This window comes from Oryctolagus cuniculus, chromosome 4 (assembly GCF_964237555.1).
Source record: "Oryctolagus cuniculus chromosome 4, mOryCun1.1, whole genome shotgun sequence".
Classification (NCBI taxonomy): domain Eukaryota; kingdom Metazoa; phylum Chordata; class Mammalia; order Lagomorpha; family Leporidae; genus Oryctolagus; species Oryctolagus cuniculus.
The window spans coordinates 137,287,149-137,359,237 of record NC_091435.1 but is presented as its reverse complement, the minus strand read 5'-3'; positions in this window follow the sequence as shown (position 1 = coordinate 137,359,237).

The window sequence follows — 72,089 nt, the reverse complement described above, 5'->3', positions numbered from 1 at the left end:
TTATAACTGAAAGCAAATTTCTACAAGTCCTGCAAATAACTGGCCACTTAGAACAAATCCTCCATTTTTGAATACTAGTTTTAAATTTCTTGGATTTTGCCCTTTCACAATTTATTTTCATTTGGCACAGATGTTCTGTAAAGAACTAGAAGAGTTCCTGAAATTTTTGATAAGAGGATGCTATTTGAGGTCTGTTCTATCAAATGGTCATTGATTGCTGAAACTACCATCAATCCAAGCAGTAAATTTCATTAAAAATTGTACAGATGAAGCAATTCAACTAACTTTGCTTTGAGTTCTGGGTTGGGGATGGGGGAGCATCTCTTTAAAAATTACTGCCCACCCATGAAAAAAATGTCTAATTTTTCCTCTAGTCTTTTTGCAAGACTGATTCTAAGTTGTGATTATTCATTCTATAAACATTTATAGTTTGATTCTAAGTGTTCAAATTTCTTGAAATAGGATGTAAACTTTTGAAGTTTAACAGTGCATTATTTGCTTATTAAGTTGCTTGTTCCATGACAGCTAAAAGGGAGAAAACAGAAGAGACAGCACCATTGTCCTGCAATAGTTTACATTGTAGCTGCTGTGATGTAGTCTTGCACTTAAGACTTTCTTTGATATTCTGGTGTGATTACTCAGCACCTTATATGTGCTTAGTTGACAATGGAATATTTAGACAATCATATTGAGCTCCATAGAAGACTCTTTTCTTTGAGCTTAAACATTAAGCAAATTCTCATGTTGGTTTTAACCTAAGATGATTTTGTAAAGGATCTCATTTTGGCAGGTATTAAAAGGTCAAAACAATAAATCAAAGAACTGCTTCTGAAGTTAAACCTAACACGTATTACTCTACCTGTAGTGTAAAAATTTGGCCTTTTAAAAGCTATTCTGAAAAGTTGATTTGAATGATCTCAAAAAATGATACTAAGGCTAAACAGAATAACCTATACATTACAAATGTGGCATTCAAGTGAATTAACCTTCATTCACTCCATCAACATGCATATATCCTGTTTTTTCCCCATGTAAAGACCAGAGAGGCACAAAGAGGAATGCAAATCTTTCTTGTAGTGTACAACTGCAATATCCCCTCTTGTAAGGATCCCAGAATCTACAGAAATAAAATTAGCAATTCAATTGCTACAAAAGTCAAAAAGAGAAAACAAGAAGCATATTTATACCTTCATTTTTAGCAAATGAGAACCATAGATAATGAAAGTTACCGAAGATCAGCATGGCAAAGACCATTTTGAAGGTATTAAAGCTTAGGTAATAGTCACAGGCTTGCAACTGTGACAGTCATTATTAGGCTAAGAAGAGAACCTGCATCTTACTTAGTGCTAAGATGCTTTCCTAAATAGGGCTTCTCCAGTCAGAAAAGCTACAACCATTCAGTAAATAGCAGGGAAACTTCTTTCTCTCCACTGCATCTGGTGAACCTTCCAACAAAGTCAGTGAGTAACAATTTGTTCGGCTGTTTTACACTAAAAGAAACCTTGGAAGCTTGTAATTTTGAGAGCACTGAATGGAATGTGTGCTTTTTTCATATGTTTGAAGAATCGCTATTTCAGGTTAGAAAGAAGAGTTGAGCTGTGTGTGTGCCCTTGTGTATGTGTGTGTGTGTGTATTTCCCCTTGGGTGGCTCTTAAAATTTTCTGGCTGACAGAAAAGAACAGCTGAACAGGTCTCATTTAGACAGAATTGAGGCACAATAGTATGGAAGGAGAACCTAATGCAGTGAGAGATTTGTTATGTTGATCCATATGAAATTCTTGACATAAGGCCATATTTAACCTCAAATGTAGCAACTTAAAATTGAGCACCCTAATAAATAGAACCTCTTTTGACTCATTTTTAACTAAAACCCTCAAGACCACAGATGTCAAATGTCGCAAACATTTCCAAGAAAGAGGTTAGAACTTTTAATCAAGATGCTCTGAGATGGCTTAATTGATTCTACCTGTTATTGATCACTTACCTCCCAACACAAAAGCACAGAGGTAGAAAATCAATGGAGGAGAATTCATTTTGAGAATGTATGGGGCACTTGCATGTTCTGTCTTCCACTGTAGTGGAAGGAGAACTCATTCTTCTTACTCCTTAAGTTGGGTTCGAGGGGCCTTAAAAAATACTCTCTCACCCCACCCAACTGGAGGGACACTCCCTGTAGGTGTTTTCAAAGGAAAGCCATCCAAAACATTTCTGGGCAGACATCGTCCATATATCTGTGGTTTCTGAAGCTAGAATCAGTCAGGCATTCTGAGCATCATAGGTGTGTTTCATTTTATTTTACTTTTATTTATTATTTTATTTCTTTGAAAGGCATAAAGAGAAAGAGACAGGCAGACAGGCAGAATGACAGAGGTCTCCCATCTTCTGCTTCACTCTCCGAATGCCCACATTGGTGAGGGCTGGGTGGGGCCAAAACTGGGGGCCAGGAATTCAATCCAGGTCTCTTATGTGGGTGGCAGGAACCTTACTACTTGAGTCATCATCTGTTGCCTTCCATGATGTGCATTAGCAGGAATCTGGTGTTGGAAACAGAGCTGGGACTTGAACCCAGGCACTTGGATATGGGATGTGGGTGTCCCAAGTGGTGTCTTAATGGCTACACCAAATGCTTACTCCTATCACAGATATCATGGTAGGAGATTGTAAGAGGGAAACTGAAAGACTTCCATGAAAGCAATTAGTGGGTAGTTCAGGTTGGAACATATGCCAGACTCATGAGACAGGGACATCAATTCACATTCAATCCTGTTTTATCTTTTTCATCTCTCTTTTCCTTAGTCCCTCTCCCAGGGGAAGCATATGCTTAAATTGGTTGCTTATTCCACAGTGTAAAAGTACAATACCGGCATGGTGTGCATAAGTAATGAACTTTCCAAATACATTTTGTGAATTTTCTCTATACACAGAATAGTGATGTACCTAGACTATTGATGGTGCTCTTTATATGAAAAAAAAAAAAAAGAACAGGCTTTTAAATGTCAAGCGGAATTTTATGGCTGGCACATGTAGAGGTTATCTTCACATGTCAAGAGATACTATAGAGGACATGGTCAGGGTTGCCTTGCTAGAGTTCTCTTTCGTTAGCCCCTGCTTTCACTCTTGCACCTGTTTTTTTTTTTTTTTTTCTCCCACTATTGATCATTTGTATGTTTATTAAGCTACTTGGTAGGTGACCCTTCCCATGAGGTTTAAGTTCCAAGATACTGAATGAAATGACCACTCCTCTCCAGACGTTTGAATTTCTAGCAGATGTCCCAGTCTTCTTGGGTTTGCTCCCCTTTCCCTTCACGCTGGGTATTCCTAGGGCCCCATCAAAGGGACACTGCCTATCTGTCAGCACAGCCACCATGTCCCTCCTTGATCCTCCGTGGATGAAAGAACTCTTTATCTTTGCAGAAAACTTTGCTTTGGCCAGGCTTATGTAAAGCAAGGTAATCATTCAGTGAGATAACCTTTTGGAATAGCATCAAGGAATATCCAGTAAATGTAAAATAAAGGTAATATTTACAAAGCTGCTCAATGAACAAAAACAAGTTTAACTAGCAATGCAGTTCCACCTGGTGAACATAAAATGTTTTCATCTGTTGAGGTCAGACAGCAGCGGCTCACACAAACTCTTCCATTGTCACTGCTGATTTACTTATTTGAATCATGTGACTGATTTTGTACATCATCTTGAATTTCATCTTTCCTGTGATTCTTAGCTGTTATGACTGCAACACATCTGAAAATGGTCAAGGTTAAAATCCACACAATATAGAAATAGGATACACACAAACTGAGTAAATCGGTTAGAAGTTCAAGAGAATATAGTCTCAAGGTTAAGTATCTGCTTTTTTGATGGGAAAAGGTCAAGGGCACACACTATCTTTATGAGTAAATGTCACAGACAGAAGCTGTCTCCAGGACATCGTTTCCCAACTTTTCTTGCACAACACCTCCAGAGGGTGATAATACTGTCACTGTCCACTCACCCTGATAGAACAGTTTGCTCATGGATGGAGGCACCTGCTGCTCCAAGGACTGAGAGCATTTACGTCTCAGTGCATCTGTAACCCACTCCAGCTCATATTTGGGAACTCAGCTTCAGGTATTATCACCAGAACGGGCTTCATTTAAGATTTTTGTAAGTGACTAAGAACATGAAGTGCCAAGTAACATCTTTAAGTTCACCGATAACATTAAGATTCTCTGGGTAATTAAATGTCAAACTGATAAGGATAAACAGTAGAAAAAATCTTTGCCTCTTGTGTATGACATCAGGACACAGGTGAACTGCACTGTGGTGTGTGGATGTAGTTTAAAAGGAAAAATAGTATAAAGCATTTATTTATTTATTTATTATTTTAATTATTTGACAGGCAGAGTTAGTGAGAGAGAGGGATACAGAGAGAAAGGTCTTCCTTCTGTTGGTTCACCCCACAAATGGCCGCTACAGCCGGTGCGCTGCGCTGATCCGAAGCCAGGAGCCAGGCGCTTCCTCCTGGTCTCCCATGCGGGTGCAGGGCCCAAACACTTGAGCCATCCTCTACTGCCCTCCCAGGCCACAGCAGAGAGCTGGACTGGAAGAGGAGCAACCGGGACAGAATCCGGCGCCCCAACCAGGACTAGAACCCAGGGTGCCGGTGCTGCAAGCGGAGGATTAGCCTAGTGAGCCACGGTGCGGCCAAAAGCATTTTTATATGACCGTGACTCTTACTCTTGAGCATCAGTGAAGACACCAAATCAAGCTCTGGGGGGTCATTACTACTTTTCCTTCCCGGAGAGCTCTACCAGAAGCTCACAGTGACAAGCATAGTTAGTGTGATTTTATACTTCATCTGAGACGCTATTGCAAATGACACAGAAACAATAGTAGCATGCTAAATACTTTCATACATGTGATTTTGCATAATTTTCAAAAAAATCCTATGATAATGTCTAATGCATTATGTAAAAAAGCAAACTGAGGTTCATAAGTGGATCGCACTTGCATTAAAGTATAGGATTCTGCAATTAGTCCTGGTTGCTGTGTCTAAGGAAAAAGAGAATTGGAATGAGCATTATGTCACAACGAGTTAAACTGCGGCTTGCAACACCAGCGTCTGGTATCACCAACTGGTTTGAATTCCGCTGCTCTGCTCCTGATCCGGTGGCGGCGGCTGCTGCTGCTGCTGCTGCTTCTTATTATTATTATTTTATTTTTCTTAAGATTTATTTATTTATTTGAAAGTCAGAGTTACAGAGAGAAGGAGAAGCTGGGGGGGTGGGGTGCGGTCTTCTATCCTCTGGTTCACTTCCCAATTGGCCGCAACAGCCAGAGCTGGGCCGATCCGGGCCAGGAGCCAGGAGCTTCTTCCGGGTCTTCCATGCAGGTGCAGGAGCCCAAGGACTTGAGCCATCTTCCACTGCTTTCCCAGGCCAAGGCTGAGAGCTGGATGGGAAGTAGAGCAGCCAGGACCGGAACTGGCCCCCATATGGGATGCTGGCACTACAGGCGGCGGCTTTACCTGCTACGCCACAGCACTGGTCCTGTCCCAGTGGCTTCTAATATTCTTGGGAAGGAAGCAGAAAATGGCTCAAAAAGTGCTTGGGCCCCTGCTAACCATGTTAGGGTCCAAGATGGAGTTGGTGGCTCCTGGCTTTAGTCTGGTCCTGCCTTGGCTGTTGAGGTCATTTAGGAAGTGAACCAACAGATGGAAGATTCTCTCTCTCTCTCTCTGTGTGTGTCTTTCTGTCTCTCTCTCTTTCTCTCTTTCTGCCACTCTATCTTTCAAATAAATAAATAAATATTTTTAAAAAGGAAAAATAAACTTGAAAAACGTTCAGAAATAGCTATTCTGTAAAAGGATTTGGGGGTTGGAAAGAACTGAGAAGAGAGAAAGATACTAATGTAAGAATATATATTTGAAAAATAATTTTTTTATTTAGAGAATGATTTAAATGCTGAATGTAGTATGACTTCAATAAAGTTCTGGAATTCTAGTTTTGGCTAGGAAATGACATGATGCTTAAATGTGATGCATTAGTTTGCCAAACTGCTATAACTAAATCCTGCAAACGGAGTGGCTTAAAAAACACAAATTTACTGTCTTTCAGTTTTGGAGGCTGGAAGTCTAAGATCAAGATGTCAGCAGGGTTGGCTTCTTCTGAGGCTGTGCAGGATCGGTTCTTGGCTCGTCGGTGGCCTCTTCTCTCCAAGTCTCTCCAGATGATCTTCCCTCTACGCACATCCACCTCGGTCCAGATTCCTTCCGCCTCTGGAAGAACACTAGTCATTGCATTAGGAGTCACCCTGAGGACCTCTTCTTAACTTCTCTGCAATGACCGGGTTTCAGAATAAGGTCGCTCTGCGTCTGGGCATTTCCTTGGAAATCAACATGGATTTCGAGGTGACATGATTTAACCCGTGATAAATGGCAGGGAAGCACTCTGCAATGATGGATCTGCTTGTGAAGCTACTGCTATGCATAAGAACAAGTCCTAAATACTTTATTTGTAGGTGAAGAGCAAGCAGGGAGAGCCTAAAGTCAATAAAGAGCCAGGAGGTGATGAGAGGAGAACGTGTGGCAGATGCTTAGCTTCTCAACATCGATCGCTTGCAGACAGCCCCAGAGCTGCTGTTTCCAAGTAGCTGAGCAACAGCTGACGGAAGCCTGTGCCCTTCTTATCCAACAGCGCTGCAGTCATAGCTATGACCCAACAGGGTTTAGTATCACAATTTATGTAGACCACTTTTTTTGACTATTCAAGAAGAAGATTAAATCCCAAATATTTTAAAATTTGGTTTACTGTAAAATCCAAACAATTTCAATTCTTTGAGTGGATAATGAAAATTTCAGCCTTGAGTTTCTCTTTCAGATGCAAATAAAAGCAAAAACACGTTAGGGAAGTTGCTCTACCACTGATACAGTTTCAAAAATGCACCTTAGCCACCCTGCTCTGAAGCAGCAGTGAAATTTAATTTTACGCAGGGCGCATTCAGCCCCCGTCACAATGTGATACATTGCACATGTCACAGTGGCCTACAAGATGTTTTCAGGTATGTAACATAGGGAGGAAATCACAGTTAATGTTTGTAGGTAAATGACATGAAGTGACAGAGGCAAGCAAAATGAATTGTCATTTATTTATGACTGCATATGTTCTCTCCAGGTGTATCTTCACTTTAATCTTACTCATGATATTGTATTAATATCATTATCCATGAATCTATGACCTTTAAAATGTTTTCATGATTATTTTGTTTTTTCTTTCTCTTTAAAAATTTTTAATTTTTATTAGTTTTTTTAAACAGATTCGTTGTGATTTGTAGATAAAATTCTAAGAATATAATTATACTCCCTTCCTCCTTTTCTCCCCCTCTCCCTCTCACTCTCCTTCTTTCTCCCATTCTTTGAATTTTTTTTAACTTTTTGAAATAACATATTTTACATCTACATTACAATGAAAAGGCTGAATATGTCACTGAATAAGTTTAGCAAGTTAAAAGCAAAAGGATCCTAGTTTAGTGGGAATACAGGTAACAGCTATAAACAATAATTGGATGGAAAAATGACCATTTCACTCATTTACAGTAAATTTTAAAGTAATCAGAGAGCATTAAAACTGCCCTCTGAGTTGACAGGAAAAAAGATGTCGTCATTTTCATTTCTCGGCCTTGTCTTTTGGCTTTTTCCTATAGTGCCTAGTGGCTGAGAGATGACTGACACTTTGGCAATACCAACGTAAACACCAGGCACATGGAACCAGCAGTAGGAGTTGACAATACAGTGCTGGTATCTAGTATTTAACTGTAAATACCCTTGAACTTCTTGTCAAGGACTGGCCTAAACTGACTACTGCTTTGCAGAACAGGGAGAAAATTGAAATTATGGGCGCTAGTCTGCAGTGCCCTCTGAAATAGGAGTGTTTCAGGCACTGTGTCCAGGCACTGAATGGGATTTGGATTTCACCTGTAATATCTAGATCCAAATGTTTGAAACACAGAGGATGGCTGTGGTCAAGAAGCAGCAGTGAAGACTATCAAAAAGGGTCAGAGTAGAAGGAACTCCATCCCCAAATAAGAACATGGGTGATTTTTCCTTTTGATATTTAAAGGTGGAAATGCAAGAAGGAGACTCCTTGAACCATTTTAAGACATTGTGAACTAGTACGGTTATTTAGTATTATTATTTTTCATATGATTAAAGTTCATTCCATAAAATTGGAAAACAGAAAAAAAAAAAGATGACCAGTATGCACAGTATCCAGACACAATCAACACTTAGAGTCTTTCAAGGCTCTATGTGTTTGTGTGTGTTGGAGGGGGAGAGGTGAGGATAATATGTTTCCCAATCCTAAATATGGAAATGTTTAAATTCTCGATTGTTCAATAATTAACAAGTATATTTAAATTGACATTGTACATATACATTTCATCTCTACTTTTTCAATGTTGTACTCTTGAGAGTCTTTGAGAGCCTTCTTTTTTCACTTCTTTCAATCTCCTAGATCTTTCTCAAATTTCCTATCAGAAGGGCTAACTTGTACATGCAACTTGTAAATCTGGATCTCTAGCTATGACTTGTAGTTTTTGATTCATACAATCACAAACCTACACAGTGTATGTTTATAGCATGTTAACCAATAGATGTTCACTAATTAATGAATTAATTCAATGGTTATGTGTTAATAATTTCTTTGATTCATCAGTATCTTATGATTTAATATTTTGGGTGGTATTACATATATTGAGAGTTTAAGATTGGATCTGGTGGTTAGATACAAGGGAAGATGATGAGAGTGAAAAGTCCAAATTTTGAAGCTTCAATGTATTTGATATTTATTCCTAGTAATGAATCCAATAATAATATCAAAGCACTGTGCTTATAGTATCCATCCTAGTTGTCACTTACTGGATTAATTATTAATTAATTATTATTAATTACTTTGTTTGGTATCTGTGTTTACATTTCCACTGTGACAAACTATTATACATTTAATTTTTCTATATTTATTTATTTACTTATTTATTTGAAAGTCTGAGTTAGAGAAAGAGGGGGAGGAAGCCCCCCCCTCCCCAAGGGAGGCTCTGAGAGAGAGAAAGAGAGAGAGAGAGAGAGATCTTCCATGCACTGGCTCACTCCCCATGTGGCTGCGATGGCTGAGGCTGGGTCAGCCTGAAGCCAGGAAGCAGGAACTCTGTTTAGGTATCTCATGTAGTCAGCAGGGGCCCAAGCACTTGGGCCATCTTCTGTTGCTTTTTTCAGGCCACAAGCAGGGAGCTGGATTGGAATTGGAGCAGCTGGGACTTGAATTGGTGCCCAAATGGGATGCCAGCCTTGCAGGTGGCAGCTTGACCCACTAATCCACAACACCAGCCTCCCTTGTAGAAAACTCCATATGGACTATTACCCTTTTTCTTAGTAACATAAGCTTGGTTTTATTCAATGTGGCAATTTCTAAGCTGCTAAAATTCAACGTCTCAGTCTCCACTGCAGGATAAAGGTTTAACATTTCACTGTTTAAGTCAATGGATTCTAAGGGGAAGTCTAATAGTATTTCTTCCAGAGATTTACTTTCCTGGACATCAGTGTTAGCCCCTTTCTTAACCTTGCCCTAGAGTCTGGATGAAGGATACCCATCTTTTGATTGAAATGATTGGAATGGATTAATCAAGGCCTCTACATGAAGGATAAGAAGTCAAGAACCTGGAAAGAACCCTGGTCACAGATGACCTCGCTTAGTTGCTATGCTGTATCAGTCTAAGGGTCACCTCTACTGATCTTCTTGTACTTTGGGAAAAAATGCTCATTCCATATGTAAGTCATCGTGGTAGGTTTTTAGTTAGTTGAGACAAATGAAATCTTGCTTCAAAGCCTGCATGAAAGTAGACACTTTTTCTACCTTGTTCACCCCTTGACTTTAAGGCCCACGACACAGCAGTATCCCCAAAATGCTTGTTGAAGTTCTCTTGAAATTTTCATTTTTGATATATATTTGAAAGGTAAATAAAAATTAAGTAGTTTAAGGAGGGAGAGTGAGCATGTTATCCAAAATATGCAGGAATCATCAGTGTTCTAAAGTGACAGTGAACTTTTTTTTTTTTTTTTTGACAGGCAGAGTGGACAGTGAGAGAGAGAGACAGAGAGAAAGGTCTTCCTTTGCCGTTGGTTCACCCTCCAATGGCCGCTGCGGCTGGCGCTGCAGCCAGCGCATCGCACTGATCCGATGGCAGGAGCCAGGTGCTTCTCCTGGTCTCCCATGCGGGTGCAGGGCCCAAGGACCTGGGCCATCCTCCACTACACTCCTGGGCCATAGCAGAGAGCTGGCCTGGAAGAGGGGCAACCGGGACAGAAGCCGGCACCCCAGAAAGTGAACTTACAGTTAGTGAAATCCTAGGAAGTGATGTGACTCTGAAATAATTAGGGGACAGAAGGAGCCAGTGAGATCAACAAGCAGTGAGCAGAAGTACCACTGAAGGTCACGGTAAGGTATTTGTTTATCTGTTTTTGGGTGAGGTTGTTTTATGTGTGCTTTTGAAAGCTCTCTTGTGCTGCTCTGTGGTGGAAGATGAGTTGATACTTTAGAGAGATTAGGAGGATATTATTACTACCATGCTTTGGTGATTCTGGAAGTGGATGGACCAGACTGACGTTAGGAAGTAATGTGGATAGGAGCTGCCATTTGTCTGGATGTAGGGCAGGGACTGGGTTAACTCTTAGGTCTCTGGCAGTGTGTGTGGGAAAATCTGCAACAGCAGCATCCTAGCATTGTTCTGCTGAAGACATGGGGAGTCCTCCAAACATTCATGGAAAATGGTATTATGAAAACCTATGCATGGATTTTTTTAAAAATTATACCAAATTGAGTTATTTTTAAATTCCATTTTCCGTGAACTTTTTGAAGTGTCCTTGTACATTACTCAGAGTTCTTTCTTGGATGTTTTCTGTGTACCATGTGAGTGAGCACAGGGCTACACCATAGACCTATAAATGTTTCAGAGCCCAGGATGGGGTAAAAGTGGGGGGCAACTACAAACAAAGCCTCCCAGATATGACCTCGTCAAGAACCAGCTTATGAAAGGCTTTGCAGTGCACCTAATGGAACTTTTTTCTTTATCATCTAGCTATTGAGAGCACTGTCTTAGGAGCCGTGGACATGAATACTAACAACCTGCTTGCAATGATCTCAGAATATCGTGCCAAACTTTCTCATGAGCTGCATAAACAGGTCACAAGTGAGCTGAACTCTGAGTTCTTGGGGCAGCTAGATCAGCCTCTGCCACTCAGACCAGTGTGGGTACCCAGTGTATGCAAATTTACTACTTGTGCACTGTGGGAGCTTTGGAAGTTTATGAATCTTGGAGACAAGTTGGACATATACAAAGGATAAGAATGATAGCAACAATAATATAAAATAGTACGATATAAAGATGTCATAAGAGAATATAAAGTAAAAATAATAAAACAAAAACTGGGGCTGGCACTGTGGTCAGCAGGTTAAGCCACCACCTGTAGCACCAACATCCCATGTGGGTGCTGGTTTAATTTCTGGCTGGTCCACTTTTGACCAGCTCCCCACTAATGTGCCTAGGAAAGCAGCAGAGGATGGCTCAAGTCCTTGGGCTCCTGCCAACCATGTGGGAGACCTGAAGAAAGCTCTTGGCTTTGGCCTGTTTCAGCCCTGGCCATTGTGGCCATTTGTGGAGTAAACCAGTGGATGAAAGCTTCTCTCTCCCTCTCTGTCTCTCTCTCTCTCCTTCTCTCTGTGTAACTCTGCTTTTCAAATAAATAATAAATAAATGAGTAAATAAATAAAATCTTAAAAAAATAAAAAGTGGCCTGATTTAGATGACAGTTTTTTTAAAGATTTATTTATTTGAAAGGGAGAGAGAGAGAGAGAGAGAGAGAGAGAGAGAGAGATTTTCCATTTCACTATTTGAATGGCTGCAACAGCCTGTGATAGGCCAGGCTTAAGCCAAGAGCCAGGTCTCCCGCAGGGGTGGCAGTAGTCCAAGGACTTGGGCCATATCCCAGTGCTTTCCCGAGTGCATTAGTAGAGAGAGTTGGATCAGAAGTGAGCAGCTGGGACTCAAACTGGCACTCTGATAGGGTATGCGAACATTGCAGGCAGTGGTTTAACACACTGTGCCATAATGCTGGCCTCTGCATGAGATCTTAAAAGCAAGTATTCTCCATGAAGCTGGAAGAATTGGTGCCTGTCCATCTGGGAGCTTCAAGCCTGAAAATTATATTTGTGATTGAATTATAAAATTCTTCATTCATTCCTTCAGTAATTACTTACTTTCCAGGCAAAAATGACCTGACACATCTTCCACCATATTTTATCAGCTGTCGACTGCTGAGAATACAGTAGCAGGAGAATTGGGGACACTGTGGTGATTTGTCACTGTACCATTTCCCCTTTGGGTGAGATGTGGCTATGGAGGTGATACAGCTTCTCGTTAAGTTGAACCCGGGCCTTTCCTGAAGCGATGGCCTGCTATTTCAATTATTTATTTTCTTCTGTTTCTGAATGTGTAAGTTAAAGTTCTCTGAGAGACTGCCAATGCTGCTTAGCAAAAGCACTGTGCTTTTATAGCTCTTACAACTATGTGCTTGCCTGTTCAAACCATATTTCTCTCCAAAGATTGCCTGTCTTGTGCTTATCAAGTATCATTATATTTTAATTATTTTGGTGTGCAAACCCTTCATTAAATCTGAATTTTTCTGCTGTTCTGCTGCTTTTTCAGTTTTGCTCAGCAAGCACTTGGAAGGTCGTATGAAATGGCCATTGGTTAAATCTACTTCCAATACAGCTGTCCCATGAAACCTGCAATGGAAACCACAGAGTTTTAATTGTGACTTTAGAGTTGAATGAAAATAGATAAGGGAGTCACCTGGAGTGATTGCAGCTATTGGACTTGAAACTTGGCCTGGAAACTCATTTGGCTCACTGCATCACTCAAGGTGAAAATAAATGTGGAGTTCTTTAAAACATAATGGCATCTCGCTAATGTATTGCATTGTGATGGAAATAACATCCAGACAAGTTGAGCTGTTTTCAAACTCCTCCAAATCTGTAGTGTCAGCAGCTGGGATGGGTCTCAGATGCTGTCACTGCTTTTCCAGTGCCAGGGGTCTATTATTAATCCTGCGAGGCCCTGGTGATGAGGATGCAGTCTGGACTTCAACACCTGCTTCTAAGCTCCTCTTCCCTCCCTTCAGGAGCATAATTAATCACAAATGGAGGCTTTTCCTTTAAGACTTTGAGAATTTAGTACAAAAACCCTTCTTCTGTGTCTGAAATGTACCATGTAGGCTGTTATATCACTATGATAGAGCTACTAACCATGTCAGCCCACTGTTATAATCAAGCTTTTGTGGTAAGGGTGTTTTAAACCATCTTGACAAACACTTATAATTATAATAGTTATCATATAGAACACTCAGTATCCTCAAAGGAATTTAAGTATATCGTAGAGTCTTCTTTTAAGAGTTTATCCACCAGCAGATTTCCATTCTTACTTACGGAAATACATTTTAGATACATAAAACCACAATAAGTGCAGTCTTAACTATGTAAACTGTTATGGTAATCAAGCCCCTTTCTTTGCAAAGTATTTAAACCATCTCATTAAGGATACTTCTAGCGGATGTAATGGCATTCTTCCACATAAGCAAGGAGAATGCTTGCATTTGTATCCTTTCTTATCAGACTCCAGAGTTTTAGCAGTTTGGTGTCTGGGATAATTAGGCTGCCAGAGCTCCTCCTTCCCTCCTTGCCTACCTGTCAACTCTAATGGCTGGTGAAAGATAATTTGCCAAATTGAAAAAGTTGCTATGAGGCTGGAGGGAAGTGTAGGACAAAGTAAGCACATTTACACCCCATCACCCTTAAAGGCTCTAAGGAATAATTTATGAGCTCTTGAAGCCAATGTCAGTTGCAAGGCCCAGAAAATGTGGGCATTTCTTATATAAGTCCTGAAACATTTTATCTGCTGGTTTTAAAATACAGGAAAGTTCCACCAGACTGTTCGAGGAAGTCCTCAGAGCGGGCAGGTATGTAGTGCACAGGCACTGTTCAGTTCCTGGTCTGCACATATTAGGATGTGGGCCCAGCTTACATCCTGGGTGAATTTCAGAGTGTGGTGGGCCACGATTGATTCTCCCATTAGCATTTTATTTAGCGGACAATAAATGTGTGCTTTGATGGGGGAAGCATTTCATCTCATCCTCTGCTACAGTTTTCTCTCATATATAGAGATGAAGTGGAGTGTAGGGTAAAATATTGATGTAAAAGATAAAAATGAACTTTATATATACATATATACATATAATGCACATTCAGGTTTAAATAGTAAAATTGTTACATTGTTTGATCATTTTAATTTTTAATAAAATAATTTTACATATAGGTGTTTGGTGCAGTAGTTTACATGCCATTTGGTATTCCACAATTCCCTATTGAAGCACCTGTGTTAATTCCCGGCTTATCTGCTTCTGATCCAGCTTCCTGCTAAAGCACATCTTGGGAGGAGCAGGACAAGGTTGAAGTAGTTGGGTCCCTGCCACCCACAGGACAGACCAGGACTGAGTTCTGGGCATCTGACTTTGGCCTGACCTAGCCTGGCTGCTGTAGGTATTTGAGGAGTGAACTAACAGAAGGAAAATCTCTCTGTGTCTCGCCCTGTCTCTCTCTTGGCCTATCTTTCTTTCAAATAAAGTGCAAATAAAAATTTAAAAATGATTTGAAATAGAGAAACATCGTTTAGATGTTTAGTTTAGAATCTAAGTCTCTCTCTCTCTCCCTGTGTGTGTGTGTGTGTGTGTGTGTGTGTGTTCTCTCTCTCTCTCTCCCTGTGTGTGTGTGTGTGTGTGGTCTTCTTCCCACTCTGATGCTCTCACTCTCAAAAATCAATGTTAAATGACTAAGCTTGCAAGGTTATGGTTCCAGTAGAATTTAAGTCCTATGAGGAGAGTTCTCCCTTCACATCGACTCTGTTACCTTCTTTGTGTGTGTCTTTCAAAGACCACACTTATTTACTGCAAACAGCAGTGGCACAGCCATAAATCCATAGGACTATTTTGCTTTTCACAGTCTGGAAAATGGTAAAATCAAAGGCAAATGAATTGGGTGGTACTGAGATGCTGACAGTGTTTGTAAAGGACACAGACATATTTTGTTGTTCTGAGTTATGTGCGGACAGTTATCTGGTGTCAGGGCAGCTGGAAGATTGATATCTTGTCATTGAGAACAGTTTTTATCCTAAGGGAATGAACAGACTGAGAAAATCAGGAGATTCATATAAGTAGCTTCCCCCTAATTTGATGTGGTGTAATGTCATTATGAAACGGGTTAGCATTAATTTTCCTCCTTCAGTAAATGGAATATTCCATGCAGTTTTCTTTCTAAATAAACTCAATTTAAAAAATCCCAGCCTGCACTTTTCAGTTCTTATTTTGCTACTTAGGTGCCTCTGGGTGGAACATACTGTGATCTTTTTTGTTTGATTGCTCTGGGCACATTGGCAGATAACTCTCTCCTAACCCCAAAGAAACCTGCTTTATGCATACGTAAGGGGAAAATCCCAAGGAGATGAGGACTACAATCTTCAGGACATCTCTCTGGGATGTCACTAAGTCTTAACTATTGTCCGTGTGAACATCTCAGCAAGCACTATCCGGCTCTATCGTCAGATTCCTTCAATATCTCCTCCGTTTGTTTCTTGGTCTCCAGTCTTTGCTAAATGGATATAATTCCATTAGGTTCATTTCATAGAATTAAATTCACCCTTGTAATACTCAGAAACTCTCAGGGCTTCCCTAGATCTGAGAGCAGAGCCTTCTGTGACAATTCTGCTGGGAGGGAAATTGACAAACTAACAGTGAGGAATGGTTTGCCTCCGTGTTGTTTGCCATCAGAGGCTCCTGAGATTGGAATTGAAAAGTGTGTCAGCATTTGTCCTCATTCTGCTGCTCAGCATAGAGCTGCTGACAGGCAGTGCTTCATCACAGAAGCAGATTTGAAGAGAACTCGTGCAGTACGCGCACTTCCATAAATCAAAGCCCAGGGCTGCCCAGGTCCTCCTGTTTAGGAATAAATGGAATTGAAAATGAAATGCCTAGTAATGAACACTAAGCTGAAAGGTTAGCAACTGGAACAGGGAATGGGACATGAGAGAATGAGGACCAGGTGATTTATTAAATTGACAAAATCCCTAATTTTGTAATTTAACACCATTTCCCTTTGTTGGGTTCTCAGTAGACAGAGAGAATGACTGGTCAGTATCACCTATGAACAAATCCATCCTATTCTTGAACTGTATTAATATATTTCCTCGAAGCCTTAGAAAAAGACCAATTCTTTTAATCTCTCCAAAGTGGTAAATCAAACTTTCATTTACTCTACAGTCTACAAATTCAAAATGTTTCCTGAGGATGTCAGAACAGAGATTTTGTCAATTAGATGTGAGGAAATTATCCTGCAAATGAAGTGGAAATAAGGAAGGTAGGAATCCTCCCCATGCTTACAGGCCTTGTAGGCAACTAAGGAAAGCCAGTGTATTTGGCTTGTCAGATGAACAGGAATCCCAGTTTCCTGGGCTTCTGGGGAATGGGTACAGAAAGGCCATTACTGGTCTATGGCCAGTCTCTTAGGAAAGGACATTAAGGTCCAAAGCCACTCAGGGTTTGTGGATTCTCTATCCACATTCTATGTCATTAATGGGATACAGCTATTAACCTGTCTCAGTTACTCCTATATGTGGCAACTGTTATGACTTGCTGATCAACTGTGTTCCTATTTGCCTTTTCCAAGGATTGTTGACTGATAAAAGTTCACAGACAATTGATTTTGTGCTGAATGTCCATTGTTGGTGCAATCAATAATGGAAGAGTCCCATGAGACAGAATGTCACCCCTCAATTTGAAGGGCTACCTGGGGTTCGGGTTGCTGAGTGGGACAGACAGCTGGTCAGAGGCTTTTCCCAGGCTGTCTTGCAGAGCTGGCATAGATGTTCCAGAGGAGGAGAGGGCAACTCTCCATCTAAACACTTCATTGAGATTATAAATGCCTGTTCCCACATCAATGGACACCACACAATAAAAAAAGTCTCAAATTCTAGAGACTGGGATTCTTGGTTATTTATCACTGCATGAGTCTCTTCTTCCAAACTTTAAATAACCTTTGTGACTGAGGATTTGCGATATCTTGAATTTTGTTCAATTCGTTGACTATCTCACTGTGTTTCATGGCAACCGTTCTATTTTGGTTTTCTCTGTCCCCTGAGATCAATTGAAAAAACATTTTTTCCTAAAAATCTTTTATTTCACTGAATTTTAAATAATTTTATGTAGAAATTTACAAAATCTTCTATCATACTGGTTAATTTTCAATTTCACCTTTTTTGTATTTTTGTTTTGTTGTTGTTTTGAAAGGCAGATATACAGAGAGAATGACAGAGAGAGAGAGAGAGAGAGAGAGAGAGAGAGAGATTGAGATCTTCCATCCAATGGGCCAGACTGAAGCCAGGAGCCAGGAACTTCCTCAGAATCTCACATGGGCCCAGGAGCCCAACCACTTAGGCCACCCTCTGCTGCTTTCCCAGGCTCATTAGCAGGGAGCTGGATTGGAAATGGATCAACCAGGACGGCCAGTGCCCATACAATATGCTGGTGCTGCAGGAGGAGTCTTAATCTTCTATGCCACAGTGCTGGCTTCTACAATTCATCTTGAATTTAGCTAATTCCTTAAGTTCTTAATGTTATTATTTTTTCCGACTATTTCCCATAATTTTATTATTTTTACCTTATGCAGTTGAAAGCATAATTCATTGATTTCTATTCTTTGTGTTTATGAATAATACTTCAAAAGCTTTTGAATATTTTCCAAAAGAATAAAATAAACATAAATCTATTGACCTGCAGGGCCAGCGCTGTGGCATGGCAGGTAAAGCTGCCGCCTGTGGTGCCAGCATCCCATATGGGCACCGGTTCAAAACCCAGCTACTCCACTTCTGATCCAACTCTCTGCTATGGCCAGGGAAAGCAATAGAAGATGGCCCAATTCCTTGGACACCTGCACCCACATGGGAGACCTGGAAGAAGCTCCTGGCTCCTGGCTTCGGATCAGCACAGATGGTTGTTGTGGCCATCTGGGGAGTGAACCAGTGGATAGAAGACCTCTGTCTCTCTGTCTCTCTCTGTCTCTCTCTCTCTCTCTTCTCCTCTCCTCTCTCTGTGTAACTGTGACTTTCAAGTAAAATAAATAAATCTTTTAAAAAAATCTATTGTCTTGCAATATTCATGATATATTATTATTGAGAAAAGCAGGTGTAAATATTTAAAGTTATCAGGGTGGTATGGGAAGTATCATTATGTCTTCTTCATTTGTTTAAGATTTATTTATTTGAAAGGCAGAGTAACAGGGAGAGCTGGAGAGACAGAGAGTGAGAGATATTCCACTTGCTGGTTCACTCCCATAATATATAAATGCCCACAATAACCAGGTCGGGGCCAGGTTAAAGGCAAGAGTCGAGAATTTCATTCTGGTCTCTCACAAGAGTGTCAGGGACATAAGCACTTGGGCCACCATCTGCTGCTTTCCCAGGCACATTATCAGGAAAGCCTGAGCCCAAGCTGTGTGGCTGGGACTCAAATTGCAAGCAGTGGATTAATCTGCTGTAGCACAATGGAAGCTCATGTCTCCTTGATTTTGACTAGTCTAAAAAATTCATATAACTGGAACCATATAGTATTTGTCTTTTTTGGCCAGATTATTTTACTTGGCATAACGTCTTCAAGTCATCTATGTTGTAGCATGTGCCAGAACGTCCTTCCTTTTTAAGGATGGTTGTATACACATTTTATTTGCACATTCATTTGTCCATGAACAGTTGGTTTCATACAACTTTTGGCTATTGTGCTTAATGCTACTATGAACACGATCTCTTTGAGACCCTGCTTTTAGCTGCTTTCATCATGCCTCCAAAGTGTAATTGCTGGGCCATTCAGCAATTCCATGTTTAATTTTCTGAGGAACCACCACACTGATTGTTTTCTATAATGGCTGTACATTTAATTTTCCAGTCAACAGTGTACAAGTAACTCCCATGTCTCAACAAGTGCATTCTTTTAGACCAAGTCACAATTATATTAGTTTTGTTTTTCCTTGCCTGTGCCTTCCTATCAGGGTATTGTGAACCCCTAAAGGGAGTGTGTAAATTGATGTGCTGTTTGATTTTGGTCTTGAAGAACAGTTGAGTTTCCTATGGAGAGAATGGAGATGCAGAGCCTCACCCCCTCTGCCTGGGCAGGTGGACCTGCACCCGTCCTTACTGGCTCCAGAGAACCAACTGATTTCAGATGAGCTGTCCACACTTGTTCTGCCTATTGTCAGACCACAGTAATTTGTTCAGTTAAGAATCAATCAATCAGGGACGGGCACTGCAGTGCAGCAGGGCAAGGACTCCCCTGCAGTGCTGGCATCCCACATGGGTGACGATCAGAGTCCCGATTGCTCCACTTCCAATCCAGCTCATTGCTAAGGATCCTGGGAAAAGCACGGAACATGGCTCACTGGCTTAAGGCCCTGCACCCAAATGGGAGAAGAAGCTCCTGGTTCCTAGCTTCAGCCTGGCCCAGCCCTGGCTATTGTGGCCATTCGGAGAGTGAACCCATGGATAGAAGACCTCTCTGTCTCTGTCTCTCCCTCTCTCTCTCTCTCTCTCTCTGTAACCCTGACTTTCAAATAAATAAAAGAAATCTTTAGGAAAAAATAATAAATCTTACAGTTTCAATTAATCAGAAAAAGAACTGTGTTTCCCTCTCTAGGAAACTATGCATATACACTCATTATTTTAGCTTAATATTTGCAGTTTTTCTGTTCCCCAATTCTTCCATAGAGGTTCTCTTGGAACCCCTGGGTTAGGAACTCCTCCTGCAGGTTTTGATTCAGCTCTCAAACTTTGATAAGCAGTAATTAATGAGTCTACTATTTACCCTGTCTCCATGATACTCATCACATTGCTCTGTATCTCTCCTTTTCTTTGATCTTGATTTTCCAATTCTCTGCCTCCGTCTTCTTTACTGGACTTTGCTTACAAATTATGGAAAACGCCCCTGAATTTGTTTTTCATTTCAGGCCTATGCTGTTCATCTAATCATGCTCAAGACATCCCCTAAAGTAGGCAGGAATCTTGAATCATATGTCAAATTTAATTGAGAAAGCAAGGGACTGGCACTGTGGGCAACGGTTCAAGTTCTGGCTATTCCACTTCAAGTCTAGCTCCCTGCTAATGGGCCTGAGAAAGCAGTGAAAGATGGCCCAAGTCTTTGGGCCCTGCACCCTCATGGAAGAGCTGGGTGAAGCTTCTGGCTCCTCGCTTCAGTCTGGCCCAGCACTGGCCACTGAGGTCAGCTGGGGAGAGAGCCAGCAGATGGAGGATCTTTCTTCCTCCCCATCTCTCCCCCACTGTCTGTAACTCTGCCTTTCAAATAAATATATATTTTAAAACGCATATAGAAGGAGAAATGAGTCCACTTATGTCTTTATTATTCTCAAAATTTTATTCATAAAATAAGTTACTAAAAGTGACTATGCTTCCTTAAATATTCTCAAGTATTTTCTTGTTTATGTCAAGCTTTGCTTCCTTCTTTATCTTGTTTCAACCCTTATGTAGCTTTGTGGGGCTCTGAAATGTCACAGTGGAACAAAAAACCTAAGAATCTAACATCTGAGACGTGCAATCTTGAGTAACATAGGGCCATCTATTTATGAATAAATTATACTGACATTCTGGTATTTAAATCACTAAAAAAGCATGTTTTTCTAAAAAAGTATTGTGTTCACATAACAATAAGGAACAACGGGCATAAATAGCAAGTTCTATAAATTTTCAGTAGATTCTCAGCAGAGAATCACCTTTTAAGTAACTTCAACAACTACATGTATTTGATTGTAAAATGATATGTCAAAATTGAAGGAAAAAAGTGAAGAGAGACTTCAAAGTAGTGATCTGTAGCATGTTTTAAAATGTATTTATATGCTAATTTTACCCAGAGTCTTACTGTTACCCTTAGACCTGCATTTGCTGCCCATTTGTGTTATCATAATCCTCCGAAATGCATTTTGCTAACACCTTCTCATTTAAGGTTACAGTTCACTTACTTTATGGGAGAAAATAAGTGCAAAGTCCAGTGTATGTAAAATTAATTTTCAGTTAACTTTTCAAAATATTGTTTAAAATTTTTTTCTGATATTTGAGAAACCTCAAGAGAATTTATTGCGAGATTGTAAAATCTTTTACATAGAACACAAAGTTCTCTTTTTTGATGAATAAATAAAGTGTAATTTAAAAGTTTTAAACTATTTCTGAAACTTCAGAATTTTGACTATGCACATTTTTCTTATTTGTGATTCTCATAATTATTTCATCTTGGCAGTTTAATAATTCAGCAAGCTAATTAGATAGGTTTACATTTCAGCACAAACTTAGACTCCTAGGGATTTAGCAGCTGAAGTTGATTTCTTCTCTTGCGAAGATGGTCATAGGTTCTCTGGACCCTGTCTTTTTGGAGATGATTCAGATGTCTAATTTCTGAATTTAGGGCCCAGCCACCCAAGCCATTGGTCTTCATGCTTCCTATGAATGAGACGTGAGCATACTCCTTCTCTTTCAATGCATGGCCATCCTCTGTTTATAGCACATTCTCCAGAACCAGTCTGCTGGTCCTACCAAGATGCAAAAATTATATTCAGGAAGCACATGGAATTTAATGGCTTGTATAGCCAGCTCTGCTGCAAAAATTGATTCTTTTTTTTAAAAAAAAATTCTTTATTTGAAAGGCAAGACAACAGAGGGGGAAGGGCAGAGAGAGAGAGAGAGAGTGAATCTTCTATTCTCTGACTGACTCTCCATATGACCCTAACAGCTTGGCAGCTAGATCTGGGCCAGGCTGAAACCAGGAAGCAGGAACACCCTCCTGATCTCCCACAGAAATGGTAGGCATCAAAGCTTTGGGATAATCTTCCACTTCTAGAAGCTGGATAGGAAGTAGAACTGCCAAGACTCAAACCAGCATTCCAATAGGGATGCCAGCCACTGACATGAAAGCTTTTAGAGCAGCATTGTTCAACAGTCTTTCTACAATGATTGAGACATTCATGAATCTACAATTCCCAGTACGGCAGCCACCAGCCATCTGTAGTTATGGAGCATTGGAAATGTGGCTGCTGTGACAGGAACCAGATTTTTATAAAGCACTTAATTTTAATTTTAATAGCTGCATGTGGCTGCCATATTGAACAGCACAAATTCAAAAACATTACAGAGTCCAGTCTTTGGGAAGAGTTTCATTGTACAGATATTAATAGAAATAAGGAAGCTGGAGTGTCAGGCCAATTGGAAACATATCACAGCCTGTGGACAATCTCAGAGCTGCTAAAGAAATAGACCCTCGGTACCTCTTTATCTCTCCAGGATAATCACCTCAAAACAGCTGCAAGTAGCAAAATCACTTAATGGGAGAGCTCCACCATGACTTTAAGGGGTCCTAGGAACTTGGCCTGTTGCACGTCTCTTTCTCTGCACACACAAATTCTGTTAAAAATTATATTTTGCATTGGTCTTGACATAAATAAAAATATAATTTTCAACAATAAAAGGTTTTAGTTGTGTTTTGATTTTAAGAGAAGTTAAAAAGTTTTCATGTGTTACTAAAAGTTTTGTGTGCCCTAGGCACTGCACCTGCTGTGAATGGATCAGTTAGCCCTAGTTACAGTTCCAAACTAATTGCTTAGCATGTAAATCAAAGGATTTGGACTTTCATAAATGAGAATAAATGTTTGGTTATAATTTACTGGATCATTAATACATTGTTTAAGTGAAATTCCCATGTTTCAGTGTTTCTTTCTACTTTTATAGTTATATACATAAAGATTTATGAAAAGTCGATTTCTAAAATAAACTTTTGAGGGGCTGGTATGGCCAGTTAAACCACTACTGGTGAAGCTGGCATCCCATGTGGGTGCCAATTCATGTCACAGATGTTCTAGTTCTGACCCAGCTCCCTACTAATGACCTGGGGAAATAACACAAGATGGCTCAAGTGCTTGGGCCCCTTCACCCACGTGGGAGACCTGCAGGTATCTTGTGCCCCCTGTCTTCAGCCTGGCCTAGCCTTGACCATTGCTACCATTGCGGGAATGAACCAGCAGATGGAAGATCTCCCTCTCTCTCTTTCTCTCCCTCTCCCTCTCTCTCCCCCTATTTCTCTGTATCTCTGCTTTGCAAGTAAATAAATACATCTTTAAATAAAATAGTTTACTAGCTTACTTTTAAAATAGTTTAATAGCTTACTTTGCATACTATATGCGTAACTGAGAATTGTCACTTCTGCTTGGAAATGGAATATTTTGATTATTTTATAAAAGTGTGTCAGTCTTGGAGATATGGTCACTAAATGATCAAAATTGTTCATACCTCTAAACGTGTGCTTAGAGTCATTAGAAAGCCTAAGGTTAGGCATGGCCTTACTGATGTCAAATCTCTACCTTTGATTAGGGAAACATTGCACCCAGTGGTTAACCATGAATTGGCAAGAATGGTTCTGCCTGGTTCAGAGTTTGGGATTTTTGCTATTTCCTAGCTTTGTGATCTGGGATCCAGTTGTTTATACTCTCTGAGCCTCAGTCTGTCCCACTCTCCCTTTTTTTAAGATTTATTTTTTATTTGAAAGGGCTACAGAGAGAGAGGGAAAGACAGAGAGAGAGAAATATCTTCTATCTGCTGGTTCACTCCCCAGATGACCACAATGGCTAGGACTGAGCCAGGCCAAAGCCAGGATATGGGAGCTTCTTCCATGTCTCCCATGTGGCTGGCAGGGACCCAAACACGTAGGCCATCTGCCGCTGTTTTTCCCAGGCCATTTGCAGGGAGCTGGATCAGAAGTGGAACAGCCAGAATGCAAACTGGTGCCCATATGAGATGCTGGCATTGGAGATGGAGACTTAACGCACTATACCAGGATGCCAGGCACTTGAGTAATGGTCGCAAAATCTGTTGTGAACATCAAGGAGAGAATTCATTGAAGTCACAAGGTATATAGTGCATACTCCATAAATGTTAGTAATTACTACAAATTGAGAATTACCTTGACTAAGACTATTACCATAAGATTTCTCAACTCTGGGTTTCAGTTTTCTCATTTCTAAATTAAGGATCTATTCAATCAACAAATAAATATTTGTAGGGCCTTTGGCATTCTACTGCTAAACATCTGCGACTACAGAACAGAACAAAACGCAGGGAGTTGATAACACCTACGTGCAAAATTTGTGTGAAAATTTAATGAGACACCATATAACAGAGATGCTTGTCATGCATCCTGCACACTTTATTCATAAATAAATGTTAATTTCCTTCTTTGCTTCTTAGCAGGTGGAAGAGCCTTGCTTCACTTTTTTGTAAATGTAATCATTTTTAATAATTGAATAAGTTGGCTAATGGAATAAATTTTTTGTTCTCTTTTTTCTTTAATTCAAATGATTTATGATTTATTAAGGCAATTCACATGCATCATAAGTTATTTTGAATTAGATTGGTGTTACAGAAAACAATGGAACAAATGTTTAGTACTTGTCAAGTATCATAACTGTGTATGTGCTTACTCGACAACATTGGACTCTGTTAAGAACCTTCAATACCCAAGAACAGCATGTGGCATTTCAGTTGTTGCAAACCACACAGCTGCTCAATAGAGTCTGAAAGATAATCACAGATGGAAAGACACTCTTCTAAGAGATGTTTAAATAAAGTATTATAAATAATAAAGGGGAATATGTTCTGTGTCATCACTCCCTACCTCCATTACCACTCATTTGAACAGTTACTTAAAATTTATTTATTCCTGGGGGAAAACCTTGCATAATACCAAATATCAAATGGGTTTAGTAAGACAGAAGCAGAGGTAGCAATAGGGCTTAGCAATAATGGATTGGAATGAGGGAAGTCAGAATTGGTAAAACTAGAAGCAAATAAGTCAGGGTCTTACACTGTGGCTTTGAGTACGTGTACCATTTGAAATTTATCTTTGGAGATAACATTTGGGGAGGGGATGATTCCGTGGGTTAGCCTAAATCATATGGATTGCAAAAATATTGGTAATATAACTATTTCTAATTTATATTTAATTGTTTCTTGTTTCAGAAATTTGGAGAATTATTTATTATTTCTACAAATTAACAAAAATGTTGGGCCGGCACCGTGGCTCACTTGGTTAATCCTCCGCCTGTGGCGCCAGCATTCCATATGGGTGCTGGGTTCTAGTCCCAGTTGTTCCTCTTCCAGTCCAGCTCTCTACTGTGGCCCGGGAAGGCAGTGGAGGATGCCCCAAGTGCTTGGGCCCTGCACCTGCATGGGAGACCAGGAGGAAGCACCAGGCTCCTGGTTTCGGATAGGTGCAGCGCTGGCCATAGCGGCCATTTGGGGGGTGAACCAACAGAAGGAAGCCCTTTTTTTTTTTTGTCTCTCTGTCTCTCTCTCTATATATAACTCTACCTGTCAAATAAATAAAAACTAAAAAAAAATTTATTTTATTGATATGAAAGCCAGAGAGAGAGGGGAGAGAGACAGACAGACAGACAGTTCTTTCATCCACTGGTTCCATCCACTACCTTCAATAGCTAGGGCTTTATCAAGCCAAATCCAGGAGCCAGAAATTCATTCCAAGTCTCTCATATAGGTGGAAGGGATCCTAGTGCTTGGGCCATCACTTGCTACTTCCTAAGGGCCACATTAACAGGAAGCTGGGATTGGAAGCAGAGCTGGGACTTGAACCCAAGCACACTACTATGGGACACAGTTATCCTAAGCAGCCTTTTAACCTGTTTGCTGAACACCCACCCATTTTTCTAGCATTTTTTTTGTTTATTTCTGGGGCAGCTGTTCCACCTAGTGCTTAGATCACAGTAAAGACACTTGTATCTTGCATCAGAGTGCCTGGGTTTCCTACTCAGCTCCAGCTCCTGACTCCAGCTTCCTGTTAATGCAGACTCTGCCAGGCAACAGAGATGCCTCAAATGATCGTGTCCTTGTTTCCTATGTGGGGGTCCTAGAGTGAATTCCCAGTTCTGGCTTTGACCTTCAGCCCAGCTCAGGCCATTGTAGGCATTCAGGGAATGAACCAGTGATGGCAGCTCTGTCTCTCTCGGTATCTCTTAAATAGATATATTTAAAATAAAGTTTCCAACTGATTTTATACACATCGAATGAAAACATTATCACAATTTGTACTGAGACTTTAAGAAAGCTTGTATTATCATACAAGGTTTCTTTCATTTTGGGAAATGATTGTACTGGACTTTCCAAATTATAATAGCTTCCTGACCTTTTACTGAATTCCTAGAACACATTTGCTTATGTCAGCATTTTTCCTTGAGAATGTATGCATTTTTAATATCCTGGCACCTCCCAGAGAATATAAATGGCTTTGTGTGGAATGTACCAGATAGTGATGAGAGCTTCAAACTTTAATTGTTTTGAAAGCTTTTGGACACCTATTTTGCAAACTGATGCTGGTGTTTTTAAACACTTAACAGTAACAGCAAGAACTTAAAATATCTAGATCAATTTTGGATCATGAGGTATGTACTGCTGAATGATACTTTTACTTTTGAGAGTCTGGGGTATTTATAAGAAATGGCTTAGGGGGAGAAGAAACATAAAAACTAGAAAGAAGTAGCTTTTAGTGCCATGAGTAACTTGTAAAACGTGTGAAATATACTGCTTCTATGTGCAATCCCTACACCTGGTACTTATAAAAATAATATAATAATATGTTTTTAGCTGACATTCCCCTTTGTGCAAACTTGAATCACCCACAGTTAAAGATGTCCAGAATGCATTTCAAAAATACTGAAAACAGTCTGAGGCAACCACTCCTAGATTTATAAGACAAGTTGTCTCAATGATTCCAACTTGATGTGCTTCCAGCTGCGTTCTCTTATTATTATTTGAGTCTCATTTGCATTTTAGAGACCTACTACTGACAGTGTTTGGTAACTATGCATAATTGATGAGAAAGATTTGCAGGTAGTCAATCAGTCAGGACAGAGCTATAAAAACCTCACTCCCAGATCCTGGCCTCCCTCTTGTTGCAGGTGGTTCTTTTGCCTTTCACCTTTCCTGGCAGTTAATAGCACGGTAGAAATTAGCATTCTATTTTTAGCAGAGATAACCCTGGAATCATGAGAGCCCTCCAAAGCGAGCTCTCTTTCCTGACCCCCCAGCACAAACAGGGAATGCCAATGGCTTCGAGTCTGTGCTGCCAGTTCCCATGTCTTGTCCGGGGCTCCAGGGATCCAGGGCAGGCACCCATGAGCTTGCTGTAAGCAGCAGTGAGTGAGCTGCCTAAGCCTGCAACTGCCCGTAATACAAATGTGTGTCTATTGCACTGTTCTTCTCTTCTGCTCTTCAATTTTTAAATGAAAATTCCTTTACTCTCTCCTACAAGAGGCTGTACAGAATACATACAGAATGGCAAATCATACGAGTGAAGAAAAACCTCACTTTGGGACCAGAGAATGAATGAACTTCCAAACTGCAGCTGTCTCATTTGGGTGCAATTTTTAGAACAAGGGGGAAATATTTGAATAGAAAAGAAAATGCTAAGTCAATCCAATCAAAATTAAATTGGCAGGAAAATGTGTTGTCTGAATGATGAGGTGGGAAAATGTGTGACTGGGGGTGTGTGGTTAGAGAATACACACACTTCTTAAATGTGAATTCTAAACCAAGCAATGAATTTTAGCAAATGTAGTTGGAGACAGTAAAGGAATGATGTGATTATTTCCAGAAGAAAAATTATTGGCCTACTGTCAACATTTAAGGGAAAACCTGAAGCATAGCTGTAGAAGTAGCCAAGATTATTTCAGAAAATTTTGTTTAGATCATTGAAAGAGAAGGCAAATATTTACAATTTATAGTTAAAGCTGATGAGACAGGACTTTTGGGAAAGCCAGTGCCCTGGCAAATGTCCACTCTCAAGGAAGGAAGAGGTGCTGCTGGTTACAGAGCAGATGTGTGGGATCTCATTTACAGGAGCTCAGCAATGCATATTTCATTAGAAGCCGAGCGTATGGGATCACGAAAACAGGTCTCTGGGTGGAGATGCCATTTTTGTTCATTATTGCATCTCAAGTACCTACAACAGTGTCTGATATGTAGTAGGTACTCCTTAAATACTTGTAAGTAAATATTTTAAGAAACCTTAGCTTATCTAGTCCACACTTAAAAATGATACCACAACTTTTTATAGGGTGCCAGGTGACTGAGTTGTATGTCTGCAAAATAAATATTTGTTTTTACTGCTCCATTAATTTTGTAATCATTTTTGGTATCTCTTGGCTTGCTTGGAGTGGAAACTGAACCTTAGCTCTTAACATAGTATCTAAAGGGGCAAAAATGGATTCAACTTGGGACAGTTGCACACATAGCTTTCCTCCAGGAACAAGTGAAGTTGGTTCACAGCAGATAACCTTATTCCATTTGTTCTCTCTCTTCTTCTTCCCAGGAACTTGAGAAATACTCTGTGTATTTACCTATTGTTGTTTTATTTGCTGTCGCTCCCCCTCTTCGTGGAGGAACGACACAGGACCCTGCGCTGTTCTTTCGTCTGCTCGGCCCTCCCCGGGTTTGCTGCTGGTTCTTCCCGGGTTGGCTACTGTCCCTTCCACCTCCGTGGAAGGGCGGTTCCCCCTGCCACATTCCCCACTTCCGCAGGGGAGCGGCACACCGCCGGCCGGCTCTCTCGGGGGCTGCACAGGTGTTCCCCTTAGATGTTCCCCTTAGATGTTCCTGGTGCATGCCGTCTCTCTCCTCCTTTATAGTCCTCCTCCGCCAATCCCAACTCGGCTGCCCACACGCCGAGTACGCTGCTCTCCTCCAATCAGGAGCAAGTCCTACAGTTTATTGGCTGAACTGGAGGCAGCTGTGTAAAAGCTGTTTTCTTCTCTCCCAGCGCCATATTGTGGGAGAGCAGATGCATAGAATAAGTCTTAATTCCAGTAACTCAGTCCAGTCCGGATTGCTCCCCACAATTTGCCATTCTAATTTTCTTTATATCACTCAATGTGTTAGCTGAGAGCTATTATATATGCCATTTATTCCCCCCAAAACCACAAAAATAAGATGCTCTAATGTTGTTTATAATGCAATTATAGTCCTGGGGATGGATTAGAATATCCTAGTATGTGAAGTGATATTATGGATAATAAACATTTTTTTATATATAAAATGTGTCACTGTCTTCTAACACCATTAATGTGAATCTCTGGAAAGTTTGGCCTGGTTTTATCACCTCCTTCTTAATCTCTTTGCCAGAAGTGACACTAAAGATACATTTTAAAAATTACTATTAAACACCTGTGTTTTGGTTTTGTTTGGTTTTCTTATTGCAAATGTATGTGAGTGTATTTTGAAATTGGAAAGCTGCAGACATTCAGCTACCTCGTTAAACACATTTTGTGTGAGATCCGAGATACCTAACCATTTGCAGCATTCTTTGTGAGGGATAAATGGGTTTGGGATACCAGCCTGTTTATAAATAGGGGGACTGCCAGTATAGTAATGAGTTTTGTACCAGGAGTTCTATAGGAAACCCTAGACAGAAAATTACACACCAAGTGATTTTTGCGGCACTAAATTTTATAGGTAGAGAGATCTCGATTTGCTCTGCAGCTCTGTCACTTTTTCTTAGTTGGTTTAAATTTCATTTTTGCGACTTCCTTAGAACTCCAGAGTTCCAAAAGTAACAAAATATATAGGTCTCTGATCTAGATTTTTAGAAATTTTCTCTATAAAATTCATTCAGGTTTTGGTAGAGTTAGATATTTTATTTCTAAGTAATATATTCTCCTTACCCTTTAAAACAAAACTGCAATTTTCCTCTTCCTTATAAGAAGATAAAGAATTTTAAGTAAAGAACCAAACAACAAAATCTCAAATTCTCATCAAAAAGTTACCAATATTAATTTGAACTTGGTAACTCAATGTGAGAAATTATACGACTTTCTATACTTTTATCGACAAAATTGCATTTATAAGGGACTATATGAATATCATATATTCTGAATTTCTTTCCCTTAATTACCTTTTATCCTTTACAATTTCGCAGAAGCATGTTATCACTGATAATCAGATACAGCCATGCTCTATGCTGGTTAACTTTTGTAAAACTAGAGGAGCATCTGAGTCTAACTCAAAAAAATAAATACGAGAATATAGCATGCAAGTCGCTCAGCATTTTGAATTTTTGTGTTGTAGCCTTTAAATTCACACAGATAATCAAGACACTTCTTTAGTGTGTAAGTGACATAATCACATTGAAATGATTACATTTTCATTAAAATTAACATGTTGCCATACAAAACAGATTTGTTTCTTTCTACTCATTGAAACATTCCAGGCCTACTTTCTCTTCTTTTTCCTCCAATCACTTCCTTGAACAAAAGCAGAAAGAATAAAAGGTCCTGGCTTTTGTGTGTCCTGCATGTTTATGTGCTAAATGATAGTCAACCTTATAAACCATGGCAGGAACTTCCTTTTGGAAGGCCTTTCATCTCTGAAAGCTGCTTACTGTAGCCATCACAGTTAATTTTATTATTGGCACTCAGGCATAAAGCTAGTGGGACAGCAGCATCAGAGTGCATTTGCACATAATGATTATACTGGGAATTCTCAGTTCTGGGGTAAACAGCGCCTCCTCCACTTTGATGGCTCTGGGTGGCTTGAATCGTAAAGCACTAATAACACTGCTGGACAATGGGCAGTTTCACGGTTTTGTTTCTTTATTTCTCCAAGGTAGATCAAAGTGATTTTCAGTGGCATGGCAGTGATTCAAGCTTGTAAGACCCGTGATGGTCACCTGACCGTGAGGTTGCTAGGATCCAGGCAGGGGATGCCCTTATCGAAAACAAAAGTGTCTTGGAACGTGTTAAGGAGCAAGCACCGGAATCCCTGTGGGCTGATGGCTTGTTGGACGCCAGAGCAGGGGGAAGGACCCCACTCGAACAGAGTAGCAAACTGAGATGTCGCAGAAGACAGTGGGAAACATGGCGTGCTTGACGCAACAGGAAGCAACGCTGCAGGGCGCCAACTTACAGTCCACAACTTGAAGCTCCTGAGAAAAGGGGAGAGAAAATGTACTCTTCCAAAACCATGCTTTGCTTGCTGAGTGAGTTGCTGTTTTAAAAAAAGATAAGCTGGCGGCACCACTTCATTTAGCGGGTCTTGAGAAGGCTTTTAGCAGTTGATGTGTTTAACCCCGTGACTTTATATGTAGGGGGGAAAATATCTCATTTGTTAAGTATTTTTCTCAAGCAAGCTTTCTCATTGTCTTAAGGAAGAAAAAGAAAGACCGGTGTAAAGGCTTCTTTTTTCTAAAAACTATTAACCTTTACAAAATGGGAAAGTATTTGGATGTAATGATGTGGAGCTCTATTATGTATACAAACCCCACGAATATCTTAGCACTGCTGAAAGAGTTATTGTCTCGATCAAGAAAGAAAACTTTGGGATTTTTATACTTTATAATGCATTGTTTATCTTTTAATTATTTATTACTACTTTCCTGTTCATTTTCTTTGCTGTTATGGGTGTCAATTTTAAACCTTGCTGGGGCAGGGGTCCCTAGAAATTTAAATGTGCTTTTTCTTTTCTTCAAGCTAACTTATACCTATTCCTATTCTCTTTTTCCTCTCATTTTAATCTATTTAAAAATTTCCCTGCTATAGTGCTTATAGTGACTGATACAAAGTATATTTAAAATCGATTCAATCATCATTAAAAAGCCTGTATTTCTTGACCTAATAATGATATATATATTTTACATTTTATAAGACAAAATGGCTCCACTGGAGAGTGTAAGGCTTGCTGTTCTAATTGATGCAGTCCATCTAAGACACAGGACCTCACTTCTGATTTAAAAAAAGCTAAGAATGTAAATGGGTACTCTTAGCTACTTCTAATGAATTAATCTTTTCAGGTTACAATTTGAATGTTATCTTTCTGTAAGAATGCCTTTAGATAGTGGGAAAATTTTTCAGTATATTAATGAAGTAGCTCAGAAAAGTGAGATTGGCAAATATTTTAGATAATTCAAAACACTTTGAAGGCCATCAAATTAACATTTTCCTGCTTTTAAAGGAAGCACCAGCAAGTGCAGGATAACGTTACTTCACCTAATGGTAATAATGAATGGTGTTTCTTTTGATTAAAGTTTAATCCTTTTCCACTTGACAACTTGGAACTACTGGGCATGGATTTTTTCACTCCTTAATAACCCAGTCCTGATTAAATGCAATGTCTAATGCAATAATCTATTCTATTTGAAAAAAACTGCATATAGTCATGCTATATTTCCAGAAAGCCTATGGTAGCCAAACAGAATATTCTTCTTTTAGTTTTCAGAATGAAATGGGAAAAAGTAGCAATACATGCATCTCTAATCTTTAAGCAGAGACCATGCAGCACAGTATAGAAAAAGATACCTAACTCGACATACTAACATAAAGAAATGTCGTGGTGTATGATTTATATTAGGCTATTTATGCATTCATTACAAATGTTCATGTGTCAATAGTTGAAATGAAAAAAATTAATCTAAACATAATATTTCTTTACTAGCATCTGAACCCTCAGACAAATTATAGCTAGAGAAGTTGAGAAAAAATATATTCACTCATGTACGTACATACAGAATGACAAATAATGAATTACTGATTTTTTCCCTTGTTATAGTTGTAGGACAGAGAAATGATGGGTTCACAAACAGTGGGACTAAGGAGTGGCTTATTTCATTCATTCACATAATGGTGTAACCATAGTGAAGTTCCTGTGGGTCACAGTCTCATCACTAGAGTGCAACTCCAGAAGTTGGTTACTCAATGACTGAGTGACTTACATACTGAATCCACAAGGACACTGATCCATTTTCCAAACTGTCTAGTCTTTAAATTAAAATGAGAAATACAATTGTCCTAGAGACCAGAGGATCTAGTGTTGCTGCAGGAAAGACACATGGGAAAACAAATTAAAACCAGAATGTTGCTCTGTGAGCAATGAGTCAGAGTGAGAAAAGCTTGTTGCATGATTGAAACAGCTAATAGTGCCAACTTTTAATAACCCAATACATCTGCTGCCATCATTAGGACTTGGCTGCCATGGGAGCTACATAGTTGAGCTTGATATATTAATACCACCAACATTTTGCATAGTATCCAGTTTGTAAACTTGGAGCGAATTTGCTTCAGTGGGTGGCTTTTGCATTGATTTTATTATATCTCTTATGGACTGATTTTATAAGACAAGCTCTTAAAATCTTGAAGAATCCTCCTGACACTCAACAACACAGCACATGAAAGGAAGACATCCTGTGCTTGAACCCTAGTTCTCAAATTTACCATCTCAAGTTGTTTAATTCCTCAAGTCCAGCTTCCCAAATTTGTAAACTGAGAATGGCAATATCTATCCTGTTAGGATTAGATATCACCAGCGTCAGCTCAATAAACAGAAGAGATTACTCTGTGGTGCTTAGAGTATTGAGTTTGGAATCAAGATTAACCTGACTTTGGTCCCAGATCTACCATTACTTTCCTTCTCTAAGTCTCATTTTATTTATCTGTAAATTGTCAATAAATTTCTATCCCTTGGATTAGTTTTAGGAATAAATGAAAAAAAAATAAGGCACTTCATATGGTTTCTGGCAATTCATGTGTGCTTAATAAATGGTGGCTATCAATGTCAGTAATAGAACTATTAGAATCCATATTCCTAACATGCTGAGAATTAATAGCAGCCTAATGAAATATGTCTTAAAACATCATAAATTAGAAAGCAGTACTCAACATTTTCCTTATTCAAGGGATCATCTTTGTTTTGAAGAGTTCTCAGGCATTCGCAATGCAAGTATGTTTAGGGTCGAGTGGATCAATTACCCTGGGGATTTATGGGTTCTTCTGAAGGGAGTCAACTACTTCCCTTTTATGTTAAGCACAGCATCGTAACAACTCCTGAATATTTGGAGCCTCCAAGAAGGCTTAGGCTCTGTGGACTCCCTCCCACAAGAGCAGCTCCCATTGTGAGTGAATACACTCTCATCTTGTTTTTAGGACTAGTGTTTTTTTTTTTTTTTCAGTGAAAATTTTGAAAATGCTGCTTTTCCATTGAAATAGTCTGTCTCCTCCATGGAACAACCTGAAAATACTCAAAAGAAAAAAGCTTTAAGAATTACATCAAGAGGAAAATCTATCAGAGAATAGTAGGTCATGATGGGCAAAGTTTTCATAAAGCATAAAGTCTTTCATAAAGACTGAGGAAATTAGGATGAGAGTTTGTTAAGTGGCATTACAAAAATGACATGATTTGAAAATGTGCTGAAATATATATTACAATGCTTAATAATAATAGAAGTGAGACTTTTTGCTGTAGGCAACTATGCAAAAATAGAAAAATGTTGAAGTGGAGTGTTTCTAACTTTGTCATGAGAACATCCTGTGTACTGGAATTATCTGGGAGATATGTAGAACAGCATTAGAAAGGAGCTATCAAGTGGTCACTAGGAAATTTACCTGGAAAATAATTCCTCCAGCAGATTTCTCAGTTATCAAACCAAATTCCAACCTGAAATGAAACATCAGAGAGGCCAGAGTTGTGGCACCGTGGGTTAAGCTACTGCCTTCAATGACAGAATCCATGTGGATGCTGGTTCGAGTCCCAGCTACTCCACTTCTGATCTAGCTCCCTGTTAATGGCCTGAGAAAATCAGCAGAAGATGGCTCAATGTTGGGCCCTCTGACACGCATGGGGGAGATCTGGATGAGGCTACTGCCTCCTGGCTCAGCCTGGCCTAGCCCTGGCCATTGCAGCTATCTGGGGAGTAAACCAGCTGAAGGAAGATCTCTCTCTTCATCTCTCCTTCTCTCTCTCTTGAACACTGATTTTCAAGTAAATTTTAAAAAAAATCACTTTTTAAAAAGACCCCTTTTAGTTCCTTCTTTGTATTTGCAGAATCCAAGCAATTCTCACCCTGTCTTTTGCTGCCACTCTGGTGTAAATGACAGTCTCCTTATTTCAGTGTTTGCTGCTATAATTTTCGCTCCACACAGTAGATCCATTAATTCTTTGGGACCTTTTCATTCATTTGCACAAAGTGCTGAGATGGCGCCCCCTTGCAATGAAAAACAAGCTCAAGTCCTGAAAATTATCTTCAAGGTCTTTTGTAATCTAATTCCATATTAGCTCTCTGCTTTATACCCTATCATTTTTTTCTCTTATTTACAGTAATCCAGCAAGAGAATACTTCTGGTTCTAGAATCCACAAGTCTCTGACTAGAATACTGTCCAGAGTTCAGGTAGCCACTTAAAGTGTTGTGGAGCTTGATTTATATATAGGACCTACACTGCCATTGTTATTATAAACGAAACAAGGACATATAGAACTAAAAATACTAACAGTATGAGTGAACTTATAGTTAATGACACAATTCTAGACTACCATATGGGGAGTGAAACTGGTTCATTTGAAGAGAGAGTAATTTAGATTATTTAGAAAGAATATTTAACTGAGAGAAATATGCTTATAAAAGCATTTTGATAAATATTTATATTGGTATAAAACATGTCATAAGTTTCTTTAATAATATTTGAGTAAGTGAATAGATTCATAAAATATGAAAAACACTTATACAAAGCATGGATATCTAACTGTGAATGTGGAACTATATAACTTATTCATATTAGTTTCTAAATTCATTGGGACCATTTTCTGGATGGATAGAATATTATGCTTGCTCAATGTTATACTCTTTATAATTAGATGTTGTGTTTATGTAATTTAAAAGCCATGATGACTATATATGTTTAAGATGTTTTCACTATTCGATGTGCGGTTTTCTTTTTTTTTTTAACAAAATAAAAATAGCTTTATTGTGCTGTTTATTCTACATATGTGATACTCAATGAATATACCAAAGAGAATATAAAGAATTGTCAAAAGTTCAGGTTAAACGTATGCCTTGAGAAAATTTTAATTCTAAAAAATCATTCTTTTTTTAAAAAAGATTTATTTATTTATTTGAAAGTCAGTTATAGAGAAAGATGGAGAAGCAGAGGGATAGAACTGTTATCCATTCACTGGTTCACTCCTCAGATGTCTGCAATAGCCAAGCCTGGGTCGAGCTGAAGCCAGGAGCCAAGAGCTTCACCCAGGTCTCCTACATGGATGCAGAGGCCCAAGCACTTGGGCCATCTTCTACTGCCTCCCCAGGACATAGCAGAGAGCTGAATTGGAAGAGGAGTAGCCAGGACATAAGCCGGTGCCTATGTAGGATGCAGGTGCCGCAGGCAGAGGCTTAGCCTACTACATCACAGCACTGGCCCCTCCATAAACATTTTTTTAATTCCAGTTGTCCGCAGACTTTTTTGAAGTGTCTTTGCATGCCATTATGAGAAAGAGACTAAAGATCACCTGAAATTCTAATATCTTGTAGAAACTCCATGAATATTTTGGAAATTCTCCTTTCAAATCCATGAACTAACTGCAGAAACTTGTAATACTAACACAGATGTGACAATTTACACACATACAGTCATACCACACACATACTGCATTTATCACAAATTTTGTTTAGCTTTTACTTAATGTTCTCTTCCTTCTTTCCTCCAAATTTCCTTGGTCCATGGTAAAAAATATTAATAACCTATTGTATATTCTTCCAATCCTTCTTCCCCTCTGTTTATTGAACCATATTTATTCATAAGACATACACAGTCACACATATTGTTTCATTGTTAATGCAAAATTAAGTCATATTACTTCTCTAGATTTTAAAATTCCATGCATATTTAAATCCTTTCAACTCTACCAGTAGAGCTTTATTTAATTCTATTAAAAGTCTAAATAGTGTTTCAAAATATAATTATACCACATTAATTCACCAACTTTCCTATTATTCTGCATAATTTTTATTTCCAACTTCTTCTCTGTCTCTAAATACAATTACACCATAGATTTCTTTACATTTATGTATTCATCAACCTCCTGTTTTTGTTTCTGTGAGATGGATTCATGGGTGTGTGATTGAGAGCTTGGTACTTGTTAAGCTACAAGGTTGTAGAATGACAGAAAAGAATGGAAATGCAAGGACTCTGGGTCTTTCCAAGTTACAGTTTATTTGACACAGTGAAAAAAGATACTTGCGGTTATGCAGAGACGCTGAGAATATATCATGGAGCACTACTTCTCAGTAAAACATTAGAAAAAGAACTCCATGAAACAAATGAATCAGAACAGGGACATCTGATAACAGAGAATGAAGTGGAAAGGAAACCATGGTAAGCAAAGACCTTGCAATATGTGCAGTTAATTCTGAATGGACAACCACAGAGTGACTGTGAATGTGGAAGGTAGGAAAAATGTAGAGAGTGACATAGAAAGAGAATACTGCAAAGGAAGCTTTGGAACTAAAAATTTGAAATTATCTCAGTAAAACTCGGGACAGGAGGAGGGAGAGAAGCTTTCATACCTATGAGGAGGTTCCTGGCAAACAGCCTCTGGTGGAGAAAATACATGGATTTGGGGAAAAGAATTTTAACATACGCAAACATCTAAATTAATAAGGGGGAAATAGGATATGTATCCATCAAGCAAAAAGGGAACAAGAGGAAATAATGAAACAAATTTTGAATGTTAAGTAGGATGAAAGAGTAAAATGAAGTAAGTAGGCTGCTACACCAAATGTGAACATGCTCGAGCACTCTTCTACAAGACAGGACTTTAGACTGGGGTATTCCCTCACATCTGGTATTTGCTATTTGCTATTTATAAGGGAAATCCTCACCACAGCAGGTTGTAAAAGGTGGGATGGTCAAAAAACAAACAAACAAACAAACAAAAAAACAAAAACACAGGGCTAGGGAAGCAGAAAGAAAGTCACTATATTAATACTATAAACGGTGAAATGTTAAGTTAATGGCAATAAACAGAAATATTGAGGGCCAGAAATTTAATGAAGAAGTCCAAATTAAAAGAAAAAGTGTTAGGGGTAGGTGGTGTGGTGTAGTAGGCTAAGCTTCCGCATGTGACGCCAGCATCCCATACTGGCACCAGTTCCTGTCCTGGCTGCTCTACCTCCGATCCAGCTCTCTGCTGTGGCCTGGGAAAGCAGTGGAGGATGACCCAAGTGTTTGGGCCCCTGTACCTGTGTGTGAGACCTGGAAGAATCTCCTGGCTCCTGGCTTTGGATCAGCCCAGCTCTGGCCATTTCGGTCATTTGGGGGAGTCAACCAGTAGGTGGAAGATCTCTCTCTCTCTGTCTCTCCCTCTCTCTGTCTTAACTCTACCTCTCAAATAAAAAAATAAATATTAAAAAAAGAAAAATGTTAGTGTAAAGGATTCCTGTGCCTCAAATTACATAGCAGATGGATATATTCAAAGCAAAATCTAATAGTAATGGAAGAAAACTTTTTAAAAAATGGATAGGATATTAGTATAGTTCTTTTAGGATTCATTAGATATTGTAAGGAACAATAGATAAAAATTAAACAAATAACCAATATATTCAACAAATTTTGTTCTATGTGTATGCATATATAATATAAATAGGTAGATATAAAAAGGTAAACATATGCTATACATAAAAACAATGATATTTATCTATAGATATGTTCATAATTAAATAAAATAAATTAGTTTAAAATGTCATTTCTAGCACAAAAGCAAAAAGAATCTTACTTAATTTAAAATAAAAAAATACTCCCATAAATAATGTTTAGTCACTGAAGTACAGTGAAAGCAGAAAGCAATATAAGAGTAAGGTAAATACTTCACATCAAACAATATAGAACATAGTACATGTGTATATTGAAGTGCATAAGATAAAAGAAAGTAGGACCATGTGGGAAAATGGACTTCTCAACCATATGAAATTAAAAAAAAATCTCTCTCTCACACACAAAAATCCAGTAATTAGGAATATTTTGGGGAAAATATAATCTCAAATGAATAAAATAGATCATAAAAATTAACAAAATAAACTTCAAAGTCCCCTTGTCCTAAAAAGTAAAATTCAGTCTTTAACCAATTAACACAAAATTAACAGAAAAGTAAAAGTTTAGAAATCTAAGAACAACATATTGAGAAGTATTTAACATTTTCCCACAACTCTATGACAACAAATACAAAGCCTAGATGTATTGGCTAAATTCCTAGAAAACTAATCCAAGAAGAAGAGAGGGTAAGCTCAATAAAGTTAGAAATGAGAGTGTACATTGCAACTGATAACATAGGGATAAATAAATGTAAGGGAATTTTATAAATAATTATATATCTTCTAGGATAACCTAGAAGAAATTTATAAATTCCCAGAAACATCCAAACTACCTGAATGCGATCATAAAGAAGTAGAAACTCTGAACCGACCGATAACGAGTAAGGAGACTGAATCAGGAATCAACTTCCCAACAAAGAGAAGCTCAGCACGTATGGCTTCATTGGTGAATCCACCAAACATTTAAAGAATTAACAGCAATCCTTCTTAAACTATGTAGTGTAGGAAAAGAAAATCCCCAAATGTACTGTGTGAGGCCAACTCGTCCTCACATCAAAGCTAAAGAAATTACATGAAAAAGCAATCTACAGGGTAGTATACAGGATAAACATTGATAATCAATGTTCTCATCAAAATACTAGTAAACTGAATTCACTCATACATTAGAAGAATGATACACCATGACCAAAGGGAATTAATCCCTGTGATTCAAGGAGAGTTCAGTGTAGGCAAATTAATGAATGTGATACACCATATTTACAGAATGAGTAAGAAAAAAAATCCCAAAAACATCTCAGAGGAATAAGAAAGAGCAGTTAACAAAATGTAGTACATTTTCATGATAAAAATTCTCAAGAAAGTATGTGTAGAAGGGATGCACTTCAACATAATAAAAACCGTGTATGAAAATCCCACATGTAAGATCATACTCAATGGTTAAGAATTGAAAGTTTCTCTCTAAGATCAGAAACAAGAGAATGGTGCCCAATCTCACCACTTCCATTCAAAAAACTGAAAGTCCCAGCTGGGGCAGTAAAACATGAAAGAGAAATAAAAGAAAAAAAATCAGAAAAGCAAAATCATTGTTTCAGATAACAAGATCTTACATGCAGAAAAATGTTAACAACCTTATAAAGCTATCAGAACTAATCAACTCGGCCAGCACCGTGGCTCACTAGGCTAATCCTCCGCCTTGCCGCGCCGGCACACCGGGTTCTAGTCCCGGTCGGGGCACCAGATTCTGTCCCGGTTGCCCCTCTTCCAGGCCAGCTCTCTGCTGTGGCCAGGGAGTGCAGTGGAGGATGGCCCAAGTGCTTGGGCCCTGCACCCCATGGGAGACCAGGATAAGTACCTGGCTCCTGCCATCGGATCAACGCGGTGCGCCGGCCGCCGCGGCCATTGGAGGGTGAACCAACGGCAAAGGAAGACCTTTCTCTCTGTCTCTCTCTCACACTGTCCACTCTGCCTGTCAAAAAATAAAACAAAACAAAACAAAACAAAAAACAAAAAACAACAACAACAAAAAACTAATCAACTCATTAAAGTTGCATATTTTAAAATCAAAGTCCAAAATTCAATTATGTTTCAGTAAATTAGTAATAAACTATCTAAGCAAGATATTTTTGAAAATCTCATTTATAATATTAAGAAACAGAATGAAATTTATAGGAATAACCTTAATTTTGATAGTATTCTTTCATTCTTTTACTTTACTGCTATATATTATTTCAAAATGTGGATGTATTTTATTAATTATATACACTGAATTTCTTTTTGTCTGTTATTGTGAACAATTATATTTTAAATATTTTTATACATTGCTGCAATCTAAGCTAGATCATAAGGGTGTATCCTTGAAAATGTAAGTATATAACTGGTAAATTGTCCATTTGAAAATACTGTACCCAACCATGGGATTGCTGGATCATATAGCAAGTCTATTTCTAGTTTTGAAAGAAATCTCCATACTGTTTTTCTCAGTGGCTACACTAAGTCAACATTGCCCGCAGCAGTTTACAAAAGTTTTCCCTTGTCCATATCATCAGCAGCCTTTGTTACCTTCTTTTGGACAATAGCTACCGTGACAGGAATGAAGTGCTACTGCATTGAGGTTTTATTTGCATTTCCATGATGACTAGTGATGTTGAGCACTTTTTAATATAGTGTTGGTCATTTCTGTTTCTTCTTTTGAGACTTGTTGAGCCCTTTGTCCATTTTTTAACAGGATGGTTGTTTTATTGTTGAGATTTTTAGCTGCTGAACTATTTTGGATGTTAATCCTTTGTCAGATAAATAGCTTGCAAATAGTTTTCCCATTCTGGCAGCTGTCTATTGTTTCATTTGCTGTGCAAAAACTTCTGAGTTTGATAAAATCCCATTTTTTTAGATTTGCTTTTGTTGCCTGTGCTTTCAGGTTCTTAACTAAGAAGTCTTCCAGCAACTTTATAGTTTCAGGTCTTAAATTTAGGTCTTTGATCCATCTTGAACTGACTTTTGTATACAGTGAGAGATGGGAATCTAATTTTCGTTCTATATAAATGCATCCAGTTCTGTTGGCACCATTTGTTTTTCTCCAAGGTATGGTCTGGGTACATTTGTCAAAAATCAGTTGGCTGTGTGCATATGAGTTAATTTCTGGGCTCTCAAATTTTTTCCATTGATCTATGTGCCAGCTTTTATACCAGTGCCATGCTGTTTAACTTACTATAGCTTTGTAATGTGCTTTGAAGTCAAGTGCTGTGATGCCTCCAGTTTGATTTCTTTTGCTCAGGATTGCTTTGAATATTTTGGGTATTTTGTGATTACATATGCATTTTAGGATTTTTTTTTCTATTTCTATAATGAATGTCATTGGTATTTTGATAGTGATTGCATTGAATCCTGTACTGCTTTACATAGTATAAACATTTTAATGATATTGATTCTTCCAGTGAGGAATAAATATCTTTCCATTTGTGTGTGTGTTCTTGGTAATTTCTTTCATCAGTGTTTTATAATTATCATTGTAGAGATCGTTTACTTCTTGGTTAAATTTATTCCTAAATATTTGATATTTTTTGACTGATGTGAATGGTATTACTTTTTGATTTCTCTTTTGGCAAGTTCATCATTAGTGTATAAAAAAGCTACTGCTATTTGTCTGTTGATTTTTGTTACCACAAATTTGTTGAATTGGCTTATCATATCTAACATTTTCTTGGTGGAGTGTTTAGGTTTTTCCATGCACAAAATATCATCTGCAGACATGGATATTTCACTTCCCCTTTTTAATTTTTGATGCTGTTTATTTCTTCTCCTTCCTAAATGCTCTTGCTAATACTTCCAGCACTGTTTTGAGTAAGAACAATAGAGTGAACATCCTTGTCCTGTTTCACACCTGAAGGGATATGGTTTCAGTTTTTCCCCATTCAATAATGGCAGTGGCTGTTAGTTTGTCATATATAGCCTTTATAATTTTGGGATATATTCCTTTAAAAAACTAGTAGTAGAGTTGCTATATGATCCAGCAATCCCATTACTGGATATATTCCCAAGAAAAATGACATGTTATATCAAAGAGATACTTGGACCACTATGTTAATGGCAGCAGTCTTCAAACTAGCCAAAATACATAATCATCCAAGGTGACAATTATCAGATGAATGAGTAAAAATGTGGTATATACATACAATGGAATATTTTTATGCTATAAAAAACAGTAAAATTTTACCATTCACATCAAACTGGAAGCAACTGGAGGACATAACATTTAGTGACATAAGCTGGACACAGAAAGACAAATACTGCATGTTCTTCTTTATATTTGGGAGCTAAAATTAAAAAAAAACAACAACAATAAAATCATAAAGTAACTGAAAAAGAAAAAAGTCCATATGTAACAGTATTGCTGCAAATATAGTTTTGTCAAACTTTCTTTTATAACTATCAGACAAATTGCTAAGAATGATATATTACCATATTTTAATATTCTGTGATTATTTTATAATTTACAGTATATAAGTGAAATGGACAACTTTCCATCTGATTACAGTTTATAGCCATTGATTATATTTGTGCTGGACTATGGTCTCTTTATTTGTTGAACTCTTAATTTTGTGGAGCATAATGTCTTTGACTATAATGTACATTAAAAATGTTATCTCAAAAATTAAAATAAAAATTGAAATGCTCTATCAATTCATGTTTTCACAAAGGATGTATTAAAACTGATTCTTCACTTGATATTTACATTTTTGCTAATCTTATGGGTGGGAATGATATTTGATTATTGGCTGAATTTGCATTTCTGACATTATAAGTAAACATTTTTACATTTGTGTATTAGTCATTTGTATTTTGCCATCTGTTAATTGCCTGTGAACATATCATTTGTTTCTTTTCCTACTGATATTCTTCAATTTTTACATTTGTAAAAATACTTGAAAATATCCTGATTACTAATATTTTTACATTTTGAACATAAATTTAATATTTTGCAAATATTTTCTCCTAACATGTTAGTTGATTTTTAACTTTCTTCATAACAGTTTGCTTTTGGTTCAGAAGTTTTCAACATTTCAATAATCAAACTGATAATTTCTTTTTGTATTGATTCTGAAATAAGATTTTTTTTAGGATTTATTTATTTATTTGAAAGGCAGAGTTACACAGAGAAGGAGAGGCAGAGAGAGAGAGAGAGGTCTTCCATTCGCTATTTCACTACCCAGTTGGCTGCAATGGCCGGAGCTGCGCCAACCTGAAGCCAGGAGTCAGGAGCTTAATCTGGGTCTTCATTTGGGGGTGCAGGGGCCCAAGGACTTGGGCCTTCTCCAACTGCTTTCCTAGGCCATAGCAGAGAGCTGGACTGGAAGTGGAGCAGCCAGGACTTGAACCGGCGCCCATATGGGATGCCGGCACTGCAGGCGGTGGCTTTACCAGCTTTGCCACAGTGCCTTGTTTTAAAAAGTAGATCCCTGCTCCAAATTATTATTTCTTAAGGATTCCCTGACACTTTCTCTTCAATATTTGTTACTCAGTTTTACAATCATCCCTTTAATATAACTGGAGATTTTGTTGAAATTTTCTGCTCACTTTTTTTTTTCATAGATGGGAAACCATGTACACATAAATGACAGAAATTAGAAAGACTCAGTGGGCTTTCTCTCTCTCTGCCTCTGCCTGTTTGTAACTCTGCCTTTCAAATAAATAAATAAATTTATTTTAAAAAAGATTCAGTGTCGTTGACATAAAAACTCCAAAATGTTGAAGTATTGAGATTCTTTAAAAGTTATTGTTTGGGGGCTGGTGCTGTGGCGCGCTAGGTTAATCCTCTGCCTGCAGCGCTGGCATCCCATATGGGTGCTGGGTTCTAGTCCCAGTTGCTCCTCTTCCAGTCCAGCTCTCTGCTGTGGCCTGGGAAAGCAGTGGAGGATGGCCCAAGCGTGTGGGAGACCCCGAGGGGGCTCCTGGCTTTAGATAGGTGTAGCTCCAGCCGTTGCAGCCATTTGGGGAGTGAACCAATGGAAGAAAGACCTTTCTCTCTGTCTCTCCTTCTCACTGTCTGTAACTCTGACTTTCAAATAAATAAATAGAATATTTTTAAAAAGTTACTCTTTGACTAAAAAAAAAAAAAAAAAAACCAAACCAAACCAAAACAAACAAACCAGAGGAGTGAGTGTTTTGCACCTCAAATAAGATGATACTTGGGATACCTATGTCTCATATGAAGGGGCCTGGGTTCGAGTCTTGGCTCTACTTTGGATTCTAACTTACCACTAATGCACACCCAGAGAGCCAGCAGGCAATAACTCAAGTACTAGTCCCAGACATCCATATAGGAGAGACATAGATCAAGTTGTCAGCTCCTGGCTTCAGCCTGGTCCAACCCTTGTGATCATAGGCATTTTGGAGTGAACCAATGGATGGGAGATCTCTCTCTGTCTCTCTTTTCCTGTGTGTTTTTACCTTTTTAATATATAAAGTAAATCCAAATAGAAAAAGAAAATTCTTTTGAATATTAATTTGATTATCTGGAAAACAACTGAGTTTAAAGTTTTAAGAAATCATGCAAAACTAAACAGTCACCTTTTATTTTGCTATTATTAACACTAATAACTGATGGAACCAGGATTGGAACATGGCAAAAGAAAAAATAATGTAGAATCTGAACCAGATGATTAGGGTAATAGTAATGTCATGTTGATGGTAGTGCATCCCTGTTGCAATGAGATGAGAATGACTATCTCTATAGTTATTTCTTTTTTTTCAAAAAGATTTATTTATTTTGCTTGAAAGTCAGAGTTACACAGAGAGAAGAGAGGCTGGGGGGGAGGGGTGGGTCTTCCATCTGCTGGTTCACTCCCCAGATGGCCGGAACGGCCAGAGCTGCACCAATACGAAGCCGGGAGCCAGGGGCCTCCTCGGGTCTCCCACGAGGGTGCAGGGGCCCAAGGACTTGGGCCATCCTCTGCTGCTCTTCCAGGCCCCAGAAGAGAGCTGGATTGGAAGTGGAGTAGCCGGGTCCCAAATCATTTCCCACATGGGATGCCAGCACCGCAGGTGGTAGCTTTACCCACTACGTCACATCACCCTCTATAGTTATTTCTAAAACCCGTAATTCTTATCTCATTGTGGGTGAAAAATCAAAACAAAAACCAAAAAACAAAATACCAGGCAAATCCTAATTGAGGTACAGTTGAAAAAATACCTGACACGTATGTCTGTAATGATCAAAGTCATCAAAATAAAGCAATTCTGAGATGCTGTCGTAGCAGGAAGAGGTTCAAGAGATTTTTTCGACTAAAAGTTATGTGGTGTCCTAAGTGAGATCCTGCAAAACAAAACATATGTAAGGTTAAAAATTACAGAAATCAGAATAATGTATTTATTTTATTAATAAAAAGGTGTCAGTATTGGTGCAGTGAGATAATGTTGTACAGGGAAAGTGGATGTACCATTGTTGTGTTTTCTTCAAAATCTTTGTATAAAGCTAAATCTATTCTAAAATAGAACAGGATTAGCTCACAAAATTGGCTTATGTAATTTAAATTACATGGAGGAAATGTTGATTTCCCATTAATATCTTTAATATCATATGGCCAGTTTCCTGTGGGGATGGTAGGTGTATGGTTAAGTGGAAGAACATATAGCAGCAGACGTTAATTGCTTTTCAATATAAAGCTTAGTAAGTATGAGTCCTGCTTCCAAGGATGTTAGGTGGGAAAGCAGTTGTGTGCCTCCGTGAGAAAAATCAGTAAATGTTCTTTTTTTTGAAATTCGATTGGAGCTACATTTCCCTCCCTAGCTAAATAAAACATAGTAAAAGAAATCAGAATTTTAAAAAAGATGTTACTGCAACAAAAAAATCTTCTTTAAAACAGACTAAAATTGAGAAACTGTCTTTTCTGGCCTCTGATGTATGATCAGGTTCATGAAATGAATTCCTCAAGTAGCAAAATGGATTTTCAGTGATAGGACATTTTTAAAGTGAATACAGCATAATTTTCAACAATTGTTTTATAGTGTATTTTTCAAATTGAGTATTGACAGTGCACCAAATTGTGTCCTTTCTATATGGATATGAACTATGTGAGCATTTCTGTTTCTAAATAGTGCTTATTTATTTATTTTCATGCACTGGAGAGAAAGGGCTCTCTGTTGATTCGGTCTTCAAATGCCCTCAACAGCCAGAGCTGGCTCAGGCCAAAGGCAGGATCCTAGAACTCCATGTTGATCTCTCACACTGGTGGCAGGGGCCTAGCCACTGAAACCATCATCTGTTGTCTACTCAAGTGCATTAGCAGGAAGCCAGTTCAGAAGCAGAATGGCACCACTTGACCCAGGATCATACAGGATGAGAGATCATACAGGATGCAGATATCTTGTTGGACGTTTAACCTATTGCACCATGATATGAGCATTTTTTCACAGAAATTATAACTCACTTATTAACTGGATAACTTATTGAGAATTACATATGTAGATTATGTCTTGTGATTTATTTGAAATAGCACCGTTATCTTGCATACGTTTTCAAATAAAATGAGAATTGAAAGTACATAAGTAAAATTTTTCAGGTAATCTGAAGATGGTATATCATACATTCAAGTTAATACATTTTAAAAATTTCTTATTGATATAGACTTTATTTCACAGATAAGGACTAACAGATTACATTCAGCCCTACTGTGAACTACAACAACAACAAAAAACTATTCTTTAAGCATAAATACGAAAATCTCAATGAGAATACTGGAAATGATATTTGCATATTGCTTCTGTCTTCTAGGATTATTTAATCTATGTTCATGAGAGATCAAGGAAGATAAACAATACCTTTTATTATTCTTTGACAGACAAATAAGTCATTCATTTTTTTAACTTTTATTTAATGAATATAAATTTCCAAAGTACAGCTTATGGATTACAATGGCTTCCCCCCCATAACGTCCCTCCCACCCGCAACCCTCCCATTTCCCGTTCCCTCTCCCCTTCCATTGACATCAAGATTCATTTTCAATTCTCTTTATATACAGAAGATCAGTTTAGCATATATGAAGTAAAGATTTCAACAGTTTGCACCCACATAGAAAAACAAAGTGAAAAATACTGTTTGAGTGCTAGTTATAGCATTAAATTACACTGTACAGCACATTAAGGACAAAGATCCTACATGAGAAGTAAGTGCACAGTGACTTCTCTTGTTGACTTAACAAATTGACACTCTTGTTTATGGCATCAGTAATCACCCTAGGCTCTTGTCATGAGTTTCCAAGGCTATGGAAGCCTTTGAGTTCACCGACTCTGATCATATTTAGGCAAGGTCGCAGTCAAAATGGAAGTCCTCTCCTCCCTTCAGAGAAAGGTACCTCCTTCTTTGATGACCTGTTCTTACCACTGGGATCTCAGTCGCGGAGATCTTTCATTTAGGTCATTTTTTTTTTTTTCGCCAGAGTGCCTTGGCTTTCCATGCCTGTAATACTCTCATGGGCTTTTCAGCCGGATCTGCATGCCTTAAGGGCTGATTCTGAGGCCAGAGTGCTGTTTAGGACATCTGCCATTCTAAGAGTCTGCTGTGTATCCCACTTCCCATGTTGGATCGTTCTCTCCATTTTTTATTCTATCAGTTAATATTTGCAGACACTAGTCTTGTTTATGTGATCCCTTTGACTCTTAGTCCTATCAGTATGATCAATTGTGAGCAGAAATTGATCACTTGGACTAGTGAGATGGCATTGGTACATGCCACCTTGATGGGATTGAATTGGAATCCCCTGGTATGTTTCTAACTCCACCGTTTGAGGTAAGTCAGCTCGAGCATGTCCCAAATTGCGCATCTCTTCCCTCTCTTATTCCCACTCTTATATTTAACAGTGATCACTTTTCAGTTGTTTCAACACTTAAGAATAACTGTGTATTGATTACAGTATTCGACCAAAAGTATTAAGTAGAACAAACATAAAAAATACTAAGAGGGATAATGTATTAAATTGTTCATCAACAGTCAGGGAAAGGGCTGATCAAGTCACCGTTTCTCATAGTGTTCATTTTACTTTAACAGGTTTCCTTTTTGGTGCTCGGTTAGTTGTCACTGATCAGGGAGAACATATGGTATTTGTCCCTTTGGGACTGGCTTATTTCACTCAGCATAATGTTTTCCAAATTCCTAACAGGGATCACTTTTCAGTTAAAATTTAAACACCTAAGAATAATTGTGTGTTAATTACAGAGTTCAACCAATAGTACTAGAACAAAAAAAAATACTAACATGGATAAAGTATTACATTGTACATCAACAGTCAGGACAAGAGCTGATCAAGTCACTGTTTCTCATAGTGTCCATTTCACTTCATGAGGTTTCCCCTTTGGTGCTCAGTTAGTTCTCGCCGATCAGGGAGACCATATATTTGTCCCTTTGGGACTGGCTTAGTTCACTCAGCATGATGTTTTCCAGATTCCTCCATCTTGTTGCAAATGACTGGGTTTCATTGTTTTTGACTGCTGCATAGTATTCTATAGAGTACATGACCCATAATTTCTTTATCTAGTCTACTGTTGATGGGCATTTGGGTTGGTTCCAGGTCTTAGCTATTGTGAATTGAGCTGCAATAAACATTAATGTGCAGACAGCTTGTTTGTTTGCCAATTTCATTTCCTTTGGGTAAATTCCAAGGAGTGGGATGGCTGGGTTGAATGGTAGGGTTATGTTCAGGTTTCTGAGGAATCTCCAGACTGACTTCCATAGTGGCTTAACCAGTTTGCATTCCCACCAACAGTGGGTTAGTGTCCCTTTTTCCCCACGTCCTCTCCAGCATCTATTGTTGGTAGATTTCTGAATGTGAGCCATTCTAACTGAGGTGAGGTGAAACCTCATATTGGTTTTGATTTTCATTTCCCTGATTGCTAGTGATCTTGAACATTTTTTCATGTGTCTGTTGGCCATTTGGATTTCCTCTTTTGAACAATGTCTATTGAGGTCCTTGGCCCATCGTTTAAGTGGGTTGTTGGTTTTGTTTTTGTGGAGTTTCTTGATCTCTTTGTAGAATCTGTTTATCAACCCTTTATCTGTTGCATAGTTTGCAAATATTTTTTCCCATTCTGTCGGTTGCCTCTTCACTCTCCTGACTGTTTCTTTTGCAGCACAGAAACTTCTCAATTTGATGCAATCCCAAATGTTAACTTTGGCTTTGACTGCCTGTGCTTCTGGAGTCTTTTCCAAGAAGTTTTTGCCAGTACCTATATCTTGCAGAGTTTCTCCAATGCTCTCTAATAATTTGATGGTGTCAGGTAGCAAATTTAAGTCTTTAATCCATGTTGAGTGAATTTTTGTGTAAGGTGAAGGTAGGGGTCTTGCTTCATGATTCTGCACATGGAAATCCAATTTTCCCAGCACCATTTATTAAATAGACTGTCCTACTCCAGGGATTGGTTTTGGATCCGTGATCAAATATAAGTTGGCTGTAGATGTTTGGATTGATTTTTGGTGTTTCTATTCTGTTCATTGGTCTATCCATCTGTTTCTGTACCAGTACCATGCTGTTTTGATAACAACTGCCCTGTAGCATGTCCTGAAATCTGGTATTGTGATTCTTCCGGATTTGTTTTTGTTGTACAAGATTGCTTTAGCTTTTCGAGGTCTCCTGTGCCTCCATAGGAATTTCAGCATCATTTTTTTTAGATCTGAGAAGAAGGTCTTCGGTATCTTGATTGGTATTGCATTGAATCTATAAATTGCTTTTGGGAGAATGGACATTCTGATGATGTTGATTCTTCCAATCCATGAGCATGGAAGATTTTTCCACTTTTTGGTATCATCTTCTACTTCTCTCTTTAAGTTTTTGTAATTTTCATCGTAGAGATCTGTAACATCCTTGGTTAAGTTTATTCCAAGGTATTTGATTGTTTTCGTAGCTATTGTGAATAGGATTGATCTTAGAAGTTCTTCCTCAGCCGTGGCATTGCCTGTGTATGCAAAGGCTATTGATTTTTGTGCATTGATTTTATATCCTGCTACTTTGCCAAACTCTTCTATGAGTTCCAATAGTCTCTTAGTAGAGTTCTTTGGGTCCCCTAAATAAAGAATCATATCATCTGCAAAGAGGGATAGTTTGAGTTCTTCCTTCCCAATTTGTATCCCTTTAATTTCTTTTTCTTGCCTAATAGCTCTGGCTAAAACTTCCAGAACTATATTGAATAGCAGTGGTGAGAGTGGGCATCCCTGTCTGGTACCAGATCTCAGTGGAAATGCTTCCAACTTTTCCCCATTCAATAGGATGTTGGCTGTGGGTTTTTCATATATTGCTTTGATCATATTGAGGAATGTTCCTTCCATACCCAGTTTGCTTAGATTTTTCATCATGAAAGGGTGTTGTATTTTATCAAATGCCTTCTCGGCGTCTATTGAGATAATCATATGGTTTTTCTTCTGCAGTCTGTTAATGTGGTGTATCACATTGATTGTTTTGTGCACATTGAACCATCCCTGCATACCAGGGATGAATCCCACTTTGTCTGGGTGGATGATTTTTCTGATGTGTTGTTGCATTCTATTGGCGAGAATTTTATTGAGGATTTTTGCGTCTATGTTCATCAGGGATATTGGTCTGTAATTCTCTTTCAATGCTGCATCTTTTTCCGGCTTAGGAATTAAGGTGATGCTGGCTTCATAGAAAAAATTTGGTAGGATTCTCTTTTTTTCGATTTTTCTGAATAGTTTGAGAAGAATTGGAGTCAGTTCTTCTTTAAATGCCTGGTAGAATTCAGCAGTGAATCCATCTGGACCTGGGCTTTTCTTTGTTGGGAGGTCTTTTATCACTGTTTCAATTTATGTCTCAGTTATGGGTCTGTTTAGGCTTTCTATGTCTTCCTGGTTCAATTTAGGTAGGTTGCATGAGTCCAGGAATCTATTTCTGAGAGGTTTCCCTGTTTGCTGGCATACAGGTCCTTGTAGTAATTTCTGATGATTCTTTTTATTTCTGTGGTGTCTGTTGTTACGTTTCCTTTTTCATCTCTGATTTTATTGATTTGGGCCTTTTCTCTTCTTTTTTTAGTTAGTTGGGCCAATGGGGTGTCAATTTTGTTTATTTTTTCAAAAAACCAGCTCCTCCTTTGGCTCATTTTTTGTAATTTTTTTTTTTGGATTCAATCCTGTTGATTTCTTCTCTGATTTTAATTATTTCTCTTCTCCTACTAGATGTGGGTCTGGTTTGCTGCAGGTTTTCTAGATCCATGAGATGCATTGAAAGCTCATCTATTTGGTGCCTTTCCAATTTCTTGATGTAGGCACCTATTGATATAAACTTTCCTCTTAACACTGCTTTTGCTGTATCCCATAAGTTTTGGTATGTTGTGCTGTTATCCTCATTTACTTCCAGAAATTTTTTGATTTCTCTTTTAATTTCTTCTATGACCCATTGTTCATTCAGGAGCATGTTGTTCAATCTCCATGCGTTTGCATATGCTTTAGGGATTCCTGAGTTGCTAATTTCCAACTTCATTCCTTTATGGTCAGAGAAGCTGCATGGTATGATTCTAATTCTTTTGAATTTGCTGAGACTTGCATTATTGCCTAGTATGTGGTCAATCCTAGAGAAGGTTCCATGTATGTCGCTCCCCCTCTTCATGGAGGAACGGCACAGGACCCTGCGCTGTTCTTTTGTCTGCTTGGCCCTCCCTGGGTTTGCTGCTTGTTCTTCCCAGGTTGGCTGCCGTCCCTTCCACCTCCGTGGAAGGGTGGTGCCCCCTGCCACTTTCCCCACTTCCGCGGGGGAGCGGCACACCACTGGCCAGCTCTCCCGGGGGCTGCTCAGATGTTATTTGGATGTTCCCTTTAGATGTTCCTGGTGCATGTTGTCTCTCTCCTCCTTTATAGTCCTCTTCCACCAATCCCAACTCTGCTACCCACACGCCGAGTATGCTGCTCTCCTCCAATCAGGAGCAGGATCAGCTCCTGCAGGTTATTGGTCAAACTGAAGGCAGCTGTGTAAAAGTTGTTTACTCCTCTCCCAGCGCCATATTGTGGGAGAGCAGATGCATAGAATAAGTCTTAATTCGAGTAACTTAGTCTAGTCCGAGTTGCTCCCCACACATGTACTACTGAGAAGAATGTAAATGCTTTCTGTGTAGGATGAAAAGTTCTGTAGATATTTGTTAGATCCATTTGGCCTATCTTGTCGTTTAAATCTACTGTCTCCTTGTTGATCTTCTGTTCTGTTGATCTGTTTATTTCTGCGAGTGGAGTACTGAAGTCCCCCAGTACTATTGTATTGGGGTCTAAGTCTCCCTTTAAGTCCCTTAACAGATCTTTTAAATAAACCAGTGCCCTGTAATTAGGTGCATATACATTGATAATCGTTATATCTTCCTGTTGAATGGATCCCTTGATCATTATATAGTGCCCCTCTTTGTCTCTCCTAACAGTTTTTGTGGTAAAGTTTATGTTGTCTGATATTAAGATGGCCACGCCCACTCTTTTTTCATTTCTGTAGGCATGGTATATCTTTTTCCAGCCTTTCACTTTCAGTCTGTATGCATCTTTGCTGGAAAGATGTGTTTCTCGTAAGCAGCAAATAGATGGGTTTTGTTCCTTAACCCAGTCTGCCAATTGGTGTCTTTTAACTGGACAGTTCAGGCCATTAACGTTCAATGTGACTATTGATAAGTAGTAACTTTGCCCTGCCATTTGCCTAAGATATTTTCTAATATATGTTTTGAACTTCCTGTGATCTTTTGCTGTGAGGTTTCCTTCGTTTACCTTCTTTCACATTGATGACCATGTTTCTGTGTTTCTGTGTGTAACACATCTTTAAGCATCTTTTGCAGGGCTGGACGAGTGGCAACAAATTCTTTCAATTTCTGTTTGCTGTGAAAGGTCTTTATTTCACCTTCATTCATGAATGAGAGCTTTGCAGGATATAATATTCTGGGCTGGCAGTTTTTCTCTCTTAGTACCTGGGCTATATCTCGCCATTCCCTCCTAGCTTGTAGGGTTTCTGATGAGAAGTCAGCTGTGAGTCTGATTGGAGATCCTCTGAGAGTAATTTGACGTTTCTCTCTTGCACATTTTAGGATCTTTTCTTTATGTTTCACTGTGGAGAGTTTAATTACCACGTGTCGTGATGAGGATCTCTTTTGGTCATGTTTATTAGGGGTTCTATGAGCGTCCTGTACTAGGATGTCTCTGTCCTTCTCCAAACCTGGGAAATTTTCTGCTAGTATTTCACTAAAAAGGCCTTCTAATCCTTTCTCCCTCTCTATGCCTTCAGGAACTCCTAGAACCTGAATGTTGGTTTTTTTAATAGTATCCTGAAGATTCCCAACAATATTTTTTAGATTTCTAATTTCCTCTTCTTTTCTTTGGTTTGACTGTACACTTTCCTGTTCTCTGTCTTCTAAGTCCGATATTCTCTCTTCTGCTTCACTCATTCTGTTTTTAAGGCTCTCTAATGTGTCATTTGATCTATTGAATTCTTCATTTCATTATGATTTCTCGTCACTATCACAGTTTCATGTTCTACTAGTTGTTTCATTTCATTTTGATTCCTCCTTAATATTTCATTTTCTCGAGAGAGATTTTCTATCTTGTCCATTAAGGATTTCTGTAGTTCAAGAATTTGTTTTTGAGAACTTCTTAATGTTCTTATCAATTTTTTGAGATCTGCTTCTTGCATTTCTTCTATCTCATCATCTTCATAATCTTGAATTGGGGTGTCTATTTCATTTGGGGGCATCATAGTGTCTTCCTTGTTCTTGTTACCTTGGTTTCTGCATTTGTTGTTTGGCATATTGGAGATATTCTTTGGTTTCTTCTCGTTATACTGTGACTCTAGATTAAGTGGACTCTCTGCTTTTGATGGATCCTTAGAGGCTGTGATGGGTGTGGCCAGAGAGCTCTGTTTGGTTTTTCAGGGCTAAGAGTGTGCCAAAGGTGACTCACCCAGATTGTTCTCCCGCTTGCTCTCTCTCTCTCTCTCTCTCTCTCTTTTTCTGACTCAGTTGGGAAGCAATTCCACACAGCTGAGTGGAATTGGTGGTAGCTGATGTATGAAATCTGGCCCCTGTGGGTATTTGTCTGTTTACCCCTGGGACCACACAAAGAGTTTATGGAGCCCTCAGTGTGGTCTCAAATTTCTCAACAGTCTCTCACCAGTTTGCCCAAGTTACCGAGTTTGTGTACTCGGTGAGTTCTCTCACCCTCCCCTCAGATTTTCACAGTCTCAGTTCATTAGCTCCTCACTTTCACTAACTAGGTCTTAACCTCCTATTATTTCTCCCCACCAGAGTCAGGTTTTTCTGCTTGGCTAATGGCCGGCACCTCTTTACATATGTAAAATGGCGTCTGCTCTTTGTCTTGCTCGGCTTTGTAAGGTGAGTGGAGAGAGAGGCTAATGTCTGTGCCGGTTCCCCTTATTTGTTCGTTTTTTCTCTCCTCCAGTCCACCTGGTGAACTTTCCCCAGTGGGGCTTTCGTTCCCTCTAGGCTCTTTCTGCCTTTCCCCATCAATGTCTTGGGTTACCGAGGTTTTTAATCTCACCTCCCCTTCCAGCTCTGGCGTGCAGACTCTGCCGTCATTCACTTTTTTGATAATTGTGTATAATCCCTTGGTTCTCTCTTTGCTGAATTGAAGATGAATTCAATAAAATATGAAAATAATTGCATTTTCCAAAATGACATTGTTAAGAGTGATTGCAAAAAAAAATCTAAGGAAACTTCCAATTTGAATTCTCACTGAAGTTAATATTTCTGTGTTAATTTTATAATTATTTTTAAATTTTTTGAGGGGGCTGGTCTTTCTTGGTTACAGCTATTTTCAAATAAATACAATTCTTTTAATTTTCTTGTTAAATGTGCAAAAGCATGACTAATTCTTACACCTGCATCTTTTAAAACATTGTTTTCAGTATGATATTTTCCACAATTTAAAAAATGCAGTGAAGTCCATAGTCATGCATTTCACAAAAACTATTATTATGACAACTTTTAAAAGTTGCTTTTTTCCTGAAGAAAGTTGATCTTAATAATATTTAAGTTAAAATTTTGGCATATGGCTCTAATTGTGAGTGGAAACAAACTCTTTTGTCTACATGTATATAAATACACATGATATTCTGATCTGAATCTAGGGCTAATGACCTTCTTTCATGTAGGATACTTTATTGTCTTTTATCTAGCACCATACTAAAATTTTAATGGTTAATTTTGTATAGCAGCAGTTCAATTCTTGTTTATACAGTGTAAAACATAGTAGCCATTGGCGTGTTTATCATCCATGAAGCTCATTTCACACCTCATCCACTACATGAATAAAATGTGAGATAATTACGTTTTTCTAAACTGACATTGATAGTACTGATCACAAGGAAAACATCTAAGGAAACTATTCAAACAAGATTACAGATTATTTTTATTTTACTATGAATATTTTTAAAGAAATACCATTGAATTCATGAAGACCAGGTTCCTAATGACATCCTCTCCACACCATAGACAATAAACTTCATGCTAGAAATGAAAAACATTAGCAAAGGGAGCCAAAAGCAAGTGCAATGAAAATTCTTTTCCTCATCTGACTGTTAGAGAAACATAGTCCTTACCTGTGCTCATGTAAATCCCAGTTCTATGAGGCCAGAAGCAATAAAATTGCAGGTAGAGGTTTTCTAAGAAGAAAAATATAAAACTGCAAAGTCAAAGGAGGATTCCATAGTAAATATTTAGGATGATCAGTAACTGGAGCTTCAGAGATCTGATTCCCTGTTGTCTGAGATATCTCAAGGCCATTTATAAGAGGTGTTTCCTTAGTGGCTTCCTTTCCCCACGTTGGACCTTCCAAAACTCCCAGTAATCCCATGAACTCTCAGTGGTCAAAGCTAGAACTCCTTGGTTGAAGCTTCCTTAGCCTCAGGGTAAATCTGTGTGCCCACCTGTTCAAATGATTTTCTTTTTTTCTGCCTGCTGTGTTTCTCAGCCTGCCTCCACTGCTGTTCTAGGCTGCTACCCAAAATGTGGAACATGCTTGAACAACATTATTTTTTTCTACTGGCTCTAGCTTTTTCATAAGCAACAACAAAAAAAGACTCAGTTCTTTGGCAATATTATGGCAGTTTTAAACTGTGCTTTTACAGTAGGTGAGAAAACTTGTTTACACAAAATTCTTAAGTCATTTTCCTTTATTTTACAGTGCAGTTAAATAAGAGATGTACTCTAAGGATGTCCTCAGTTGACAGCCCGATCAACTGAGTGATCATTGGGTAAAACAGTTACGTTAGTAAAAGAATAGTGCACGTCACAGATATCAAAGTGGTTACCTAGTCGGGGTTTGTAGCCAAGTCCACTGATACCTAATAGGTTTTCATCACAGCTGTCAGAATGCTGTGTAACAGGTATTACAGGCACCCATGTAAGCACAACTTTTGTTTTCTTAGTCTTTTCCGGAATTTTACTCAGATGCCTACTAACCTATCATTGTTAAGTCTTTAGTCAACAGCAAAGATGTAGGTGATGGTTAATCTAATTTATAGATCTCTCATTTCACCACAGATGGACTCTTCAGTCAAAGATTTTAAACTGCTAATGGCACAATGGGACCATAAGTAACACTATATAATAATGTCCCAATTCAAAATATATGATGATTTTTTGGAGGGGGGAATTCAAATGTTCTTTGGAAATATACAGATAGTATAACACATGAACACTGTATTTTACATGCAGAAATGGGTTGATCTTAGCCTTTGTAAAGCAGAGTATTCGGAGGTCCAGGAATGAGAGCATTATTATAAATTTGGGAAAATAAACTGTAAACATCAAGTTAGGAAAATTTGCATTACACTGCTCATATTTCAAATTAAGAAACATTTTTAATGGTATAATTTTGCCAGTGACTGTAAGTGATTGTAAAGTTAACCCTACACTAAGTAAAATAGTTCAACAAATAGTATGGAGAGAAAAAAAAAACACTTTTCCTCAACAGAAGAAATAAGGGCTGTAAACAATCATCAGATCTCAAAATGTCCATCTGATTTCAATATGTTACATTTTAGGTACTCTATTAGTTACCCCTAATCAGGGAAAACATATGATACCCTGTTTTACCAAATAAATTCAATTATAAAACTATACATTTTTAACTCATTAATACGTTTAGCAGTAAGTTACAAATGGGCATTAATACTGTCAGCAGTAAGTTACAAATGATTCAACTCTATGATGATGTGAAAGTAGTGCATATTCACTAGAAGCCATCCTTAGAATTTTGAATTTTGATCTCTTTTCTAGACTACTGGTATTTACTACAATGATTCTCTCATTTGATATTTGGTGGCAGTAGCAAGCTGCAGCTCCTGGTCAGCCCATGGAAGCAGACGACCCATGTTCTATAGTGTACTCTGTTGCTAAGTTATGGCAGTTGGTAGGTTAAGTGTAATAAATAAATCTTTCATCTGTTGGTTCACTCCTCAAATTCCCCCAACAGCCAGGCACCTGGATCTCATTCTGGGTCTCCCACATGGGTGGCAAGTACCCAAATACTTGAGCCATCTTCTGCTGCATCCTCAGGAGCACACTTGTAGGACACTGGATTGGAAGTAAATTTGGGAGTTGCATCCAAGGATTCCAATATGGGCATCCCAAGCAGCATCTTAGTTGCACCAAATGCCCACTGCTATTAAATACATTTTAATTGATATTTTCAATTTATTATGGCTTCATCTGTATGTAATTCCAACTCCATTGTTAGTTAAGAAACATCATAATTCTCTAAATAAAGCTAATAATGGGATAAAAACTTATGGGGTTGTGGGAATTAAAGAAAAAGGATATGATATTTGTTGATACAAGTTTGTGCAGGGTGCTATGCCAGGAGTGGTAAGTTATTTCATTTGATCTAGTGGGTAATATAAACAAGCAAGTCAAATTGAAGAGGAAAAGTTAAAGTTGGGTGACCAACGTGTGAACATAACTTTGTTGGAAATTGTGGTCCAAAGTTTCTTGAGGAAGTGATGTTTAACCCATCTCTTGACAGATGAGTCAATGTTGGACGGGTGAGGGAGAAGGAAGGAACTTTCTGGGCAAATGGAAGACTATTGAAAGTCAAAGTTGAATGGAAGTATGGTATCTTTGCGAGGCATTCAAGATAGCTGAATCACAAAGTGAAGTTGATAGAGTGAGAGATGAGGATGAAAAAGGAAGTATAAATGAGACTTAGAAAATTTTTATTGTTTCATAAGAGCTTGGTCTCAGCACTATGTTAAAACAGCTAAGATGCTGCATGCAACATTAAAAATATGAGTGCCAGTTTGAATCTGAGCTGCTCCACTTTCTATCCAGCTCTCTGCTAATTTGCCTAGGAAGGCAGCAGAAGACTGTCCAGGTACCAAAGTCCCTTCTACCCACATGGGAGACCAGGATGGAGTTCCAGTCTCCTGGCTTCAGCCTAGCCCAGCTCCAGCCTTTGTAGCCATTTTGGGAGTGAACTTGTGGGTAAAGATCTCTTTCTGTCTTTGTCTTTCCCTCCATTTGCCACTCTGCCTTTCAAGCAAACAAAATAAGTCTTTTTAAAAAGAGCAATAGGAAGCTCCTGGTGGTTTTCAGAAATAAATATAATGATGGTTCCATTTTAAGAAGTTCCTTAAGTTTGTGGAGAGGGAGAAAACAGAAATCTCTGTTAAAGTGTCTATGCAATTCTTCAAAACATTTTAGGATGATCAGTGTGATACTGTAAATGTTTAGGTTGGGCTTTAATTCTGAATCTGTTTATCTAACACACCATCCAGGGTACACTTCAAATGGAGGACCAGCTGACACTGTATCCGAAAAGGCTACACCCCAGGGGCAGCACTCAAGATCACTTCTCTAATCCTATCTCCATCAACAACCGAATCTTTGCTAATGTCAAAAATAGAGTATACTGATGTAATTGGATACCTGTTAATTAGCATGGTGAATGTTAGAGAATAAAGATTTCCAAGACGTAAAGATTTTCAAGACATATAGAATGACAAACATGCTTCAGACATGATCAAACATTACCTGAACAGAACATTAGAATTCACTTAAGTTTTAGACATCATTAAGGATGAGGAATCCTGACTGGACCCTTTACCCAGGCATTAGTTTAGAAGGATTTCTGTTGGTTTGATGCCAAGTATAAGCAATAATTGAGTTTATGGAAGAGTTGAGTTTATAGTTTTACTGAAATCTCTGTCTTAAAAAAAAAAAAAAAAAACCTACATATTTGTTAGAATTGGCCCAAGACTTTCTTTTACTAAAAGTTAATAGCAAAGTATTGGAAGATGTAGATTTCTGTTGACAGCTATTGCCAACCAAGCATTATGCAGAACCAATTTGACTTCCGTCAATCTACAGATTGTCTCATCTCCTCTGCCCTACAGGAGAGATGATGTGGGCCTGGACATGCAAGTTGGAAATCGTGGCTGGACTAATTAAAGAAATATACAGGAGACTGACTCAACAGAATATAATAATGATTTAACAGATTAGAAGATTTAGGGAGATTGAACAAAGAAAAATACTACCTAGTTTTCTGTCACTGACAACTGAGTTTCCATTCACTAGATAGAAAACAAAAATAGTAAGCAGGTGTAGGTAAATATGGTGAGTTCACTTTTGTAAATATTGAGTATAAAGTGTCCAAAACACTCACAGAGTTATCTAGCAGTCAGACATGCATTTATGACATAACACAGGACCTGTGCTAGAAGATTATTTGTGAATGAGCAAAGGAACCCACCCTTACTAGACAAAGGAAGCAAAACAATAGGAGGCCTGTTTTTGGGGTAATCAGCCAGCTAATGAACTTGTGCAACTTTTCATCCCAGAATTCTCTCAGGTAGAAATCTTAACCAGAAAATATGAGACATGAGGCTGATTTTCAACTATATGACTCATTGGGTCTAGTTAAAACAAAAAACAACACTCTTGTGGGAAACACCAAACAATAGCCATTCAGTCTGTAGGAATCTCCAAGTTATCCAGGTCAATATAACTTATTTTAGTACCTCTTCTCATCTCCTCTTGAGAACGTCCCCTGTGGCAGACATCATTAAACTTCCTTGAGTTTCTGTGTGTCTGATGGATTTATTTCATTGATGAGGAGTTTCATTTGTTCCATTACATATTATTCACATAAGGGGTTGTCTCTATTTCAAAAGGAATCCATGGTGTGATGAGTGTACAGCTGAGCTTCACCTATAAAATTTCACTTCTGTGTAATCTTTACTATTCTCAAAATAATATAATCATCCTTTAATTTTCTAATTTCTACTGTTTATTTCTCCACAAGGGAGAGCAGACAAAATATGCAGTGTGCAGAGTGACAATTTAAGTCACATATTTACATTGTGCCAGTGACTGACTCAAGCTAATTAACATGTCCATCACTTCACACCCTGTCTTAGTCCACTCAGTTTGCTATTACAAATTACCTTACCCTGAGTGATTTATAAACAACAGAAATTTATTGCTCACAGTTCTAGAAGTTACAAAGTCCAAGATCAAGGTGCTGGCAGACACTGACTCTGGTGAGAGCTTCCATCTCTGCTTCATAGATGGGACATTTTTGCTGCATGCTCACTTGGCAGTAGGGACAAAATAAGCTCCCCTGGACCTGTTCTCTACTAGTACCAATTCCATCCCTGAGGGCTCATAGGTACCTCCTAAGAGGCTCCGTGTCTTAAAACTATTACATTGGAGATTGGGTTTCAACATTAAATTTGAGTGGGTGGAGGAAACAGTAATTCAAATCACAGCACATATTTATCATTATTTTAATGCAAAGAACATTTAAAATCCACTGATCAATATTCATGTATATCAAGTATGCATTAACTATAGTCACTATCTATACAATAGATTTTCAGAATTTATTCTGCCTATGTAACTGGAACTTTGTATTTTGTGACTAATAGCTCTTTCACTCCCCAACTCCTGACAACCCCCATCCTACTCTTTACTTCTATGAGTTCCAATTTTTGAAGATTCCACAAGTAGGTGAGATCTCATGGAATTTTTTTTCTGTCCCTGACATATTTCAGTTATTATATCTTCTAGGCTCATCCATATGGTCACAAATTCCAGGACTTCCTTTATCTTTATAACTGAATATATTCCACTGGGCATATGTACTGCATTTTCTTTATTCATCGATGGATGGATATGTATGTTGCTTCCATACCTTGGCTATTGCAGATAGTCCTGCAAAGAAGATAGGGATAATAATGTTTGGTTGTTAGAAAAAAGACGTCTAAGCTGATAGCTATAAAGTGCCATGGCCTTTGGAAATATTTTTTAATGTAGAAGAACCATGTTTAAAGTTTATTCATTTACATGAGGATAAATATGCATACATAGGGAGAATGAAGATCAAAGATACATAGGGAATGACCAGTTGATCAAATTGTCCAAGATTACAGAAAGTCCTAGATTACAGAGAACAAGGCTGAAGGCCAGCAGTTCACAGGAGAGAATCTTTTCTTATTTTCTCAAGATAATGGGAGGAAATTGTAAACATAGATATAAAACATTTTTGAGCACTAATTATATACCAACCACACTGTTAAGTCTTCCCATTCACTAGACTGAAGGTTCTCAAACTGTGTCCCCCAATGCTATGCAGTAGCATAATTATCAACAAGGAACTGTGAGAAATGCAAATTGGTGAACCCTAGGCCTACTGAATCAGAGACTCTCAGAATAGCTCTATGTGTTGTAATAAGACTTTTTAAGTGACTGTGATACAATTCTAGCCCAAGTCTGAGAAAAACTGCACTTATTTGTTTAACCATGTAATCTCTTTTGAAAGTGTTAGGATTGTGCCCATTTCACAGATTTTGAAAAAAGCTACTGAGTAAATTTCCAAAGGTCATTAGTCAACTGGACCTAAATTACATATTCTTAAGTGAAATTTTATGCTGTCCCTAGGAGTTCCTTGTAGAACTGATGAAAAGAGGTTAAATTTTTTTCTTTTTAATTATTCTAATGTTTTATTGTTGCTACTTTTATCACTCAAGAGGCAGAATCACTTCCTGAGTTTGAGAGGGGCAAGTTTATGGATTGACATAAAATGCAAGGAGTTTAAAACAATTTCTATAAGTAATTGAGTAAATGTTTGAGTGAAGTAAAAGAACAGCTGTTTTATGAGCATATCTTCCTGCACCTACATTTAAATGCTGAGATTTCATAAAACTCTGTCCTGGAATCTCACCTCTCCTGACTCATTCCTGCCACTTGTTCCCCACTCCTGTGAATTCTGTTACAGATAACCTGAAAGTATGGATGTCTCTAGCTTTTGAATTGGAAACCTATATATTCCATTGCTTGTTGAAAATCGCCACTTTAATGTCACAAACATAATCCAAATTCAATTAAAAACACAGAAGTTAAGTTTTTACCCATTAAACTTATCTTCTTCCAGAGTCTTCAGCTTCACTGTGGTATCATCATCCATGTGGTTGTGTAGGACAAAACATTATGAGTTGTCCATCATACCCTTTCTTCTTCCTCTACATGCATGACCAGGTATAGCTAATTTTTACCTCCTAAATCTTTGTTAAGTCCGGTGTGAAGTGTTGGCCAATCTCCAGAAACCCATTTCCTATCCTGGTCTAGTTTCTTTGCTATAACCAAAGTGGTCTTTTAAAAAATGTGAATCTCAGTAAGTCTTTTCCTGGGCTTTTAGGTTAACAACAGGGGTCCTTTGTGTCACCAGTCTAATCCAGTATTTTTTAAACTGGACATGTGACTCACTAATTGCTCATGGAATTACTTAGGGAATAAGAACAATTATCTCAGCCATATCTAAAATATGCAAGTACATGTATGTGTGTACATGTACTGTTATAAAAGGGTTTCTTTTATAGGGAACATGACCCCTCAAAGTAAAAAGCTGCAAAAAGAGTTACTCTCATTCCTTATCTCTTCTCATGTACTCCAGTCACAATGGCTACCTTTCTATCCCTTTCATGAGCTCTTACACACGTACATGGTGTATGCTACCTTATTAATCTAGTAACTTAAAATTATCGAAAGCCCCAAGCTAATTCATAACTTAGCCACATTATTCTTAATCAGGCTTAGACAAGCTCAAACCATACTGCAACACACATTCACAAAACTATGCTTACCTGTCTTGTAGAACTTACCATGTTAGAGCTTTCATATTTTTGTATTAGTTGATACATGCCTATATCCAACCCCAAATACAATTTATTCATTTAATCACTAAATATTTATTGTGGTTACTATATACCAGCTTTTCTTAAATTTGTTGGAGACCTAGAAATGAACAAGACAGAGCGTACCATTTGCTCTAATGGAATTTGTATTGTTAACTCAGGGATGTGGGCAATAATCAAATAAATGAATGAACATTATAGATTTGATGGTGCTTTGCTTGTTAAATCAAAAAGGCAAGATGATATTACAAACTAGGGAAGGTGCTATTTTTGATATAATAATCTAAGGATCTCTTTGAGAAGATGAAATCTGATCTGAGAACCAAATGATGAGAATAGTCCTGGTATATCCTGTGAGGACAGGATCCATGTATATGTTTGCTCACTTGAACATGCTGACACCTCACGTATAGAACTACTCAAGTTAAATATTATGTTGCTGAGTAAATGACGGAATAAATAGATAAATAAATGACTGCAAGTTGGCAGAACTACCATCTGTCAAACAAGAATGAGCATTACTTTATGGTTATGAGATTGAAGACGTTTCAATAAGAAGAAGTAAGTACATGTTCAGGTGATGATGTAGATAAGGATCGCTTTCATTTCTTCAAAGAAGTTTCTAGAATTATCACTGCTAAAATTTATCCAAAACAAAACAAATTCATTCTGGTTTTCTTTTCAGGGCCCACAAAATAGTTATTTGATTATGTTTTCAGTTTGGGAAGTAATTTGGTCATTGCATATTTGGCTTAGAGATAGAACTACATAATAAGATAGGACAAGACTGTACTTTTATATGAAATGATATAGTCGTTGGTGGAGAGAAATGATAATAAGAACAGATGGCACCATTATGAGATGAACCCTAAAGCCCATTTGGATTCCTAAAATGATGGTTCAAGAACAATTACTTGAACAAATTTAATCCCTGTAAGTCTGTTATTTGTGTATCCTTCACATGAGAAATACCACAAATATACCAATTACAAAATCACAAAATAATTACATAATTCCTGTGTGTTTATATCTTATACAAATATACTTAGATTTGCCAACATGTTCTGTTTGGAGGAAATAGAAAAAATCTGAGCAAGAATTCTGGGACAGCTTTTTTGTTCTTGTTTTGCTCTAATCTTTTAAAGTAAAAAAAAAAAATTAAATCTATGCAGGGGTCTGTTTTGTTAGGTGAGCAAGCTCACTCATTTGTTCACATTGTTATCTTCAAATGTGAGACTAGCAGTCATTGCCTTCATTCATATTTAATTCCATTCATATTTAGTTAGAAATGAGCAAACATTAGCTTGGCAAGAGTTATATTCTGATGATGAAATATAATAATAAACGCTGATTACACATATGCTAATTTGAAAACTTAGTTGTCATGAGAATATTTGGAGAATTACATTTTGAGATTGTATATTATCACTTTCTTTTTTAAAAAAGAGTTATTTATTTATTTGAAAGTCAGAGTTACACAGAGAGAGAAGAGGCAGAGAGAGAGAGAGAGAGAGAGAGATCTTCCATCCGCTGGTTCATCCCCCAGATGGCTGCAATTGCCTGAGCTGGGTCGATCCGAAGCCTGGAGCCAGGAGCTTCCTCCGAGTCACCCACGCATGTGCAGGGGCACAAGGACCCGGGCCATCTTCCACTGCTTTCCCAGGCCAAAGCAGAGAACTGGATTGGAAGAGGAGCAGCCAGGACTTGAACCAGCTCCCATATGGGTTGCTGGCACTGCAGGCAGCGGCTTTACTGACTATGCTACAGTGCTGGCCCCACCACTTTCCATTAAAAGTGAAAATGCAAGCCTATGCTAATTTTTTTTCTTAGTTAAGTTATTCTAGTTCCCAGATGATCCTTTTCATTGTGATGAAAGCTATACTTGAAAATCAATGAATTAAAGGAAATGACATGCATAACACAAAACAATTAGTTCTTTAAGATATCCTTTGTTTCTACTTCCAATCCCAAATTTGGATAGAGCTGGGAAAAACTTATTTTCTTTTACTTTATTCCTGGATGCACTTTCTTTTCAAAGAAGAGACTAAAGTTCCTTCAAGAGAGTGTAGATATTCTGGCATCAAACAAAAGGACTAGGGGGCTAGTGCTGTGGCCTAGAGGGTTCAGCCTCTGCCTGCAGTTCCGGTATCCCATATGGGGGCCAGTTTGAGTCCCGGATTCTCCACTTCCCATCCAGCTCCCCGATAATGTGCCTAGCAAAGCAGCAGAAGATGGCCCAAGAGCTTGGGTCTTTGCACTTGTGTGGGAAACTATGAAGAAGCTCCTGGCTCCTGACGTTGGCCTGGCCTAGCCCAGCCCCAGCTGTTGTGGCCATTTGTGGAGTGAATCAGCGGATGGAAGACCTCTCTCTCCCTCTCTCTCTGTCTCTCTCTCTGTCTCTGTCTCTCTGTATATCTGCCTTTGAAATAAATAAATATTTATGAAAAGAAGCAGAGTTACCTTGACATGATTATGTGTTAAATTACTAAGATCATTTAGCAGACATTTGGGTCTGGTGGATATAATAACAGAAGTAATCATATGTTGATTGCATACTATATTCTACTAAACATCACAATTAATTGTTACAAGGATCCAATGACATGTGTCCTAATAATAGCACCTTTAAATGCATAAGGGATTTAGAACTTAGAGAAATTTAAATAACTTGTTTAAATCCATGTAACTAGTAAAAAATTGAGCTATTCTAATTCAAGATATTTTAACGACTACATTATCTTTCAATATGAAATGAAACAAAATGCAGAGTCATAAATATATTTTATAAACATGTTACCCCTTGGTTCCTAATCTAATATTGTAGATTCATCATTATATCAAGAAGGTATGTATTTATTGTATCATTTAATAATAAGTTCCAATATCTCTCCATATCCAATTTGGTATTTTCCTAGGATACCCGGAATATAGTAGTATCTAGGAGAAGAGTTTGTGTAGAGCTGAGCCATGTATTTGAACTAATATATAGAATGACCCAATTAGCTATAATTATGTCCTAAAGAGGTAGTATTTAATACTAGTTGTAAGCTAGTTAAAACTTCTCTGTGTGCAAAAAATATTTATAGGGATGCAAATTGAGAATGGTCCTAAGCTCATTATGACTTCCAGTGGACATAATTGTACTACCCACTCTCTCTGCAACTCAAAGCATCCTTATTTGGGGAAATCTACTCCTTCCTTCCCATTCTCTGCTTTGACACGTATTATTAAAGATATATGGGGTCGGCGCCGTGGCTCAACAGGCTAATCCTCCACCTAGCGGCTCTGGCACACCGGGTTCTAGTCCTGGTTGGGGCACCGGATTCTGTCCCAGTTGCCCCTCTTCCAGGCCAGCTCTCTGCTGTGGCCAGGGAGTGCAGTGGAGGATGGCCCAAGTGCTTGGGCCCTTTACCCCATGGGAGACCAGGAGAAGCATCTGGCTCCTGGCTTCGGTTCAGCGCGGTGCACCGGCCACAGCGCGCCGGCCGCAGTGGCCATTGGAGGGCGAACCAATGGCAAAAGGAAGACCTTTCTCTCTGTCTCTCTCTCTCTCTCACTGTCCACTCTGCCTGTGAAAAAAAAATTTAAAAAAAGGAAAAAAAAAATAAAGATATATGGATCATTTGCTTCCCTAGTCACAGTAATTAGGATTAATTCATAATTTCTAAATTTCATGACCATTCTGACCAGTCATGGAGTGGGCATGTGACTAGAGTGCTTAGTCAAAGGTTTTTGCCTGGATTTGTAAAACTGGAATTGGCAAAGGGGAGTCTTTTACTCTTTGTTCTCTACCAAGGATGTAAAAATGGGGACTGATGTTGGGCTTAGTTCCAGTGACAATAATCAGTCTGGAACAATGCACTTGTTACCCAGAGAAAAGCAGGTGAGACATAGGAAGATCTGGTCGCATTGGAGACCCAGGTTCTAACTCTTCTCCTGTGTCCTTTCTGAGGTTCAAACTGGTAGATTACTCACATCACACTCTTTCCTTCCTCATCTAAACTAGCTCAAGTTGGAATATTCTAGTAAGTTTGGGAGTTAGTTGAGGATAGTACATACCAAATCTGACTAGATGAAGAAGAAAGGCCACTTTGAAAGTGTTATGGGAAACCTCAACAATGGGGCCAGAATTTTGGTGTAGGGAGTAAAGTCACCACCTGCAGTGCTGGCAAGCCATAAAGTTGCCAGTTCATGTCCCAGCTGCTCCATGTCAGTCCACCTCCCTGACAATGGCCTGGGAAAAGCAGCAGGAGTTGACTCAAATGCTTGGGCCCCTGCTATCCATGTGGGAGACCTAGAAGAAGCTCCTGGCTCTTGCCTTTGGCTTGGCCCAGCTCCATCTGTTGTGACCATCTGGGGAATGAATCAGCAGATAGAAGATTCTCTCTTTCTTTCTCTCTCTCTCTCTTCTCTATATAACTCTGACTTTCAAATAAATAAATAAATAAATAAATCTTTAAAAAAAGGAACCTAACCAAATATCTGGACCACAGAGCCGTGCTTAGAAACTGCTTACCTGGCATCAATGTCCTGAATCATACCATATAGCCATGTTCTGACAACACCTTGACCAACGCTTTTGGGGAAACAGATACTTGCCTCTGGAAATTGAATGTCACTGTCACCTTTCTTGCCAAAATATATTCGTCACAGTGTGTGTTTTTTGCACCACTAACTTTCAATTCAGTGTTTGGCAGGAAGGCCTCTGACGAAAATTATGTGGTGTGATCTTTGTTCTAAAGGAAGTTGGGAAAACAGATATTGGATTTTCATGGTGAATTTTAGGAAAACACAGTAAATCGAAAAATATTTGAAGGTAGTTGTTCACTGGAAAGAGTGACACATAGCTACTAAAATTTTCATCACTTACATGCATATGTATCCTCAGTAATATAGCTTATGAGATAAAATATGTCTTCCAAAAAGATATGTTGAATCTGTGAATGTAACTTTACTTAGAAAATAATACAATTGCAGAAGAAATCAAGTTAATATGAGATTTTTATCTATTTCTTTATCTGTTCTTGTGCAACAACACCTGTTAATGATGAGAGCTAACTGGTTTGAGGTGGGCCCTAAATATAATAACTGGTGTCCTCATAGAACAGGGAAATTTGGACACAGAGACACAGGCACACTGTTGATGACAGAGACAGGGACTGGAAAGATATATTTGTACATCAAGGAATTCCAAAGATTGCTGATAGCATCAGAAGATAAGAGGCTGCAAAGGATCCACCCTAGAGCATTCAAAAACAGCATGGCCTTGCCAAAACCCTGATTTCAAGCTTCTAGTTCCCAAAATGTGAGAAAATAAATTTCTGTTGTTATAACCCACCAAGTTTGTATACACAGACACACGCACACACACACACACACATTTTAATTTGGCAACTCTGGGAAACTAATCCACAGCTTCCTTCAGGAAATGACATTTTAGCAGCACTCTGTTAGAAGTTATTGGAAGCAGATTCAGAGAGTTTGGGGGGAATAATGTTTGTGTTAGAGAAAGTTATTGGGAATGACAGTCATAGAAGGAAGGGGGCAGAATAGCAATTGACAGAAGTCAAGTTGTATGCAGGCCAGTGGACTCCATGGAGGACCGGAACTAAAATGACCCACGATTCAGCAGAGGTGTCTTGATAGACTACATCTCAATCTGTCATCCATCTGTCATGGGTTGCGGGCCTCTCCAGAAAGGGCATGACCTTAGGCAAGTTGGATCCTGGCAGTAGGATAATTCCAAAGGGGCTGAAAGTTGAGACTGTCCATCAACAGGACTAACAACATTTGAGATATCGGATTCTTCGTGTCATTAGAAGAATCTTCATTATGTAAGGGAGTGTGAAGGCAGAATGCCAGTCCATGGTGACAGCGGCATCTAGGAAAGTTCTGAGAGGTGATGGCAGCTAAAATGCTCACAGAAAAGAAGAAAAGTTAGCACAGAAAGCAACAAATCTTAGTGACTCAAAGTAACACCAGTGAATGAAGAGATCAGATTAGAAGAATGTAAGTATATTCCATTTTTATCCTAAGATAAAAGTATATTTCATTTTTATCCTAACATAGTTAAGGCTCAACTTGATGTGGCTAGATTCACATGTCAAAATACCAACCTCGGCTACAGTATGGAGAATAATGAATAGTGCCACAAAGCAATTAATTAAAAAGATTTTACTTTACTTTCCCAGAAAGAAACAAAGGCCTTAGACTGGAAGTCACAGACAGATCTCCTGGTGGAAAGAAGTAGACAAATCTAAGAGCTTTTAAGAGGTAAGTAAGTATACAGATAAACCAATGGCCAGTATCATATTGAATGGGGAAAAGTTGGAGGCATTTCCATTGAAAACTGGCACCAGACAGGGATGCCCACTCTCACCACTGCTATTCAATATAGTCTTAGAAGTGTTAGCCTGGGCCATCAGGCAAGAAAAAGAAATTAAAGGGATACAAATGGGAAAGGAGGAAGTTAAACTATCCCTATTTGCAGATGACATGATACTATATATAGGGGACCCGATAAACTCCTATAAGAGACTATTGGAACTCATAGAAGAGTTTGGTAAAGTAGCAGGATACAAAATCAATGCTCAGAAATCAACAGCCTTTGTATACACAGATAATGCCAGGGCTGAGGAAGAACTTCTAAGATCAATCCCATTCACGATAGCCACAAAAACAATAAAGTACCTTGGAATAAATTTAACCAAGGAGGTCAAAGACCTCTATGATAAAAATTACAAAACACTAAAGAAAGAAATAGAATACGACACAAAAAAATGGAAAAACCTGCCATGCTCATGGATTGGCAGAATCAATATCATCAAAATGTCCATTCTCCCAAAAGCAATTTACAAGTTCAATGCAATACCAATCAAAATACCAAAGTAATTCTTCAAAGACCTAGAAAAAACGATGCTGAAATTCATATGGAGAAACAGGAGACTGAGAATAGCTAAAGTAATCCTTTACAATAAAAACAAGGCTGGAGGCATCACAATTCCAGACTTCAAGACATACTACAGGGCAGTTAGAATCAAAACAGCCTGGTACTGGTACAAAAACAGATAGATAGACCAATGGAACAGAATAGAAACACCGGAGATCAATCCAAATATTTATAACCAACTCATATTTGACAAAGGACCTAAAACCAACCCCTGGAACAAGGACAGCCTCTGTTAGGGTCTGAAAAAGCCCACCGCCTGAGGAACGACTCCAAGAGACTTACTCTCTCATGCAACCAGCAAAGGGTTATATTTATTGATCCAACATGTTGGGGCCCTCTGACAAGGACAGAGGAGCAGTGAGGAACTAGAGCATAGGGTTTATAAAGGCAAAAACCGCAAAATCGGGAGGGGGGAGAGAATACACGGTTGCTAAGCGGTTGCTAAAATCTTACAATCAGCAATTATGATTTTAAGACATAGACAAATCACATCTTCATTATTAGTCCAGGTAACCCAGGTGCAACCTTTCTACTTTTAAGCTTGAGCAATCATGCTAGGGGGTTTTTGTGCGTTGCCAAGGGTGATGTAGTGCACTGCTATTGTCCGACTATTTGAAATCATAGTTTCAGACCAGAGTCTCACGGTGGGAGGGGGGTTGCTTTCCCAGAATGGGAAAAGTGCTCCAAAATGGAGTCCCTACTGTCAAGGTGCTCCTTCACTCTGTTTTATTTTTACAGCTGCGCCAGGAAGGTTTAAACCTGTAAGCTTAAGCTTAACTTTTTACACCTGCACATATACAATTTTAACTCTTCACCTATTCAACAAATGGTGCTGGGAAAACTGGATGTCCACATGTCGAAGTATGAAGCAAGACCCCTACCTTACACCTTATACAAAAGTCCACTCAACATGGATCAAAGAACTAGAGATGGGCCACAATACCATGAAACTAATTGAGAGCATAGGGGAAACTCTTCAAGATATTGGAACAGGCGAAGAATTCCTGCAGAAGACCCCACAGGCATGGGTAATCAAAGATAAAATAAACAAATGGGATTACCTCAAATTGAAGAGTTTCTTAACAGCAAAGGAAACAGTCAGGAAAGCGAAGAGGCAACCAACAGAATAGGAGACGTTATTCGCAAACTACACAACAGATAAAGGATTAACAACTAAAATCTACACAATGATCAAAAAATACCACAAAATCAAAACAGACAACCCAATAAAAAAATGGGCCAAGGACCTTAACAGACATTTTTCAAAAGAGGAAATCCAAATGTCCAACAGACACATGAAAAAATGCTCAGGATCCCTAGCTATCAGGGACATGCAGATCAAAACCACAATGAGGTTTCACCTCACTCCAGTTAGATTGGCTTACATA